The sequence below is a fragment of the Phascolarctos cinereus genome, unplaced genomic scaffold (genome assembly GCF_003287225.1).
Source record: "Phascolarctos cinereus isolate Bilbo 61053 unplaced genomic scaffold, phaCin_HiC Scaffold_9;HRSCAF=440, whole genome shotgun sequence".
NCBI classification, from domain to species: Eukaryota; Metazoa; Chordata; class Mammalia; order Diprotodontia; family Phascolarctidae; genus Phascolarctos; species Phascolarctos cinereus.
In genome coordinates this window covers 254,174,145-254,237,513 of record NW_027556402.1, presented here as the reverse complement: position 1 = coordinate 254,237,513, position 63,369 = coordinate 254,174,145, and the positions used below count along the sequence as shown (strand labels likewise).

Genomic DNA, 63,369 nt, shown 5'->3' with positions numbered 1-63,369 from the left:
GCCAAGCCAGATACCTCAGGAAAAAGGCTGACTTAGTAAGTCTTTGGAATGAAATGCAGCCGTTGCACTCCCCAGTGCAGACCTTGCATGCCTCCCTCCCTTGGGCTACTCCGGGAGCGATAAGCAGAGATCACTTTTCACGGGGCACGTCCACTTTGCCCACTCGGGCAAAGGTGCCGCTGACCTGCATGGGGTGAGAAGGTGCCAGGACATCTGCATATCAGGCATCGAGCTTTTTCTCGGGGATTGACCTTTGAGCCCCACAGGAAAGAAACCAGCCAGACCCAGCCATGCCCTCCAGGGCCCTCTTCTGCGCCCTCTCGGCCGTCATCAGCCTTTCCGATGGCCCAGTGTTGTTCCTGACTTCACTCCTTCCTCTAGCCCTGAATCAGCTGGACTAAAGGAAGAAGAATCCAGCCTTCGGGAAAGCGATCTGGAGTCGCCTAAAGGGAACGAAAGGGTGCCACCTTTAGAAGCAGAGGTCCATCCAGTGCCAGGCAGAAATCCCCGGATGTCAAGGACAGAAAGAAAGGCACCATATGCACCAAAATCCTTTCAGCAAACACCCTGAAAGCAGAGATGATGTGTCTGTATTTCACTGTATTGCACATTTCTCAGATTAGGGATGGTTCAACAGGTCACAGCACATGAATGTAATGGAATATTGCTGCTCTGGAAGAAATGATGAATATGATGGTGGGGGAGGGAAAAAAAAGCATTTATATGGCACCTACTGTGTGCCAGGCACTATGCTAAGCACTTTACAAATATTATGTTATTTGGTCTTTGCAATAACTCTGGAGGGAGGTGCTGTTATCATCCCCATTTTACAGATGAGGAAACTGAGGCCAAGAGGTTACATGATCTGTCCAGGTTCACACAGCTAGTAAATGTCTGAGGATAGATTTGAACTCAGGTCTTCCTGACTCCAGGTTCAGCATTCATCCACTGCCCCACCTAGTGCCCCTTCCATCGAGGTACCTCCCTCCTAAGATCTTGGCAGAAATGGAGGGCCTATGGGTAGGGAACACTGAATACAACATCAGACTTTGATATGTTGGTCAGGTTTGTTCCATTGTGTTTTTTTTTTCCTTTGTAAATTCTGTTTCCCTCCGGGAAAGGGAGAGGGAGGCACACACAGGTGATATAAAAAATAAGTTTAAATTAATTTTTAAGAGGGAGGGGAGCTTTCATTCCTTGCTGAGGCCAGCAGAGATGCAAGGAAGTGAGAATAGACTGGGAATGAATTGGAAAAATAAAACCACATCCTACATTCTAAGTCTGTTCTTAACTCTGGTATCTGGTGTCCTGTATTCTGAAGTCCCTTCCAGCTCTGACATTCTCTGTTCCATGGAATAGTATAATAATATCTAGCTTAGCTCACATTCCTGCAGAACTTGACGATTTTAATTTACTACCTAAAGAAGTGGTGTTATGCAGAGGATAGAGTGCCGAGGCTGGAGTCAGAAAGATCTGAGTTCCGATCTAGCCTTGTACGCTTACTGGCTGTGGAACCCCGAGCAAGTCACTTAACCTTTGTATACCTCAGTTTCCCAATCTTTAAAATTGGGGAAATCGCCTACCTCACTGACAAGGTCTGTGTGAGAATCAAACGAGACAGTGTGTGAAAACTTGATAAACTTTAAAATGATATAGAAGCGTGAGGTATTATTATTATTTGCATATAGATTTTTATAAACCATAGAGATAGGGTCTGGTTGTTGTCCTTTCTGTTCAAAAAGGACCCAAATGACAGCATGCTGTCAGGGTCAAGGCACAGTCTTTTAGGCAAACATATAGTTGAAATCGCCTTTTTGGCATTTGAACAACATGGCCAGCCCATCAGAATTGCACTCTCTGCAGCACAGTTCCAATGCTGGGCAGTTCAGCTCAAGACAGGACCTCGGTGCCTGGTACCTTCTCTTGCCAGGTGATCTTCAGAATCTTCCTAAGACAATTCAAATGGAAGTGATTCGGTTTTCCTGGCAGGGTGCTGGTACATTGTCCAGGTTTTGCGGGCATACAATGATGAGGTCAGCACAACAGCTCTGTAGACCTTTAACAACTGCATCATCTATGTGTACGTCTCTGGAAAATACACTGCCGAGGTAAGTGAACTCCTCCACAGCCTTCAAAATCTCTCCATTTGCTATAACTGATGGTTCCACATACGGGTGGTACAGTACTGGCTGGTGGAGAATCTCTGTTTTCTTGGTGTTGTCAGGGAAAAATTAGCACAAGCAGCAGAGAATCAATCCATACTTTTTTCCATCTCAACCTCAGAGGCTGCATTGAGTGAGCACTCATCTGTGAACAAAAAGTCATCGTGTACCAACTCTCCCTCCACTTCAGTCTTGGCTTGTAGCCTTTTCAAGTTAAATAATTTACCGTCAGGGCAGTAGCTGACCTTGATGCAGCTTTGTCCTTGTTGAAGGCATCTAACAACATCACTGAAAACATCATGTTGGGGGCAGCCAGGTGGCGCAGTGGACAGAGCGCCGGCCCTGAAGTCGGGAGGACCTGAGTCCAAATCTGACCTCAGACCAAACACTTGACACTTATTAGCTGTGTGACCCTGGGCAAGTCTCTTAACCCCAATTGCCAAAAAAAACCCCAACCGTCATGTTAAAAAGCACAGGAGTAAAAAAACAGATTTTTAAAATTTTTTAATGTTTTAAATTTTTTTTAAAGAGCACAGGAGCAAGGACACAGCCCCGCTTCACTCCAGCGGTGGCTGTGAAAGTGCGAGAGCATCGTCCATTATCCAGAGCCCAGGCAAGCCCACCATTGTGAAACTGACATACGATATTAATGAATTTCTCCAGGCAATCAAATTTTGCCATGATCTTCTACAGGCCTTCAAGACTGACCTATATATATAGCATCAAAGACCTCAATCAACTCAATGAATGTTGTGTACAGACCTCCGTTCCTGCTCCTGGCATTTCTTCTGGAACAGTTGGGTAGCAAATGCCAGATGACCATTCCTCCGCCCTTTCTGAAGCCACACTGGCTCTCAGGTAGATGACCACCTTCCAAGTGAAAACCCATTAAGTCTGTTAAGGAGAACTCTGGCAAGAATCTTGCCAGCAATGGCTAAGAGAGAGAACCCCACACACACACTGGGATTGTTAAGGGTCAATGAATTGCCTTTTCCTTTATGGAGATGGACAATGGATAAACTTCTGGGGATAACCCCTTCTTACCATACAACTCAGAAGATGTCAGTTAGTTTTTGCATGAGCAGCGGACGTTCTTCTATTCCTCAGTTGTAATAGAATCAGCGCAAGGCACTTTGCCACATAAGAGAAGCCTAGTGACGTTCAAAACCTCTTCTTCAAGGCTAGAGGCAGGGAGGGGGTGATAGAAAAGAGGGTGGGTTGGGGTAGGTAAAAGACAGAAGCAAAACACATTTGAGGACAGACAGGATGAAAGGAGAGACAGAATAGGATAAATAGGGAGAAAGTAGGATGGAAGGAAATACACAGTTAGTAATCATAACTGAAAAAAATTTACAGCAGCTTTCTCTGATAACCCTGTCTCAAATATACGGAGAACTGAATCAAATTTATAAAAATAAGAGCCGTTCCCCATGGTTAAAGGACATGAACAGGCATTTTTCAGATAAAGCAATCAAAGTTACCTATAATTGTATGGAAAATGCTCTAAATCACTATTGATTAAAGCAAAGCAAATTAAAACAGCTCTTAGCTCCCACCTCACACCTATCAAAGTGGCTAATATGACAAAAAAGGAAAATGACAAATGTTGGAGTGGATGTGGGAAAATCGAGACACTAATGCACTGTTCGTGAAGTTGTATATTGATTCAACTGTTCTGTAAAGCAATTTGGAACTATACCCAAAGGGCTATAAAACCATGAATACCCTTTGACCAAGCAATATTGTTACTAGGCCTGTATCCCAAAGAGATAAAAAAAAAAAGGACCTAAATGTACAAATATATTTATAGCAGCTCTTTTAATGGTAGCAAAGAATTGGAAATTGAGAGGATGTGCATCAATTGAGGAATGGCTGAACAAGTTTTTCCATATGATTGTGATGGAATACTATTGTGTTACAAGAAATGACGAGCAGGGTGCTCTCAGAAAAACCTGGAAAGACTCACTTGAAGTAGAGCAAAGTGAAATGAGCAGAACCGACAGAACATTGTATGCAGTAACAGCAATATTTTATGATGATTAACTTATGACTTAGTGAATGACTTAGCTCTTCTCAGCAATGCAATGATCCAAGACAATTCCAAAGGACTTATGATGAAAAATGTGATCCACCTCCAGAGAAAGAACTGATGAAGTCTGAATGCAGATCTAAGCATACTTTTTCTTTACTTTCTTTACTTTTCCTGGTTTTTTAATCTGTGTTTTCTTCCACAACACGACTAATGTGGAAATATGTTTTGCATGACTACATATGTATAACATATCAGATTGCTTGCCTTCTCAATGGGGGAAGGGGGAAAGGAAGAGAAAGAATTTAGAACTCAAATTTTTTAAAAGAATGTTAAAATTTGTTTTTACATGTAATGGGGGTAATAAAGTATTAAATCATTTAAAAAAAAACCTCTTCTTAAATTGGAAGTTTAGCTAGAAAGGGATTAACTTCAACCTGAGGTAAATGGTCAATGGCTTCAGCATGGATTGATGATGGTCTGTTGAGAAGACTATGGAAGTGTTCAGCCCATCTCTCCAGGATCATGTCCTTATCACTAATCAATGCAGCTCCATCAGAGCTGAGTAGGTGAGATGCACCATAGGTCTTTGGCCCATAAATAGCCTTCAGGGCATCATAAAAGCACTGATAAGTGCACTTATCAGTGCTTTTACTATCAGTTACATCAGTATATATTACTATATATACTACTATAAATATAAAACTGAATTTCATTTGCCTTCTTACTGAGCCAAGAATCCTGCATATATACCTAAGCTTTGCTTACACTTTACTTTTGATGGTGTTAAATGCTGCCTTCTCAGAGATGGATGAACTCTCCTGACGGTAAAAACCTGTGGAGTTCTCATTTTTATTTAGCAGCTTCTGAATTTCCCCATCATTTTCATCAAACCACTCTTGATATTTGCAAGTGTTCTGACCCAGATGAGTAAAGGTGGTTCTGTACACCAAATCTCTGAAAGCTGCCCTCTCTTTTTCTCCTCTACTGTTGCCAACCATGTGTTGACTCAGCTTCCTCTCCAAATTACCAACAAACACTTTGCTCTCTGAGAAATGCTCTCATCTGTTGACATTACGTTTTTGGTAGTTGTCTTGCTTTGGGCCTCCACTTTTGTCGGATGTGAATGTTTAACTTGAAGAAGATAAGTCTATGATTGGTCCAGTACTCTGCACCACGTATCACCTTGATTACTCTCCTATCCTGTCTCTCTCTTCTCCTTACAATACCATAATCTATTCAACGCCAATGTTTGCTGTGAGGGTGCCCTCACAAAGTTTTATTGCATGTGGGTAAACGGAAAACAGTCTTGGTGATGAGAAGGTCATGAGGCACACAAGTCTTCAGTAGTAAGTGACCACTGCTGTTGCTGTTTCTGATTCATTCCTCCCAAGGACTCCATGTTGTGTCTGGTAGCATGAACTTACTCTGGCATTGAAGTGACCCAGAATTACAAACTTGTCCTCTTTTAGAATGTAGATGATGAGGGTCTCCAAGCCTTGAGGGGCAGCTAGAGTCAGGAGGACTTAAGTTCAAATCCGGCCTCAGACACTTGACATTTATTAGCTGTGTGACCCTGGGCAGGTCGCTTAACCCTGACTGCCTGGCCAAAAAAAAAAGATTTCTTTGGCCAGGGTTCATCATGGTAGGAGCATACACTGATGATGGTGGCGTTGCACTTTCCTGTAAGTGACAACCGCATTGTTCAGTCCTTCAGGGAAGCATACGAGTTTTTGACTAGATGAGTTTTGACTGAAAAGCCTACACCAGCTTCATGGCGCTCCCTATCACTGCAGCCATTTTAGAAACACATGTATCTGGCTCTGGCTTCGTTCAGCTGGCCTTCCTTTGCCAGCCTTGTTTCACTCAGGGCTGCTCTTTGGATGGGATACCTACTGAGCTCACTCACAACAAGACCTATTCACCTTTCAGATCTGCCGGGTTTCGTATGGTCCATAAGGGTGCACACATTCCATGTACTGATGGTGAGTGGAATCATCTTTGCAACAGTTTTTGCACATTTTTTTGTGTTTGGACTGCAGGGTAAGATCCCCACCTGTCATAGCAAGCAAGCCTGGGCTAGGTTTGCTGAAGCAGACAATTTTTAGGGCACATTTTTAGCCCCTTCCTCATTCAAGGAGGTGAGCAGTGTGGTCCTTACAAAAGACTCAGACATTCAGGGGGCTGCTAAATCCCACTGCTGCTTCAGTCTGGTGAGAAGATGACCCTGTGGCCTGGGTGCAGGGCTGTGACTACAGCTATGAGAGGCCCAGAGCATCCCTCACATCACCATGGATTAAAGTCGGGAGCACCGAGCAGCACAGACCCGATGGAGACGGAGGAGGGCTGGGCGTGGGCAGGAGCTTGGGTCTCGCTTTATAGGGTTTGGTGGGAACAGACTGATTCTTATCCGTGCCGCTTTGGGGTTAGTTCATTAACATATCCGAATCATCACAAAGTTTTCAGTACAACGTGAAAGTCAACATACCGCATCTCCTAATTGTCACCACTATTTAGTTATCCGATGTTCTTCTGTCAAGGTCCGAAACTTGTCTAAGATATACATACGATGGGGCCAAAAGGCCCTGACAGAGAGGCCTAGATGGATGGCCAGGATGCGATTTTTAGTTAATATATGATGCAAGGTGTCAATTATTGTCCTCAGATCTTTGGCATGGTGTGCGTGTGACTTCCCCTTTGCAATCTTCTTCCAGCTCTTGGCCCATTCTACTGGCTACTTTTAAACTCACTATCCTGCAAGACTGAAAGAGGGCAGAGTGGTCGGGGAACTAGACAAAACACAGTTTAATACACAGGTCTTAAGGGATCAGGTAAGTAAGTAGCAGGGATCTCAGTCAGAATTCGAGAGGCAGGCTGGGCTCAGGGCACAAGCCACAGCTGAGGGCCAGAATGAGAAGTGGGTCAGAGGCCTGGCATTCAGTCAAGGGCCCAGAGAGCCCTTTGACGGGAGGCTAGAGCCAGGCCACAGCTCAGAGCATCGCCAAGAGGTCAGGGACTGGGACACCCACAGAGATACTCTCAAGAGCCAAAGTGGGCAGGGCTAAGGATGCTGGTCAAGTGGCCTGGTCTGGTGTCAGCAGGAATTCAAGGTTTAGAGGTGATGGAATCTTCAGTGGAGAGAAAACGGGACTGGGAGTGAGGTGCCTGGTCTTAAGGAATCCTGTCACTAACTCCTTGTGGGGCCTTGGGCAAATCTCGTTATCCTTCTCCAAAAGTCTCTAACGTCCCTCCCAGCTCTGACAGTCTCTGTTCTAAGGTCCCTTCCTGACCTTATATATTGTATCTTCTAACGTCCCTCCCAGCTCTGACAGTCTCTGTTCTACGGTCCTACCCATCTCTACAATTCTTTGTTCTAGGTTCTCTCCCAAACCTGGATCTTTCTGTTCTGTGTCCTAAGATGCCTCCCAGCTCAGACTTTCTGTATTTTAAGGTCCCTGACCCCCCCCAGCTGACATTCCATGTTCTAAGTGCCCTCCCAACACTCACATTCTACATTCTAAGGAACTTCCCCACCCACCCCCCAGCTCTGATGTTCCATGTTCTAAGGGCCTCCCAACTCTGATTTTCTAAGATGCTCTCTTCCTAGGGTTCGATGCTCTGAGCTGGCCAGGACAATGTCTAAAACGCAGGCCAAGCACAAGCCTAGGAGACTGGGCCCCAAACCAATTTTGAGGGATTTAGGTCACTCCTGCCTTTCTCTCCCTCCCCTGCGCCAGCCCCCAACCACAGGAAGGCACAAGTCAGACCTCTGAGAGGCCTCGAGCTCCCAGCACCCAACTTCTGTTCCCTTTTGACCCACAAGGAAAAATTAGCGTGATGCAGGTTTTCTCGGCAATCATTCTCTCTGCCTCCAGTCACATTTTAACTCTAACTGTCCAAACCAAAGCCAAGTGGGAGGCCGATCTGTGAGCCCAAGTTCCAGGAAAGAGGGGCTGTGTCAGGCCCAGTCAGGCCCCCAGTCACCCCAGAGCCAGGAAGGAGGGAGGGCTGGGTCAGCCTGGCTGCTGTCTCCCCCACTGAGTGAGCACAGAGCCTTCCTCTAAGAACAGAGCACGTGGGGAGCCAGAGCAGGAAAGGCTGCCACCAGCCCTCTCCACCACCAAAAGGACAGACAGACAGTGGGCAGAAGCCCCTGGACTCTCTCTTCAGGCTCTGGGCTCTCACTCTGCTCAGCCCCCTGTCTCCATGACCTTCAATGACATCCTCCTGCAGGTGGGAGGGGTGGGCCGCTTCCAGTGGGCCCAGTTCATCCTGATAGCCATCCCAATGCTGCTGGTAGCGTCCCACAACACCATACAGAACTTCACAGCTGCCATCCCTGGCCATCACTGCCGCCCACCTCCCTCTGCCAACATGAGTGGGGACGGCTCGGAAGCTGAGGAGCTGTGGGCATGGCTGCCCCACAATGAGCAGGGCAAGCCCGAATCATGCCTGCGCTTCACCACCCCCCAAAGGGGGCTACGCTGGCCCAATGATACAGGGCCCAACAGGACCGGAGCCACCGAGGCCTGCATCGACGGCTGGACCTATGACCACAGCACCTTCTCTGCCACCATTGTGACTGAGGTAACGGGTCTGGGGGAGTGGGACACAGGGAGTCAAGCCCAATCTGGCCAAAACCCCACGCAAGGGGAAGTCTGCAATTTAAACCTTTCTAACTCAGTTTCCCTACTTGAGGGAAGAGGATCCAGGATCCCTGGGAAGACCAAACACAAGGTTAAAAGGAGGCAGAAAACAGGACTGAGGGTCCTTCTGAGAGCAGCAGACTCCTGCCTTCCTTAGGCAAGAGTGTTCAGAAAGCAGGGAATTTGATAAGAGAGAGGATAAGGAAGAAGGAAGGAGAAAGGGATGACTGGAGAAAAGGAATGGGGTAGGGCAAAGGGATTCAGAAGAAGGATGGGGATCAGGAAAGAGGTAAGAAAGGGGGAGTCTGGGTTGGGGAAAAACTGGAAGAGAGATGAGGATGAGGAGAAGGACAGGGACAGGTACGGGAAAGGGAGATGGGGAGAGAAAGGAAGGGAGTGGAAGGGAATGAGCAGGTGAGGGAGATGGGAATAAAAAGGACAGGGGAAGAGAAAGGGGGAGAGTGGAATGCAGCTGGAGAGAGGAAAGGGGCACTGGGAGCAGGATGGAAAAGGCAGGTGGGGATAGAAAGAGAGGCGGATGGGGGATGGAGGAGGAGAAGGGGCCAGAACGGGCTGGGGCAGAGGAAAGACGCTGTCTCTGCCTCTCCATCAGAGAGGCCCCTCCAGCTCTTCCTCTTCGTCTTCCTCTTGGCTTTCCTCTCCCAATGGCCATTCCTCAGGGGAGGGGAATCAAGCAAACGGCTTGCTTTCTGAGAGCCTGGGCTCTCCCCCGCACCCCGACACCCTGTCTACTCTGCAGTGGGACCTCGTCTGCAGTCACAGAGCCCTGCGCCAGCTGAGCCAGTCCTTATACATGTGTGGGGTGTTCGTCGGTGCTTATGTGTTTGGGAACCTGGCAGACAGGTCAGTCCTGGGACGTGCGAGGTGGGGGGAGGGAGATGCCATCTAGGGAACCAGGGCAGAGGCAGGAAGTTTCCGTTCTGGAAAAAACCCAGGGAGAGAGAAGGGGGATGATCAAGGAAATCCAGAGGGAGAGGGAGGGAAGGAAAACATCCACAGGGCTGCGACAAAGAGATCTGAGTGCTCACGCTTCAGGGCCCAGCTACCCTGAATGCTTCCAGCCTCCAGGGCTTACTCCCTTCTCCTTCCAACCACAAAAACTCCAACTCACAGCCCTCTCATCCGTTTATTTGATTGTCCTCTAGCAGACCATAAATCCCTGAAGACTGGACTCGACTTGGCATTATTGCTGTTGATAACGATTATTATTTTACTAACATGAGTAGACTGGAGTTGGGAAGACCCAAGTTCAAATCTGACCTTGGACACTTACTGGCTTTTCCATCCTGAGCAAGTTACTTAATCTCCATCTGTCTCTATGTCTCCATCTGTAAATGGGGATAATAATAGCACTCCCCCCTCCCAGGGTTGTTGTGGGGACAGAATGAACTTAATATTTGTAAAGTACTTTGCAAGTCTTACAGGTCTTTATCGGTGCTGGCTGTGCTATACTGAAGTCCCCCTCCAATGCCTGATCAGTGCTGATTCTCAAAGGCTACACCCCCTTTCCCTTGCCAAGGGAGGTGGAAACCTAGAGATAGGTGCAGTGATGGCCATCAACCCATCATCCAAGGGCTCAGCGCCATGTTGGCCACAGGGTGATGAGTTCTTCAGCCAGGGCAGCTCTAACAAACTCCCTCCTCCGAGGAAGATGGCCGCCCATCTGTGATTTACAGTTTTAGGAGCTAGCTTAAAGTCAGAGACATTAAGCACTTGGTAGGGTCACCCAGCCCTACACCAATGAATCCTAAACCTAATCTGAATTAACGGAATTACAGCCACAACCCACTGAGTAGAGATTTCATAATCCATTTATTCAACGTATTCAACAAACATTTATTACGCCTTTACTACGAGCCAAGCACCATGCTAGGCACTGGGGATACGAATGTAGGGAACGGAATAGAAGAATTGGAGGACACTTTCTCGTTGATTCTTCCCCAACCCGGTTAAGCTCTCCCCGTAATCTAAAGACAAAAAGGAGACAGTGGTTGCCCCAAGACAGAGTACTTTCTTCACAAGGATATATTGTGTATTATTGTATTATTTCATTTCACAGATGAGGAAGTTGAGGTTCTGAGAAGTGACCTAATAATAGCTCACTTATCTCCAGAACTTTAAGGCTTTCATAAGCACTTTACCGGGGGTAGGCATTTTATAGAAAAGGAGAGGATGAGGGAAACCCAATGACTTAGCCAAGGTTCCATGGTTGGTTGTCAACCCTGGGGCAGAGCTCAGGACCAAGCATGTCAGAGGCCTCAACTGATTGATTGCTGAATTAGTGAGTGAGTGAATGAATGAATGCCAGGGTGGCCAGGATTGGGGGGAAGGCCAGAGAAGTGGGGAGATCTAGGTACCAGAGACACCCTCCCATCCTTGTCTCCCCAGGCTGGGCCGCCGGAAGATCTTGATCTGGGCATACCTGCAGACAGCTGTGACGGGCACTTGCACTGCCTTCTCTCCCAATTTCAGCGCCTATTGCGTCTTCCGATTTCTGACTGGCGTTGCTGTGTCGGGCATGACGCTCAACTGCCTTACACTGAGTAAGAGGGAGAGGGTGGTGCTAGAAGGAGGAGGGGAGTGGATGAAGGATGCTGGGGAGGGCATAGATTCAGGCAGTGGAATTCTGAGGCTCCCCATCCACCCCAATATCTCAAGGGTCTGTGCTGCCCACCTCTCACCCTCACTCCTGCCCACCCCGATCCCGAGATCTCTCTAAATCCAGTCTGACTCTGCCCCCATTGGAGTCCTCACATCCTCCATGTCTCTCTGTCAGTCGTAACTAGGGTGAAGCAACTGGGACTCTTACCCAAGGCATAAACATGGGATGGAGACACATTTCTGACCTGCCTTCCCTCACTGCTGTATGCCTCTGGTCTCTCTCTCTCCACCACAGCCTATTCACAAAGTTGAGGCAGTGAGGACCAGCAACCTTGCTGCAGCGATATAGGATGGACTTTCTAGGGCAGGAGTTCTTAACTTAGGGTCTATAGACCAATTTCAGGGGGTCTGTGAACTTGGAACAGAAAAAAAATGACATCTCTTTTTTCATTTACCCCTACCTGAAATTTCACATTTCCTTCTATGAGAAGGGGTCCATTGGCTCCAGTAGGCTGCCAGAGGGGCCCATGATGCCGGAAAGGCTCAGAACCCCTGCTCCAAGGGCTGGGCTCCCCCCTCTCCAGAGACAACTGCCCTCCCCCCCACCTCTCTTCAAAGGATTTTTCCTCATATTCAAGAGTAACTGGTTAGGGCTGCCCCAGGGTCTCTTCTTCCTTAGGGCTGGGGACTACTCAGAGCTGGAAAAATCACAGTATTTGGATCCAGAAGGACCCTCAGAAGTAACATCTAGTTCAGTCCCCTAATTTAATTGATAAGGAAGGAAAGAGACTTACTATGGAGGTAGGAATTAGCAGAATGGGATTTGAACCAAGGTTCTTTAAAGGCCAAGCACTCTTTTCATGGGACCTCATTTTGCAGAGGCTTGGAGAGGTCAGCTCACTTACCCAGGATCACACAGATCACAAGAGGTGGTGGAGGGCTCCTTCTGTCACACAGTCCTCACCCCAGGATTGGTCGCTCCGGCGGTGCCCAGGCCAGCCTCCCCGAAGGGACTCCTTCCAGGGTCTTCCTAGCCCAGAGGGGTGACCTCTCAGCCTGGCCTGGGTCCCAGCGCCTTTCCCCTAGGATAAGAAGATTTCAAGTTAGAAAGAAGCCTAGAGATCTCCTAGTCTGACTGTCATTTTGCAGGTGGGAAAACTGAAGTCCAAAATTCCTTGCCCTAAGGGAGCAAAGCTAGGAATTGAACCCAGGTCCCCACACTCGAGGTCCAGAGTTCCATTTGTATCCATTGCCCCACCTCCTTTCCTCCAGCACCCCACTTTCTATCCGTTTAAGGCCTCCTTGGGACTGAGGAGAAGGGGCTGACCAGGTGGACTTTGCCACCTGAGGGAGTCACTGGCTGAAGTGGGGTTTGGAGTGGGCTGGGGGTGGGGCCTCAAGACTCTAGCCTAACCCAGGGCTCTGTAATCCCCAGCTCTCCTGACTGACCAGGGTTCTGGCTCTGGCGCCTGCCTGCCCTGCTCCTCCTCCCCCTCAGCTCCAGCACCCCAGCCAGGGAACTCTTTGAAGGTTGGAGCTGCTCAAAGGGCCGGCCTACTTCCTCTTCTCTTTCCCCTCCCAAAGTGATCTCTTTCTGCCTTGCTTCATGCTTACGACGAAGAACTCAAATCCCCCCACTTCGAAGGGATCAGAATCCTAGCATGCCAGACCTTAGAACATAGAATGTTTCAGCAGGAAAGGACTTTAGAAACAGAACCTGGAATGTGAGACCCAGAAGGGACCTTAGACCCTAGAATGTCAGCATTGGAAGGGACCTTAGAATACAGAATAGAGAATGTCATGTCAAGGACAGACCTTAGAAGGTGGAATAGTGCTGGAACATAGAATGTCCACGGGGCTTTGGAACAACAGACACAGACTGTCAGAGGTGCTGAGCGCAACCGAGAATATCAGAGTTCGAAGGGATCTCGGTATGTAAAGTGTCAGAGCTGGAATGAATAGATTAGTGAATGAAAAAATATTTATCGTTGTTCGGTTGTGTATGACTCTTCATGACCCTATTTGGGGTTTTCCTGACAAAGATAATGGAGTGGTTTGCCATTTCCTTCTCCAGCTCATTTTACAGATGAGGAAACTAAGGCAAACATGGTGGGTGAGTTGACTTGGCCAAGCTCACACAGCTAGTAAGAGGCTGGATTTGAACTCAGGTCTTCCTGTCTCCAGCCTGGCACTCTATGCATCACACCACCTTGATGCCCCTAAAACCTTTATTAAGCGCTAATTATGGACCCGCCACTGGGCTGCACACTTGGGGTACAAATTTAAGAAAGGAAGATAATCCCTGCCTCCAACAAGCTTACAGTCTAATAGAGGAAGACAACACATAAAGAATGGTGTCCACGGAGGAAGGTTTTGGAGAGGGAAGGCAGAGGAAATCAAAAGTGGAGTCACTATTGAGCCAGGGGCTGACTCGTCCTTCATAGAAATGGCTCCAGGGGTGGTGACCTGTTGATGAGCTGGAGTCAGAAAGCAGGAGGAGGAGGCAAGAGCAGGGTCCCCGTGGCTGGCCCTGGGCCAGAGCTGGTGTGGGGAAGGAGCGAGGGGGCCTGGGTGCTGCTTTCCAGGCTAGCGAATTTGAACCCGAGGGCCAAGGGTTCTGAGCTTCAGTTTCAGCAAGAGAAGAGCAAACACCAGAGACGTGACCTGGGGCTGGCTCACACCCGGCTCAACGGGCCTGATTTTGGCCGTTTGAGAGGGTATCCTCAGCCTCGTACACCTGGCCCCAGGTGCCCTGAGCCTCCAGGACAACCAAGCCTTTGGCCAAGCCATGTTCCTGGGCCTTTGGCAGGGGCCTGGAGGTGTGTGAGCAGAAATGGAGCAGAATCCTCAGGGACAGCATGGCTAACCCTATGGCTCTGTCTCCATCTTCCCCCCAGACGTGGAGTGGATGCCCATCCACACCCGGGCCACAGTGGGCACTCTGATTGGTTACACCTACAGCTTAGGGCAGTTTGTCCTGGCGGGCTGTGCTTATGCTGTCCCCCACTGGCGTTGGCTGCAGTTCCTTACCTCCGCGCCCTTCTTTATCTTCTTCCTCTACTCCTGGTATGTACCCTTCTGCCTGGCACCCAGTCATTTTGAGCTCTTCTTTCTCTATTCCCTTCTATCCACGCTAACTCAGTCCGTTAGCACTTCCTGCCTGGACTTTGGCATCCTTTGCTAAATAGATGTTTCTAAAGGACGAGTCTGACCCCACCACTCCTGCTCGGTGATCCCCAGCAGCTCCCTATGGCCCCTAGGATACCATGCATACCATACCTCCCCAATTTGGTTCCAACATAATTTTCTAGGCTGGCTGCAATGATCCCCCATGCCATCCCTACACAGGCTATACTGCAGACAAATTGTCATTCTTGCTGTTTCTTACACTCAATATTTCATTTCCCACCTCCATGCCCGTGCCTGGAAGGCTCTCCCTCCTCGTCTCTGCCTCTGGGAACCCCTAGTTCCCTTGAAGTCTCAGCTCAAGGTCATCTCCTTCAAGGGGCCTTTCCTGACCACCCAGCCATGGTTAACGCTCTGACACAAGCATAACAAATTACTTTGTATTATTTTGAGTTGTATTTATTCATCACTGAGCCAGTAGAATATAAACTCCCTGAGGGAAGGAACTCTTACATTTGTATTTGTATCACTAGTACCTGCCCCAAGCTTGTGTTCTGTGAAATTCCAAAGCCCTCTTCCCTCAGTACCCCTCTTTCCCAGTCAGAGATGGTTTGAGAACCCCCAGGGGCTGGGGTGGTGCACATCAGGTGTTTTATTCACTGCCTGTACCCCCTCTGCCCCGGTTCCACTAAGGAAAGCCTGGCATTTGAGGCCCCAAACAGCCCCCCAGGACCAGTCTGCCTAGCAGCTGGCAGGACTCTGGCCTTACTGGCCTCCCTCAAACTGTCCACGTTTGAATCCGGGTCTTTTCTGACTCCAGGTTCTACATTGAATCCGCACGATGGTACTCCTCCATCGGCAGGCTGGACCTGACGCTCCAGGCACTACGGAAGGTGTCCTGGATCAACGGAAAGCAGGACGAAGGGGAAAAACTGAGCGTGGAGGTGAGCGGCCTGCCCCCCCACCCGCCATCCACCATCCGCCATCTGCCATCCTTCCGAGGAGCCTAGCAGACCACAGGCTCTGCCCACACAGGCCAGGGGCCAGACTAGAACACCTGGAATCCATTCCTGGCCCAGCCTTGGTCCTGGGGCCTCCAGTCCTCAGTCTGCCTGTCTCAGTGATGGCAATTGTGAAGGGGATGTCCTTCCTGAAGCCCCCTCTCCTACCCCGGTCCTCTCTGCCAGGTGCTCCAGGTAAAACTGCACAACGAGATGACCGTAGGCAAGAGCAAATACACCACCTTGGACTTGGTGCGTGTACCAACACTCCGACGCCTCTTCTGCTGCCTCTCCCTGACTTGGTAGGCACTGAGGGGGACCACAGACTGGGGGAGGGGCATGGCCAGGCGGACACCAATGGAGGGCAGACAGACAGGCCTACTGTACAAGTCCCACTCTGAGGCAGGAGGGGATCAGGGACAGGCTTACTGTGGGGAGCTCTGTACAGAGGATGGATTGGTGATGCCATTTTATCCACAGAGCCAGAACTAGGGTAGGGCAATCAGAGCTTTGTCCCAGAGCATCAGAATGTAGACTCTTAATGGTATTAGCCGTCTTTAAACAGCATAGACACTTCTTCATCTGTAAAATGAGGCAGCTGGACTGATGGCTTCTGAGGTCCCTTCTGGGTATAAATCAGTGGTCCTAGTTTGAAAGAACAATTAGTAACTAATTCTAAGAATAGGAATGACCCAGGCAGCGTGCTGCAGCCACACCCTGTGTCAGTTCCTCCCTGGACCGATTGCCTCCCTGCTTCCCGGCAACGGCCATCTGTTCCCCAAGACTTGACTTGACTGGGCTGCTGAAGTTGCTAGTGAAGGCTTGGAGGCCACCTCCCTCCCCAGCTCAGTCCCGGCCCCAAAGCTGAGAAGCACCAAATGGAGGAGGCAAGTCTGTGCCCTGGGCCTCACTTTCTTCTCCTGGAAAATGAGGGAATCCGAGACAAAGCGAGTTCCTAAGGGCCTCTTACCCTAAGGAAGCTCACAGAATTAGACATGGGAGGAATTTTAGCTGAGATCAAGTCCAACTGTCTCATTTTACAAATGAGGATATGGAAGGTCAGAGAGGATAAGTGTAATTCATCCAAAACTCTCTACCTGAAGCAGAATTTGAATTCAGCTCTTCGTGACTTGCACCACCACCTAGCTGCCCATTCTTCGCTAACATGCTCTGATTCTGTTCTCCACCATGCCCAAAAAACCTCCACTCTAGCACTTAGCCCTACAGGGTAGAGAATGGGGGCCACGGAAGAAAACAAGCATTTATTAAGCATCCACTCTGTGCCAGGCATGAGGCTATGTGCTTCACAAATATTCTCTGGCTTAATCCTCTCAACAACCCTGGCAGGGAGGTGTTGTCGTTATTCTCATTTTACAGATGAAGAAACTGAGGCTGACAAAGGTTAAGTGTCTTGTCCAGTAAGTGTCCGAGGCTGGATCTGAACTCAGGTCTTCCTGACTCCAGACCCAGCTCTATCTCTACTTTGTCACCTACCTGCCTCTGTGGTTGAATTTATTCCTCTCTCCGACCATTCTGGGAATGGGCTGGGGTCATTACCTCCCCACAGCCCCATTTCCTGCATGGAACCCTTTCCATCCTATCCACTTTCTTTTCCCCCCTTAACCTCTGACCCTTTCCCCATTTACCTTGTTCTCTGAGCCTCAGTTTCCTCACCTGTAAGATGAGGCGATGGAGTAGAGGACCACTCAGGTCCCTCTCAGCTCTCAATCCATGATCTGCATGCCATAACCAATTCCCCGTGTCTCCCAGGTTTGCCACCAGCTTTGCCTACTATGGGCTGGTCATGGACCTGCAGTATTTTGGAACCAACATCTACCTGACCCAAGTGATCTTTGGGGCAGTGGACTTACCAGCCAAACTCATAGTCTTTCTAATCATTAACTACCTTGGCCGACGCCCCGCACAAATGGCCTCCCTGCTGCTGGCCGGCACATCCATCTTGGTCAATACTTTACTGCCAAAAGGTGAGGTGGTGGGAAAGAAAAGGGGCCCTGGGCCCTTTCTCCCCCATGGCCCAGGGCTCCTGGTCTAAAGCTGGTGGGGCCAGAGAGGGTCTCTAACCCTCCCCTTAGCCCTCACTGTGTCCCTCCACTGTGCTCCTTCTTCCTCCCAGACTGGGGGATCATAAGGACTTCCCTGGCAGTCCTGGGGAAGGGCTGTCTGGCTGCCTCCTTCAACTCCGCTTTCCTCTACACTGGGGAGCTCTATCCCACGGTGATTCGGTGAGTAGCAAAAGTCCATCGAGGAGAGAGTCCTGGAGCTGGGGAGAAGGGGAGAAGGCGGAGACAGAACCCATCCTCCAGCCAGTCAATCAGTTCCCAGAGCAATGTCCAAACACTCTGGTACCTCGTGTCCCTCCCAGCCCGGGAAGGACCAGTGAATGGTAACTCTCCTATTGCCCTTTGAGGGTGGTGACCAGACCCAGAGAAGGTCATCGAGTCAACAAATGTTCATTAACTTCATGCTCCCATGGCTTCCATGATCTTCCTTATTCAGATGACTCCGGGATCTATATACCCAGGCCCTGAGTCTCAGTCTGGCTCGCCATCAGCCTGCTAGACATTTTACAACTGAGTGTCCCGCAAGCATCTCCAATTCAACGTGTTGGGGGCAGCTAGGTGGCGGAGTGGACAAAGCACCAGCCCTGGATTCAGGAGGACCGAGTTCAAATCCAACCTCAGACACATAACACTTACTAGCCGTGTGACCCTCAGCAAGTCACTTAACCCCAATTGCCTAAAAAAAAAAAAATTCAACATGTCCAAAACCAAACTTGTCATTTTTGTCCCCAAACCCTCCCTTCTTTCAAGCTTCCCTGTTACCATTAGGATCAAGTGGAGGATGGTGAAGCAGCACCATCCCTCCAGTCCCCCAAGTTTGTAACCTCACCTCACCCCCAGCTCCTCACTCTCTCTACCCACTCACCCCAACCAGCTGTCAAATCACATGGCTTCTAACCCCATCGCACCTCCCCTATCTGTCCCCTTCTCTCCACTCAGTCAGCTGCCACCCTGGCTCAGCCCCTCACCACATCTCACCCAGCTATTGGAACAGCCTCCTAACTGGCCTCCCTGCCTCAAACCTCTCCCTACTCTAGGCCATCCTCCACGCAGCTGCCAAAGGGACTTCCCTGGACTGAAGGATTGGCCGTGTGACCCCATACTACTTTAACTCCCACGGCTCCCTCTTGTTTCTACTGTCAAACAGAATATCCCCTGCTGGGTAAAGGTCTTCTTGCCTTAGAACCTTCCTATCTTTCCAGCCTTGGCCCACATCACTGCCCTCCACGCCACGGGATGGTGCAGCCGTCCTGGCCTGCTTCCTCACTCTATCGCATGTCCCCGTGCCTAGAATCTCCCTTCTCTCTTCTGGCACTTGGAACCTCTGGGTTCCTTCAAAACTGAGTTCCAACAACCCTGCCCCCTGAAGTCTTTCCTAATCACCCAAGCTGCCTCCTGTGTCCTCCCTTCCAAAACTACCTCCCCGGGCACCTAAGTGGCCCAGTGGATAGAGCACCGGCCCTGAAGTCAGGAGGATCTGAGTTCAAATCCGGCCTCAGACACATGATACTCACTAGCTGTGTGACCCTGGGCAAGTCACTTAACCCCAATTGCCTTGCAAAAAAAAAAACCTACCTCCCCATCTAATGGGGAAAACAATATGCAAAGAACTGTGGACAAAGAAGGTACAGACAGAGTAAACAGGAATTTATGCCTTGCAGGGAGAATAGGGCTGGGGAGGAAGAAGGGAGGATTGGAGCTGAATCTTGAAGAAGCCAGAAGACAGAGGTGAGGAGGGAGAGCCTTCTGAGCATGAGGGACAGCCGGGTAAAATACACCGAGCGTCCCATTCAAGGAGAAGCTAAAAGGCCAAAGGGCCTCTGGATCATAAGGTAGATGTGAGAAGGCCAGAAAGGTAAATGGGAGCCAGGTTGGGAAGGGCTTTGAGTACCAAACAGAGCATTTTGTATTTGTTCCTGGAGACCATAGGGAGCGCTTGGAGTTTATTGAGTTGGGGGAGGGGCAACATGATCAGACCAGTGATTTAAGAGAATCGCTTTGTCAGATAACTGGAAGAAAAACTGGAGCAGGAAGAGACGTGGGGCAAGCAGACCCCAGGGGGAGAGAGGTGGCAGAGGAAAGAAGGGGGTGTGTGAGATAAGTGAGAATGAGGAGACAGGTTGAACCCAAGGCTGCCTCCCAGGCCACTAGCACTTTCCACTGTACCCCAACTGCTCAGTACCCCAGGAAATCTTCTGTGCTTAGATTTGACAACCTCTCTCTCTCTCTCTCTCTCTCTCTCTCTCTCTCTCTCTCTCTCTCTCTCTCTCTCTCTCTCTCTCTCTCTCCCTCTCTCTCTCCCCTCTCTCTCTCTCTCCTCTCTCTCTCTTCTCTCTCTCTCTCTCTCTTCTCTCTTTCTCTTCTCTCTCTCTTTCTCTCTCTCTCTCTGTCTCTCTCTCTCTCCTCTCTCTGTCTCTCTCTCCCTCTCCCCTCTCTCTCTCTGTCTCTGTCTCTCCTCTCTCTCTTCTCTCCCCTCTCCCTTCTCTCTCTCTCTCTTTCCCTCTCCCTCTCTCTCCCTCTCCCCTCTCTCTCCCTCTCCCCTCTCTCTCTGTCTCTGTCTCTCCTCTCTCTCTCTCTCTCTTCTCTCTCTGTCTCTCTCTCTCCCTCTCTCTCTCTCCCCTCTCCCTCTCCCCTCTCCCTCTCTTCTCTCTCTCTTCTCTCTCTCTCTTCCTCTCTCTGTCTCTCTCCCTCTCTCCCCCTCTCCCTCTCTCCTCTCTCTCTCTCCTCTCTCTCTCTTCCTCTCTCTGTCTCTCTCCTCTCTCTCTCTCTTCCTCCCTCTCTCTCTCTCCCTCTCTCTGTCTCTCTCTCTCTCTGTCTCTCTCTCTCTGTCTCTCTCTCTCTGTCTGTCTGTCTGTCTGTCTGTCTGTCTGTCTGTCTCTCTCTCTCTCTCTCTCTCTCTCTCTCTCTCTCTCTCTCTCTCTCTCCCCCTTGGCATTTCAGGCAGACAGGCCTGGGCATGGGCAGCCTGATGGCCCGGGTGGGCAGCATCATTAGCCCTCTGGTGAATATGACTGGAGAGCTCTACCCTGCATTGCCCTCTATCATCTATGGAGCTGTCCCCATTGCTGGTAGTGCTGTCACCTTCTTTCTGCCAGAGACACTCAACATGCCTTTGCCAGATAGTGTGGAAGACCTGAAAGTCAGGTGAGCAAAGGCTGTCAGCCCCCCACCACCCCCAAGACCAGGTGAGTGAAGGCTATCAGCCTCCCCTCCCCCACGTTCATGTCCAGGCCATAGCTTCTTCCAAATGCAGACGTCTCCCCTCTTCTTGCTGCTCATCATTGGCTGCCTTGTTCCTATTTTCTGAGTCTCAGAAATCCCTGTATTTCTCCTGGAATCCTCTAGGAATCTCCCATCTCTCAGGCAGAGTTCTGGTTATTTTTTTGCAAAGGAATGGAATAGCCAGGAATTTGACACCAGGTTGCCAGGGAACAGCAAAGCAGCAAAGCTCCCCACATTTGCCCAGCCTCAGGACCATCTCCCTAAATCAGAAGAGACCTGGCAGGCCGGTCACCCAGCTCCCTCTAGGATTCTCTGCCTTCATCCCAGAAAGGTTATCCCGGACCTAATGAGCCCTTTCCCCTGTTGTTGCAGGCGTCGAGGGAAAAAGAAACAGAAGGAAGAGGGAGAGCAGACAATCCCCCTGCAGACGCTGAAAAAGGACGGTGTCTGAAGATGGCCAGGAAGTCGGTCTTCAGAGGGTCCCATCCACTTTCTCTCTCCTCTTCCCACTTCCTAGCAACAAGAGCTATTTCAGATGGAGCCTGAAGCTTCTCTGGGCAGGGCTGGGCCGGACCAAGAGCAGAGAGGAAAACTGAAGGGACCTGAGACTGGAACAGGGAAAATCCTGCCCTTCCCCCAGCTCCCAGACCTTTCCTTATGCTCCACTCCCTCCCCATGCCCATATGCCATCCTGGGCCCCATTATTAAAAGGTTTGCCTGTGTTCACACTTCTGGATCAGTGCTCTGGTGCCTTTTCCCAACCTGTCCCTTCTCCTCTCCAGAGATGATAAGTAAATCAGTGGAGTACCAGGGGGCTGCCATCCACCTCCAAGCTACAGGTCCACTCAGTCTCATCCAAACCTCTGTTCTGGAGGTGGGCTCATCTGCTCCAGCCCCCTGCCTCCAGGTAGTGCTGTATTATAAGCCATTCCAGAAGCCTGATTAATGAAAAGCTCCAAGGGCTAAGTCTAGAATCCCTCCTCCCTTCCCCCCCCCCACGCAGGCTCCCACAGGACTTCAGCTCAAACTTCGCTTCCCCTACCAACAGGCCCTGAAACTGACAGGTTTTCTTGGACCACAAACATCCCCAAGATGAAAACAGAACCCCACATTTGGAAGCAAAAGCAGCTACAAATGTGGGTAGAGGCCCCTCTCCCACTTGCACCCCAAAGCCCAAGCGTGGCTTTGCCACTGTGCAGAGCTGAAGTCTCCCTGAGAGCTGACCTCAACCCTTCCAGCTGCTGTCTGGCCCTTATCTGGCCTCTTCTCTCCCCTTTGACCCTCTTGAGGCCAGCAAAGGAACTTTAAGACCAGGGGAAGGAGTACACAAGTAGGAAGAAACACCCCCCCACACCTCAGGACTTTGTCCTCCTCTTCTCTCCCTTCTCCTAGTCCCCTCCCACGCCTGGTCTGAGCTCAGTAGAAGTAAAACCTTCCTAAGCATTAAGAACTGTGTCAAAGTGGAACAGGCCCCTCTGGAGGCAATAAGTTCCTCATCACTGGATGTCTACAAAGGCGGGGGGAGCCCAGATGATCCACCACTGGTCAGGGACATGGTAAAGGAGGTTCCCACTCAAGAAAAGGTTGGACTCTGGCCTCTGAGATCCCTCCAGCTTGGAGATTCTGGGACTCCGCCTCTCGCCCCTTGCCCAGGGCTCAGGATTGAGGTGGTTTTTAATATACCCCCCAGGTAGGGGGGACCCACATGCTAAGGGCCAGAATAAGGCAAAGAGCAGGCCCTTCTAAGTCCTGATAGCGGCCCAGGTGCCAAGGGGTGACTGGCAAGGGGTCCTGCCAGGTAGCCCAGGACAGCCTAAGACTCATCAGTCTTCTTGCCCAATGGATGACCTGCCCGCTGCTTCTGCCCTGACTTTAGACATGCCCCGCTTCTCTTCCCAGTGGTTAAGCCCCTAGAGCCAAAATAACAGTTTAACCCAGGAGAGGTCATTACAGATGGGGTGGGGATGGGGGATGGGTAGAGCAGGGAGGGGGTTGTTCTTGGCCCCTGCTATCCTGGCCAGTCCCTGCCAAAGCCTGATCCCAATAGGAAGCCTCCTCCAGTCTCACCAGGGCAGCACTTGGGAACAAGAATTGGAGGGGCAAGAGGATTGGAGGGGGAATGTCCTGGGCCTCTTTTCCCATCTGCAGCTGAGGCCCGTTGGCCTGGAGGAGGGGGGCCCCCCACAGCTCTGGCGTTTCCGGCCTCCAGGGGCTGAACAGATCAGACGGTAAGGCCAGGGCTCTCTGGGACCAGACCAGCCTTGTTCCACTGATTAAGTCCTCCCCTACCAGCCCAGGGCGACCCTCGAAGAGCTAAGGATAGGGGGCTCCCAGAGCCACCATGACCTTTGCCAGCCTGCTGGAGCAGCTCGGGGGACTGGGGCACTTCCAGCGGCTACACATCATCGCACTGGTGGCTCCCATACTCCTGACGGCCTCCCACAACCTCCTGCAGAACTTCTCAGCAGCAGTGCCCCCGCACCACTGCCGGCTCCAGCCAATGCCCCTCGGTGCCAACCTCACCTCTGAGACTCTCCTCCAGCTGTGGGTTCCCATGGATGGAGGCCACCAGCCTGAGAGGTGCCAGCAATTCTCCCAGCCCCACTGGCAAAGCCTAGAGCCCAATGATACCACTCACAACAGGAGCACCCCGGACACTGAGCCATGCCGAGATGGATGGACCTATGACCACAGCGAGTTCGAGGCCACCATTGTGACAGAGGTAATGAGGAACTCAGGGCAGGGGGGACACACGTCAGGGCCCCAGGGAAGAGACATGACCGTGTCATGGAAAATCTCAGCTCCTCTCTTTACTACCTGGGTCACCTTGGCTAAGCCCCTTCCCCTCTCTGGGTCTCATTTTTGTCATCTGCAAAATGAGAAGACAAAACTAGATGAAGAAGTTATGCAAGGTTAACCTTATTTCCCTTCTTAGCAGAGTTATTAAGCTGATAAGTTGAAGAATGCTGTTAAGAGTAACCCTGCTTGATTTTAGCATGGTATTTAAGCATCTGGTAAAGATGGCAAGGCGATATTTCATTATTAGTACCATCACAGGGATTCAGAAAGGGCTGAAGAATGGCCTCTAGCAGTCTGAGAGCCACTCGGCTGGGGGATGTCCAGTGGAGCACTTCAGGGGTCTGCTCTGTCCAACATTTTTATCAGTGATTCCACTAATGACCAAGGTCAAATGTGCTGATGACCCAGAGTCAGGAGGGGTGGCTAACACAGAATGACGATCAGGGTTCAAAGAGGTCCTGACATGACACCTTGGGACAACTCTAAATTAGAGCCGAGTTTGATTAGAGAAAAAATGTAAAGTTGTGTGCCTAAGGTTCAAAAAATCACTTTCACTAGTACAAGCTGTAGGAGGTCTGGCTGAAAAACAAGTAGTCTTGAAAGAGATGTGGGTTGACCAGATTTGAAGTTAAAAGTGAAGGTGATGGGGCAGCCAAGAAAATCCGGAAACAGAAAGTTGATGGTGCCCCTCCAGCCTTCCGCCCCCTCCTGGTCAGTTTGGGGCATTGCCCTTAGGGAAGGACTGGTGAAGGCATCAAAGACCCACCAAGTGAGCACAGATGAAAGGGATTGATATGTTCACGAATGCAAAGGCCTTTCACAGGGAAGGACAAGCCTCCCTTTGCTCAGCCCCAGGGGCAGAAGCAGGGGCAATGGGGGCAACCACGGGGGCAAACCGAGGCTGGATGTCTGTCAAGAACTTCCTGACCATGTCAGCTGTTCCCAAGTGGAAGGGGAAGTTGTGAGCTCCCCACTGCGGGAGCTCTTCGAGCCAAGGCTGCTTGGCCAAGTCCCTTAGGAGAATGGAGGTGTGGGCGGAGGAGGGGTCCGAGCCCTTGGCAGGAAATCGGCCCTGAGGAGGGCTGGGACAAATACAATGTGGGACCAACAGAGGCTTAGGGTAGAGTATTGTCCCAGAGGAATCCCTGCTGCCCAATATCTAGGGCAAAGCTGCAGTCACCCCTCCCCGGTCCCAGCTCCCACTCTCATCTGTCAGGGTCTTCTGGGTCCTCTCCTTTGGTCCATCCACCCACTTAAATCACCTGCCCTTGACCCCTCCCACCCTCAGGCCAGTCGCTAATCCTCCCAGGCTCTTCTACTCCAGTGAAGGCTTCCCTTCCAGCTTTTATTTGTAACCACCAAGCAATCCTCAGAGAGAGATCAAGCAATCCACCTCTCAGTGAGCCCTTGGGTACCAGGCACCATGTTAAACCCTGCAGAGACAAAAGTGGAACATCCCTTGCCTGCGAGGACCCAACATTCTGGCAGAGCTGAACCGAATTCAAAAGCTTGAGGGGTGATCTGGCACCTCGGAGATTGTGGGTCCTCATTACGTGTACTGCAGGCTTTGCCTGAATGACTCCTGGTCCTCCTGATGGAGGGAATTTTGTAGAGGGAGGGGAGAAGGGGTGTGAGGCTTTGGGGCTCTAGATATTGAACTCCCAGCTTCTCCCTGCTAACACCTCAGGCCCTTCTCCCCCTTTCTCTGAAACAGTGGGACCTGGTTTGCGACTCCTGGAAACTGACCCAGATGGCACAATCCATTTACATGGCAGGGGTACTTGTGGGAGCCATGGTGTTTGGGAGCTTGGCAGACAGGTACTCTGGCCTGAGTGGGGGGGAGGGCAGAGCTGACTCCAGGCCCCCATCCTGCACCTCTGGCCAAGACTCCCAGGATCCAAAACCCCAAATTGAAGCCCTGGGTGAATTCAAATTCTCCACCCCGCCTCCCCAACATTTTGGCTCTGCCTTCTTAACCCTGATCCTTCATCCTCACCTGTCCCTTAGGGCCATGCTCTCTCCCCCACCCCCCACCACTGGCCCTGACTCTGCCCCATAGTCCCCCATCACAGTTGCCCTCCAGGACCCGGGCATACACCTGAGCCTCAGTAGGGTACCCCCAGTGTCCCTCAGTGCTTCCCTCTCACTCTCTTGAGCCCCATCCCAGACTACAGGCCCCTTCCTTAAGGACAGCCTGATCTTGCCCAGCATGCCTCTGCTCCCTCCCAGGTTTGGTCGGAAGGCCCTACTGAGCTGGTCCTACCTGCAGCTGGGGGTGGCAGGGACTGCCACTGCTTTCTCCCCCAATTACTCTACCTACTGTGCCCTTCGCTTTCTGGTTGGGATGGCCGTCTCTGGGATCATCCTCAACTGCATGTCTCTGGGTGAGTGTCCCAAACCGTCAGTCACCAAGCATTTATGGAGCATGTACTCCATGCCAGGCACCGTGCGAAATACTGGGGGTGCAAAGAAAGGCCAAAGTAGGGTCACTGGCTTCAAGAGCTCGCAGTTTAATAGGACAGCCATCAGACAAACAACTACGAACCGACGAGATTTATGCCAATTAGGTAGAAGGCCATCTCAGAACAAAGAGAGCTGGAAGAAAGACCTTTGGCAGAAGGGGCACATTGGGCCAAGCCTTGAAGGAAGGCAAGGAGGCCAGGAGGCAGAGGGGAGGCAGAGAATGCTCCAGACATGGGGGACAGCCTGGTGAGCTGGGTGCAAGGGTCACTAGATTATAGGGTATGTGGAGGGAACTAAGGTGGAAGAAGGCCAGAGAGGTAGGAAGGGACCAGGCACTGGAAGGTTTTCCAAACTAAACAGAAGACTGTATTGAATCCTGGAGATAATAGCAGGCATTGATGTTTACTGATGGGAAGTGGGGGTGGGGTGACATGGTCAGAACTGGGCTTTAGGAGGGTCACTTTGGCTACTGGGCAAAATATGCCCTGGAGTGGGGGAGCGCTTGAGGCAGGCAGACCATGCAGAGGGCCAGGGCAGCAGGTCTGGACTCAAGACTGAGAGTCAGACACCTCCACTGGGGTGATTTGGGGCAAATCCCTGTTCCTCTGGGGCTCAATGTCTTCCTCTGTTCCTGCAAATTTGAAGGAAAGGCATTATAGGATCATAGCTATAGGTCTGGGAGGAGCCTCGAAGACCATCTAACCCAACTCCTTTATTTTACAGATGAAGAAACTGAGACACAAGATGAGGCGATTTGATCAAGGTTGTGTAGTATAAGTAGCAGAGACAGCATTTGAACCCAGGTCCTCTGAGTACAGAGCCAGGTCTCTTTCCTGCCTCCAGCAGGACTTAACCAACTGGCCAGGCCTGACAACCAATGGACTGTGAGTCTGTTGACCAAGGACCTAGGGGAGTTCAGAGAGGTTCTTCAGCAGGATGGTGCCACCGCTCTCAAAGACCATCTCTTAAGTCAGAAAGAGGTTGCTATTTGTGTCAGTGGAGGGAGAATCCACACCCACCAAACCACAGACCCATGAATCACTGAAGTACGTAGGTCAGGCAGCAGTCCACTTAGATGGAAGGAGCCCTGGAACTGGAGTCAGAAAACCTGGGTTCAAGCCCCACCTCAGCTACATCCTAGTTACGTGACTTTGGGCTTAACCACTTCATCTCTATTTGCCTCAGTTTCCTCAACTGTAAAAGGGGATAATAATAGCCACTCTATCACTGGGTTGCTGTGAGAATCAAACAAGATAATATCTGTAAAAAGTTCTTAGCACAATGCCTGGCACACAGCAGGTACTTTATAAATGCTTATTATCTTCCCTTTCCTCCCTCTCTAGGCCTCAGTTTCCTCATCTGTAAAATGAAGGGACTGAAGGAGTTCAAAAGTCCCTTCCAGTTCTAAATTCTATGGGCCTATGGGTTCAATTAATATTGATTGAGGGAACTAGGAGCTAATTTTTATTTGATTAGGAGCTCAGGCCCACTCCCCCTTAATCCCAGGGTTCACCCCCACATCAAAATCTCTCCAGTTAAACCCAGCCTCATTTTTTGCTCCCTTCTTCCCAATCTGTGCTTGGCAATATCCTATAGCTGCTCCTCCACCATTCCCTCCCCTCTCCCTGCAGCCTCACTCCCCTCATTCCTCACGTACCTCCTTGCCCACCCCCTTTGAATCCAGGACTCCTGGGCTCCTAAATCTGAGTCCTGCTCCCCCTCCTCCCCCTTCCCTGGAATTCTCAGGAACAGCAAAAACTCTGTTTTGGCACCATGGGGCTCCCTCCCTCACCCAGGGCTAAGCTGTGCCCTGAAGGCTTAAGCAGGGGTGGAGGGTTCTCTGATTACTGTAAACACTCCCCTCGCCCCTCCTGAAGCCCTTTCCCTCATCCCAGCCCTCTCGAGGCAACTTCATTGCCTTCCCCACCCCCTCCCCCCAGGCCCTGGCTCTGGCCCAGAGAACACACGTGGCCCAGCTCTGCTCTGGGACCTGTTAACCCTCTGTACCCAGAGCCCAGGAAACAGCTTTGCAGAGCTGGGTTGAGTGGTAGGGGCCAGGGCAGGAGCCTCAGGCCAGTCACGAGCTGTAGTTAGCCCATGAGCAATGCCCAGTCTCAGAGTTTGTTTAGGGCCAATGACAGCAAATACGGAGGCAATTCCTTGCCCTGAGAACTGGGTAGAGGCCATAGGGGCCACCTCCAGAGAGAGGCCTTAGGGAAGGCAGATATAAAGGAGGAGTCCTGAGGAAGGGAAAGGACATGACATCTCAGGTGGATAGAAACCTAATAACTTGTTCAGGGCATCAGAACAAGTTGGGGGGTTGAGTAGGACATGTGAATGAAGGAATCAGGAGTAAGAATCAAAAAGGAAAGAGGGATTCTGGGCAGAGGAATCCCAGAGACTGGAGTGGGGCCCAGGATGGTGGGGGGTATATGAGAATGCACAGAACATAAAATATCAGAACTGGAAAGGACCTAGAACACAAAATGTCAAAGCTGGAAAGTTCCTTAGAACATAGAATAGCAGAGCTAGGAGGGATCTTAGAACATAGAATTTTTTTTTTGGTTAGGCAATGGGGTTAAGTGACTTGCCCAGGGTCACACAGCTAGTAAGTGTTATGTGTCTGAGGCAGGATTTGAACTCAGGTCCTCCTGAATCCAGGGCCGGTGCTCTATCCACTGTGCCACCTAGCTACCCCTTAGAACACAGAATATTAACACTGAAAGGAACCTTAAAATTTGGAGTGCTAGAACATTAAAAATAGGCTATCAGAGCTGGGAACTTAGAAAACTGTTTGTCAGAGCTAGCAGGGACCTAGAACAAAGAATGCTGAAGTTCAAAAAGACCTTAGAATCTAGAATGATAGAATAGAAAACACCCTCACAGAGCTGGAAGGGACCTAAGAGCACAGAATGTCAGCACTGGGGTTCTTAGAATGTTGCTGTTGGAAGGGACCTTAGAATATAGAATATAGACTCTTAGAATGCAGAACAGAGAATGTTAGAGATAAAAAGAACCTTAGACTAGAATATATTGAAGCTGAAAGGGGCCTTAGAAAAAACATAAAATGTCACAGGTAAGAGAACCTAGTAATCACTTAGGAGAACTTTTATTTTGAATGCATAAGGAAACTGAGGCGCAGAGGGGAAAAGGTGACGTTCTCTTCTCTCTAGTTCTAGAGTGGTCCCCGACGCGGACGCGCACAATCACAGGGACCCTGGTTAGCTACTCTGCCACCCTCGGGCAGATCCTCCTCCCAGGCCTTGCATATGCCCTCCCCAACTGGCGTTGGCTCCAGCTCACAATCTCTCTGCCTTTCTTTGCCTTCTTCTGCTACTCCTGGTAAGTGCACTTAATGAGAGCCAAGTCATCCCCTGTTTCTGTTTCCTACTGGGATGGAAGCCTTGTGTAAAGGGTTCTATCTGGAGTCCCAGCTAAAACTTGGAATCAGGGTTTGGGCAAGTTGCTGAAACTCGCTGGGTCTCAGTTTCTCATCTGCAAAATTAGGGAGTTGGTTTCTATGGTCTGGAAGGGGCTTTCCAGCTCCCTGTGGTTCTTTGTGGTAGGTGAGGGTGAGGGGGGTGGAGGTGTGGGAGTAGATGGCTCCCAGAGGTCAGGGAGGGACTGTTTCTCCCCCAGAAACAGTGATTACAGTGCTGAACAAACTGTCAGTGTTCAACACACTGGGCCTCAGTTTCCCCCTCTGAAAAAAGAGGTGGTTGGTTGGATCATGATTTTTAAAACCCAGCTGCAAAAATTTTTAACTATCAGCCCTCGTTCATGAGTTCCCATACTTGCGAAACGAAAGAGGAAAAAAATCAAACTTGGCCCTGACGGTTCTGTTAGGGAGAGACCCGTTAGGAGATACCGATTGGTAAGGGGCCATATTATGAGATTGTCATAAACTCAACGTTGGCAGTCTAGAGCTACTGCCCCACTGTGGTGGGGTCAGGAAGGAGGATTTCCCCCTAGAAATCGGCTTCAAAAAGGAGCTGTGAGTAACAATTGTATCCAAGCAATGTAGTCTACCTAGATTTTAACAAAGTATTTTCCATTGTTATTTGTGCAGAAAAGACAGAAAGATGCAAGCTAAACAATGGTGCCTTAAATGAATTCAGAGCTGCACAGATGGCTGGATACAAAGAGTAATCAGAACCTAATGGGCTGCTGTCAGTTTGCAAAGTCTCTAGCGGAGTGCCCAGGGGATCTGTGCTTTGTCCTGTGCTGTTTAATGCTCTTATCAACGACTTAGATTATCGTTGTTGTTGTTCAGTCTGACTCATGTGACCCAGAGACCACACTGAGATACTGGAGTGCTCTGCCCTTTCCTTCTCTGATACATTGAAGCAAACAGAGGTTAAGTGACTTGTGCAGGGTCACTTAAATGTCTGAAGCCAGATTTTAACTCAGGTCTTCCTGACTCCAGGACCAACACTATATCCACTGAGCTGCCTAGATGCCTAGATTATGCCTTTGGATAAAGACACAGAATAGCAATCATAAAAACCAATACATACATCACTTTAAGGTTTGCAAAATGCTTTACAAATATTACCTCATTTGATCCTCACAAAAACCCTGGGAGGCAAGTGCTATTATTATTTACATTTTATAGAGGAGGAAACTGAGGCAGACAGAGATTAAGTGACTCAAGTTTGTACTCTATCCACTGTGCCAAACTGTCTCTAAATAGAACGTGTTTGTTTGTTTTTTCAGATTTACATATATAAGGAAAGACTGGGAGGGAATGGAAAAAGTCAGGGCCCTAAAAAATTTTTCAGGAAGAAAATCAGATGAAATTTCATAGAGATAAACTTAAAGTCTTACGGTTAGGTTCAAGAAATTAACTTCTTCAGTACAAGAGGAAAGGGGGGAAGGGAACTGGCATTGTGAAATAGCTTCTCACCAGAAAAAGACCTAGGCCATTAAGTGGAAAGTGACCTCAATATGGTATACAAACAACCTAATAGGACCTTGTCCCGTATTCATGAAGCCATACTGCCCAGACTAGGGGATGGCACGTCCTCTGTCCCAGGTCCTGGTCCAACTCTATTGGGAACAGTGTGTTCAGTTCTGAGCCCCACATTTTGGGAAGGACATTGATAAGTTAGAAAGAGACAGGGAGGATGGAGGGCCACGAAATCACGCTATATGTGAATTGGTTGAAGGATCTAGGGATGGTTAGCCTGGAGAAAAGACTTGGGATGACAAGCCAGCTTTCTTCAAGTATCTGAAAGGTTGAAATGGCAAACCACTCCCGTATCTTTGCCAAGAAAACCCCAAATGGGTCCGTGAAGAGTCAGACACCACTGAAAATGATGGAACAACATGTGGAAGAAGGATTGGGTTTGTTCTGCCTTGGCCGAGGACAGAACCGGGGGCAATGGGTGTGAAAGATTCAGAATGGCAGGATAAACTTCCTACTGCCGAGAGCTGTCCCAGAATAGAGTGGGCTGCCCAAGGAGGTGGAGGGTACCCTCGCTGAAGTTTTCCAAGCCAAGACCAGTGGGCTTCTCGGTGGGGATGATGTACAGAGGAAGATGCTAGTTTAGAAATGGCTCTGAGATACCGTGACTACCCCCATCCCCAGGTGGTTTGCAGAGTCAGCACGATGGCTGGCCCTGGCTGGAAGACCAGAGCAGGCTGTCCAGGTGCTGAAGAGGGTGGCTCGCATCAATGGGAAGAAAACAGAAGGAGAGACACTCAGCATAGAGGTGAAAGAGTTGCCAAGGAGACCTGGCTCCCCAGAATACCAGGAAGGGAAGAGATGGGGGAGGAGAATGGAAAAGAGAAAGGGGGGAGAGGGAAAAGAGAATGGAAAGGAGAAGAGGAATTGACACATAAGTGACCCTGAGAGACAGGGCCCTGGCACTAGTCATGGTGTTTGACCATGAATGGAGCAGTGGCCCTGGCTTCTGGAATCCTGTTCCATCTTCCTCCTGCCTTAGAGGACTCTTGTCTGTTCTAACTCCAGGAGCCTGGGAAAGTCTACTCTCTATTAGGTGCCCCCTTTCCTCCATACCCCATTTCCCCCTGGGCCCTGGGGCTATGAAAGAAGGGAGCCTTCACCTCTGGCTCTCTCCTATTGCTGCTTAGGCTCTGAGGTCCCATCTTCGGAAAGAATTGGATCAGGCTCAGACCCCAGGAACCCCTTGGGACCTGATCCACACACCCACCATTCGGCGCATCTCCAAGTGCCTGGCTGCTGTCTGGTAGGTGCCTTTTCAGGCAGGAGCCCTGTCAGAGGGACTTGTGCACCCTTTATATGCCATTTTAAGATATGCAAAGATATGAAAACATTTAAATGACATAAGATATGCACAGCCTAGACGATGTAGGGGATGTCTGGCCACTCTCCCCAACAAACACATTTCTCTGTTTTATCTTCTGGGATGAACATAGGAAGGACCTAAGAACTGACAAGCATGTCCCTTTATCCTGGAGGAGAGTTTAGGAAAGGGAATAATCCAAGAACTAGCCTTTCTAGAGCGCTTGGAAGTTTGCAAAGCACTTTATTATCTCATCTGGTCCTCCCAGCAATCCTATGAGGTAGGTGCTATTGTTATCCCATTTTGTAGATGAGGAAATTGAGGTTGAGAGAGATTAACAAATGGCCACAGTAATATAGCTATTGGGTATCTAAGGCAAGATTTGAACTCAGGTCTTCCTGATTCCAAGTCCAGAGCTCTTTCCATCTTAGCTGTGTCAACTTAGCTGCTCATGGACCATTGGAGAAAAAAGGGGGTGATCTGGTTGATGACCATTCGGGGGTTCTGACTGTTCTCCATTCAGTTTGAGGCAAAATTGTCCTGTTCATGGGTTTTAGTGCATTATCAGAAAAATAAGGAAGTGAGATGGCTTGTGGACCCTCTCCAGGGGATGGTTTCTCCATAGGGAGACCCAGCACTGACAGAGTTAGGAAGACCAGACTTAAGCTAGTGAGCTGTGTGACCTTGGACAGGTTCCTTAACCTCTCTGGGCTTCATAAGTAGAATGAAAACACTAAAGGCCCTACCTCACCGAGCGGTAGGAAGGACCAGAGCCAGTAATGAAGGAAAAGAGCTTTGTAAACCTTCAAGAGCTGGATAACTAAAAAAAGAGAAAAAAAGGGGAAAAAAAGCTGGATAATTAACTGGGAGCTATCGTTGGGATAGGACAGCTTCACTCCAGACTAAATGGAGAAGAGGCAGCCAGATCCCCCCAGGTGGGAGGCACCCCCTCATCTCCCCCTGACCCTCCTGATTCCATCCCCTCTCCTGGGAGATGCAGGGCCCTAGGCCTCACACTTTTCCATCCCAGAGAAGCCTCAGGCTGGGCAGTGGGGGAGGAGACACCCTGCATCTCCTTTCCTCCCCTGTCTTCCCAAAGGTTTGCTACCAGTTTCGCTTACTATGGAGTGGCCATGGACCTGCAGGGCTTCGGACTCCGGGTACACATGCTGCAGCTGCTGTTTGGCATCGTGGATATTCCAGCCAAACTGCTTTCCACCCTGGGCATGAGCCGAGCTGGGCGCAGGGTAGCCCAAGTGGCTACCCTGGTCCTAGCTGGACTGGGCATCCTGGCCAACCTCTTTGTGCCTGCAGGTGAGAGTGCCTACCCAGGGCAGCTCCCCCTCCTGCCCTGCCTGCCTGAAGCAAGCCACTAACTCAAAACCTCTCCCAGCCTTGGCTTCCACTATTGTCAGCCCCGTTTTTCAGATGAGGAAACTGAGGAAGGTGAAATGATTTGTTCATCATTACACAGCCAGTAAGAAGGATTTGAACCCTAGCTAAACAGGTATATACTGTACTTAATACCTGTAACCCTAGGCAAGTCACAACCTCTGGGGCCTCAGTTTCCCCATCTGTAAAATGAGGGGGTTGGACTGTACGACCTCCCTTTCAGGTCTAAATTCATCAATCTATGACCTTCCAAAACAATTTCCTTCATTCCCCAGTGGTGGCACCTTCTGATTTTGTCTCCTCACCCAGGAGGGCACCTAAACCACTCTAACCCAGCTCATGGCCACCCAGAGGGACCTGACTCTGGCCTCCTCCTGCTAGCCAGGACTTTGGCTCAAATGGTCGGACTCAAAGGGCTGACAGTTCAAAAGCATCTTAGTCCTCATCTAATCCAGCCTCTTCTTTGTACAGATAAGGAAACTGAGTTCCCAAGAGTTATTCTTAAATAGTACTAGGATCGTAGATGTACAGCTGGAAGGGACCTCGGTACCCCTCATTTTACATAAGAGAAACTAAGACACAGAAAGGTTTTGTAATTTATCCCAGGTCACTCGAAGGAAAACAATGAACCTGTAGAGTTGGGGAGACCTAGGTTCAAATCTCACCTTCCTAACTGGGCAACACCGAGAAAATCACTTAACCTTCCTAACCTCATCTGTAAAATGGGAGATAATAGCACCGACTTCTCAGGATTGATGCAAGGATTAAATATGATGGCATATGTAAAATTCTTTGCCAACCCTAAAGTTCTATAGAAATGTTGACTGTTATTATTAGAAGACAAGGCCAGCCTGGGGAGGTGACTTGCCCAAGGTCAACCAGGTAATAAAGAGCAGAGCTGGGACTACAGCCCAGGCCATTTCCCAGGGTTCTTTTCAGGGCACTGCACCCCACCCAAGTAGGGGACACTGTGGCCCCCCTGGTAAACCTCACTGGGTTCTAACTCATTAAAAATAATTCCATTCTCCCTGACTTAACATTTATTATGTCCCTACTCAGCAAAGCCACCAGGCTGACCCCAAGCACCCCAAGGATCATAAAAGAAGAAATTGAATGGAGAGCCAGAAAGAGGGGAGCTGAGGGGGGAGGAGGAAAGTCGACAGCCAAGGCAGAGGCCTGTTTGTGCTTCCTCTAGTCCTCCTCTTGGCCCCAGGATTTTAGCACCAACCTCAACTCTGACCTGGCCAGGAGGGAGGACAGAGGCATATGGGTCCCTGCCCTGGGACCTCTGCACAGTGGCCTGACCCTGAAAGAAGACCCACTCACGTGGAGGGGCAAAAGGCTGAGATGGCACAGAAGGCTCCTGGACAGCCTAAGAGCTGGTATTCAGGGACCCCAAGTGACACTGGGCAAGGCTCAGTACTGTCATTGGGAAATCAAGAATAACCATGCCTCCATTTTCTGCTTCCTGGGGCTTTGAACAATGTGGAACCAGTGGGACCGAGCAGAGCCAGGGGACCTATAGGACTGGGCTGAGAAGCTTCCCACAGACTCTGTCTATGTAAACACACACACACACACACACAAACACACACACCACCATGCCTCCAGCATCCTATCTGTGTCTTTTCTCAGAACTAGCTGCCCTGCGGACAACACTGGCTGTGTTAGGGAAAGGCTGCCTGGCTGCCTCCTTCAACTGCATCTACCTCTACACGGGGGAGCTGTACCCCACGGCCATCAGGTAGGGGCTGGCTGGAGTCTTGGGGTGAGGCCCCAGTCTTGGGGGGATGGGGGGAGAGGGGACCTGACTTGGGCTGGCTTCTTAACACTGAGAAGCCATTTCTCAGCTGAGGGAGAAGAGTCTGAAGGGCTGACATTTAGAAAGAGGAGAGGGGAAAGGACAGGAACTTTTCTCAGGAACACCAAAGATGCCAGGCTCTGGGGTTTCCCTGACAAGGCCACACTTCCTGGAATGAGGTCGGGGGAATGGGTAGACCTGGGAAAGTGTTCCATGCTATGCAAAGCCAGGGAGGTCTGCTGGACTCAAATGCAGAGATTCAGGGCACTGGCCTTCAGGGACAGTGACAAAAGTGGGGGTGACCTTCAGTGCCCCTGCTCCCCTGTTCCACCCTAGTGGGGAGTGCTCACTTTCTGGCTCTCAGGCCCCTTTCACCCTCATTTTCCCTCCTTATGCTCCTGTCTTTTGTCTCAAGACAACACTGAGAGTCAGGCCATCTGGGGTCAGTGACAGATAAGGCTGGGCCCCTAATTCCTCTCAGGGGATGTTTTAAAACTAGGATTAAATGTAAAAACTTGGGCCTCAGCCAGCAGATGGGAGCTGGTGGTTCGATCAGAGTAGAAGGCAGGCAGTTAATCTGCTGATGCCTCAGGCCCACCGAGGCTGGGATGGTAGAAAAAAGGTGCTGGGCATGTGAGAGCTGGGCAGGGTGGAGGAGGTTCTTGCCTGAAATTAACTTTCCTTGTTCCTATGGAACTGGACACCCCCCCAGGCAGACTGGCCTGGGGGTGGGAAGCACCATGGCCCGAGTGGGGGGCATTGTGGCCCCACTTGTAAAGCTGATGGGGAAACAGATGCCTCTGATGCCCCCCATCATTTATGGCTCCATCCCAGTGCTCTCTGGCTTTGTGGCCCTTGGGCTTCCCGAAACCCGAAACCGACCATTGAAGGACACCGTGGAAGAGGTAGAGAACAGGTGGGTGGCAGTTCAACCCTTCCTTGGCCTGTCCAAGTATGCCCCCCTTTCTTCTAAAAGGCCTTTCCACTCACTCCACACATATCTGGCCCTTCAGGCTTGCCCAGCAGCAGGACACAGATCCTTAGGAGAAAGCAGCCCTACAGGTGGTGGCCAGGGACACGAGCAGAAACACCAAGTGACCAGAGGATGTCTCCTAGGCCAAGGCCACAGGTGCCTGGCCAATGGCCTACTGGGAGATAGGACACCTGAGTTCTGTTCTGTTCCTGGGACTTCCAGCCCTTCCTGGCTCATCCACATGCACACCTACCTGCTATATTTGGGGCCTGGTCCTCCTTAGAGAAGAGGATGAGATGCCAGTTGCTTCCAGAAGGTCTTCCCAGCCTGAAGATGCTAAGAAAAATACCAAAGCCAGAGTCTCCCACCTTCTCACAGGCTCAGCCTTCCCCACCCCCACCCCCAACCCCTCCACCTCCACCCACCTTCTGTCCCCCTGGGTCTGAAAAGCTGGCCTAGGGCAGCCCTGAAAACAGAAGGCTTGAGCCTTACCTTACACCATACCCCCACAGGCAAGCCCCAGGCCTGCTGCTCCCAGCTCTTGCCTCGATTTCCCCTTTGATAGAGCAGCTACAGGGGACAGGGTTGTACCCACATTAGGTGGCTAATAAAGAGTTTTCTTTAATGCTGTGCCTTGGCTGAGGGCCTTGGCTGGGGAGCTTACCTCAGCTTGCTTTTAAAAACCTGGACAGCTTCACTCTCCCTCCTCTTCTATCCCAGGTCCAAGAGAGGAGAGGAAGGAAGCAGCACCCCCTTCCCCTGCAGGCCTGGGGAACATGCAAGGTTCAAAGCAGAAATCATAAAGATGGGGGAAGACTCCTCATTTGGGGCCTCCATCTCTATAGCGCTTCCTACTAATTCCCCCGCCCCCCCAGTTCTTCCAGGCTTTCCTCCCGGATAAGGGGCTCCGACATGGGCGTGCCTGGTGCCATTGGCCAGGCTCACGAAGACCCAGCAGGCAGCTTCCCCTCCCCCTCTGCCTCCTTCCTCCCAGCCCCAGCCATGGGGCCCTAACTCGATTGTGCCCCATTAATCTCCACGCTGCCAGACTCAGCAGGAACAGTAAACAGGCGGCCTCCGAGGCCCTCCAATCAGAAGAAATTACCGCCACAGCTGCACACGGGTCAGCTCCAGGGTGCTGGGAGGCAGGGCCCACGCGGAGCAAGAGGAGGGATGGTCTCCTAGCCCCTCAGGAGTAAGGAGCTGGAACTGAGGGAAAAATGATGAGCGACCCGGGGCTGGGGCACAGCTCTGGCCTTCTTGCAGAGGTCAGCCCACGCTGGCCAGACCCCAACCTCTGTCTACTCCAAGTGTTGCTGACCTGGAGAGGGGGACGTTGGCTGTAGGGGAAGGGGCAAGGCCGCCAAGCACTCAAAGTCCCCCACAGCTAGCTCAGCCCCCGCGTCCGCCGATGTCCAGACCATCCCCAGAACACACCCCACCTGGAGCAGCCGAGGGGGTGGGTAATGATGGGAGATAGCAAAGGGGGCTCGGCCTCGCGGGGCACCCCACGCCCACTAGGGGGCGCGGCGGGAGGTGCCTCCGCTACGCCTCTGCACAGTGCAGCTCGGCCGAAGCAGGCGGGCAGGAGCGGCCGGCAGCCCGGCGCTCTGGAGGCGGAGAGGAGAAGGTGGAGGGAGCTCTGGGGGCCCCGACGCCGCCCAGGTTCTAGGGGCCAGGGCCCGGGCTCCGCCAGCCCCAAGAGGGGCTTGACCTTGGAACTGAGCCCCGGGGCGCGGCGTGGGGGGCCACCCCAGGTAAGTGTGACGGCGGGGGGAGGGGGGTCTTTGCCCCTGAACCCCGCCTAAGGGTGGGCGCAGAAGAAGGTGCCGGGGCCAGGGCAGTGCTCTGGACTGGACGAGGGTGGGAGAGAGGGGCGCGGCGGGAAGAGGTTTGGCCAGGACAAGCTGGACCACGACCACCACCCCGCATCCTGCGCCCTGATGCTTGAGTTCCTGTGGGGTTAGGAGGCTGTGTCCTCTGGCTTTCCTCGCCCCCAGCCCAGAACCGCCTTAGGGATCTTGGGCTGGGCTAGGGCAAGGGCGGCGATGGTGGTGGTGGGAGGTTCGCGTGGGCGGGGGTAGGGAGAAGGGAGAAAAGCGGCCCTGGGCGCACGCCACTCCCAGCCCCCGGGGTTCTGGTTTCTATCTAATGTCTCATCTCCGGCGGCGTGACCCGAGGGCTTTAAATCTGCTGCCATCTGGACCAAGGGAACCTGAGCTTGGCTCCTCGGGATCGGGCGTCGGAGGCTTCCGGACAGGGTTGGAAAGGGCTGAGAACCTGAGGAGTGAAGGGAGCTGGGAGCTAGGACACACCTGCCGGTCCCCGCCCGCCCCAACCCCAAACAGGGACAAAGGCAAAATAGAGACTCAACTGGGGTTGGGGGCGGGGGCGGGGGGAGGCGGTGAAGCCCTAGCCTAGGAGTCAGGATATCTGGGCTCGAGCCTCGGAGTCTTCCACTAACCCGTTGTATGACCTTAGACTAGTTCCTTCCTCTCTCTGCACCTCGGTTTCCTCAACTGTGAAATAAGGTCCCCTCCAGCTCTGAACATTTGTGACTCTGGAGGAAATTCTTCCGTCTTTGACCTGACCCTTTCTCACAGGTCCCGCCCTACAGCTGTAGAAACTGAGGCTAGAGCCAGAGGAGAATCAGAGAGTACACCTGAGGTTAGGATTAGGATGCTGCCTTCCAGCCCAGCCTGCAGAGAGACGTCAAGGGGTCGTGACTGTGGCCGAGGCAGGAGCCCAGCCTGCCAGGAATGGGGGCCCAGGCTGCGGCCCCGAGCCGAGAAACTCACTCTCAGCTGCTTTTACTATTGTTCTATCTCCTGATCAGAGGAGGGATGGGGATGGGGGGCCCCCCTTCTAGAAGGAAGGGAGCTGAGAGGTCAAGATTCCTTGGGAAGCACTCACACACACACAACACCTTTCCTCTCAGGTTGGCTGTATTTTTCCGGTCCGCAGAACGGAACCCAGTTCCTGAGTCTGACCCAGAGTCAACCCCACTAGGGAACAATGCTCGCGTCTGAATCCTGCTCAGGGTCTCGGGCCCCCAGACCTGGAGAACCGGCCTCTGGAGGCCTGTCTCTCCAAGCAGAATTAACGCCACTACCCTTCAAATCATTGTAGCGCCCTCCCCTTGATCACTGGGGCGGGGCGGGGAGTCTCTCCAAATTCAGGCAAAAGCCACTCTTACCCCTGAGAGGCCAAGCTCACTCCTCTTACCAGTGGCCTTGGACGGTAAAGACAAAAAGCCGACTCCGCAAAGACAGCCAATGGGACAGGGGCCTTAACTGCCCAAATTCTGTCCCCGGGGTCAAAGACAGTGGACCGAGACCTCAGGCCGCTCCCCTCCCAATCTATGAAATGGGCGTTAAGCCTGGAGTTTGAGGACTCGAGGTCTGGAGGGCGCAAACCGGCGGCTGCCCTCCAGAAATCGGAGGCCGCTTGAGAAGGGGAGAGAGAAGCTGGAGCACACATCCAGCCCCCGCCTCCGACAGCTCCGGCTGCGCCCCTGGAACGGGAGGGGGCGAGGAGCAAGATGGGGGTGGGGAGAAGCGGGTTCGTAATGGCCGCCGGCTGGGGAGCAGAGGCAGGGACGCGAGGACTTGGGGAGAACAAGGCCCGTGGGCAGGAGAAAAGAGTGGGGGGGGGCGCATCAGTCTTTGTGGCCACCTGTAGTAAACTCCCTAGGATGACAGAGCGCTGGCGCCAGGGACCAGCTGCCTTCCCGTGGGATCAGAAGATTTAAAGCCGGAAAGGACCTTTAGAGGTGATCGGTCCAGTCCTCCTTTTACCGAGGAGGAAACTGAACGGAGGGGAAAGGACTTACCCAAGGTCTCACAACAAAGAAATGGCGGAGCTGGAATGGATTGCGGCGCCTTGCGGCGTGCTCCTGGGGAGGGGGGGCCGAGGGGGCCGCGCCTTCGTCCTATTCAGGTGAAGGGGCCTCTGGGAGCTGGCTTGGGAAACTTATTTTCTGATAATCCCTCTGGACTTGAGCAACAGCTCGGAAACCGGAGGTCATTTGGAAAAAAAAAAAGCAAAATACTTCAGGCTTCCATTTTAGTGGCCACTCTGGCCCTAAGCCCAGACCCGAGGATACAGGTTAAAACGACCTTAAAATCTCAGTTTCCTCATCTGTAAAAAGAGGGGAATAGAACCAGATGACCTCTGTGCTGCAATGTTGTCCCTCCTCCTCCCCTTGTTTTTACAAATGGAGAAACTGAGGCGCAGAAAAGGAAAGAACCTTCCCAAGATTCCACAGGCCACGGAGCCAAGAGCTGTGCTCTAAACCCGTCGCCTTGTCCTCTGCACCAGGCTGGGTGGGTGGAGAAAGAGGAGGGAACCAGGTGGATGGCTATGTATGGAACTGGGTCCGCTAGCTGAAGGGCTGCCGGCTCCCGTCTGTGGGTCCGAGCCGCAAGCCTTCAGGCGGTTCGCCTGCCCCCAGCCAGGGTGGGCTGGGAAACTCGTCTCAGACATCCTCCAGGCAGTTTGTCGCGGCCCACTCGCCCAAGGGCACGGGCAGCCTTCCAGACGATCCTGAACCGCGCCCCGGGAGCTGCTGAGGCACCGGGAGTTCCCAGGGCCCAGCTCAGGGGCGCTGGGAGGAGAGTCGAGGACTGAGCTCACTCGAGAAGCTGCGCCCTAGGACTGGCCCTGGGCGTGGGAGCCTAAGGCGTCTGCGGGATGAGGAAAGGTTGTACCATCCTGTTCTGGTTCCAGGATGGCTCCCAGAGGGCAGCCGGAGACTGGAGGGCCAGTGAGCACCTGTTTTGTGTTTCAACAGAACCCAGGAGAAACCCCGAGCTCCCAGTGGCACTGGCCTCTCACTCGATTTTCCAGAGCTCTTTTTTTTTTTGTGCACACACACCTTACATATAAGGAAACTGAGGCACAGAGAGGAAGCAAACAGAAAGGGAACAAGAATTTATTAAGTGCCTGCAATGTTCCAGGCACTGTGCTAAATGCTTTACAATGCTTTTTGATCCTCACAGCTCCGGAAGGTAGGTGCCATTATGACCCACATTTCACAGTTGAGGAAACTGAGGTTAAGGGACTTGGCCCAGGGTCACACAGCTAGTAAGTGTCTGAAGCCACATTTGAATTTAGGTCTTCCTGATGCCAGGCCAAGTGGGTACACTGCACCAGCTACCTAGAGTGCCACTTGCATGGGGGTGCTGCAGCCCTTTCCCCAACTTGGGAATGGATAGGGAGAAAGCATTCCCAGAAATCTGAGATCTTTCCTGGGAAAGCCCATTTCCTTTCCCTGGAAATCTATCTGCCTCAGGGACCATCCAGCTTACCCAAGCCCTAGGATCCCCACCCTCCCTTCCAGACCATTGCCCTGGTAGATGGTCCCCTTCTGACATCTGTGAGGAAATTGTGGGAGCCTCTGAGGACCATCCTAGCCCTGCCTCCAGGGTGACCCCTCAGCCTAGAGATATGTGGAGCTAGGAGGAGGTGTACAGGCTTAAGGGAGTTAGGGGAGGGGAGAAAGGAGGCAGGCAAAAGAATGGGGAGGGAGGGAGCTGCACAAGAAGCCTCCAGACATTTTCAGCCTCCCCTGCCAAGTCCTTTCTTGGGCAGCCTCTCCCAGGCTTTGCCCAGCCAAGGGCGTTATCACTACCCCCAACAATATTTTATTAAGCGGCTTACTTCAAGCCAGACTCCTGTCCTCAGGAGCTCACATTCTAACACCTTGAGGGAGGGGAAGAGAGCAAACGTTTATTAGGTGATTACTGTGTGGTAGGTAGGCATTGTGCTAAGCCCTTTGCAAAAATCTCATTTGATAAAAAGGGAATGGGAAGGAAGGGTGGTGCGGCAGGGGCTCCTCCCACATCAATGGCTTTTTTCCCATTTCCGCATCCCTGAGAGATTGAGGTCAGCAGTGCAAGTGGTATTACCTCCATTTTACAGAGAAGGAGACTGAGGCTTCAGGAGAGGAAGTGATTTGCTTACAGCTAGTAACTGACAAGCCACCCCAAGGGTTCTTTCTGAGGTGCCCCCCAAGCCCTGGAAATCAAGACTCTGGGAATTCTGGAGCTGGAATGTCCCCCCCTTGCCCAGGTCCCTGTGAGGGGCAGCCAGCCTGACGAGACCATCCCAGCACTGCACTCCACTGTGTTGCCTCCCTTGGCTACCCAGGTCAGGCCCTAGGTCGGAACCCCCCTGTGCCAGACATCCCGGGTATGACTTTGGGCAAATCCCATCCCCTGAGTGGATCTCGGTTTCCTTCTGGGACTATTCATGTGACCTAAATCCTGTGAGGTCCCCTACACTTAGTCCCCACCCAGGAGCCCCAGGCTTGTTTGAAGGGGTCTCAATGAGCAGCTAACAATTTCCCAAGCTTTCTGTGCCCCCAGGCACCATGACTCTGTTAGGGGCACTGAACTGGGGTTCCCATGGTCCAAATTTGGATCCCACCATTTCCTAGCAAGCCATCTAACCTCTCTCAGCCTCAGTTTCCTTACCTGTAAAATGAAGGAATTGGCCCCTTTCAGCTCAAAATTTAGAAGCCTACGATCCCATGTCCTAGGGGTCCCACAATGGGCAAACTCCCTCCAGGCTGGGTCCTTCTCTCCACTACAAAAGAAGGTGGTGATCTGGGCAGGAGCAAGACCCCACAAGGTGTCAAAGGCAAAGCCGAGACCACCCTCAGGAGCTTGGCTTCCAGCCGCCCAAAGTAGCCAGGGCCGCTTCCTCTCTGCAGGAGGAGGAGACAGACACCAGAGCACCCAAGCCTGCATTTCTATTTCAGTCCTTCTACCGCCTCTGCTCAGGGGGTGGGGGTGGAGAGGAGCAAATCCCTTCAGAGGTGACCAAAAATAGCCATTGGAGGAGGTAATGAGCAGGAATGGCCACTGCCCCTGGACTGTGCCTGCCCCCCAGGCCCACACAGCTCTAATGGGCTGCACTCAGACTCCTGGGCTTCAGCCTGCCCTGGGCCAGAGCCTCCAGCACTCAAAAGGCCAGCCCCTTCCCCCAGCAGGCCCCTAGAGCTGCTGGCTCTACCAGAACATCCCTAAGTACCAAGGAGTAAGCAGCAGCACCCAACTGGTCACTTGAGGCAGATGAATCAGCATGCCCTGCCACAGCTCCACCATGCTGCCTTGGGCAAGTGATAATTACTAATAATAATGGCTAATAGCACATAATACTTAAAGGTTCCCAAAGCCCTGTGCAGATCCTCATAGCTCTTAGATGGTTTCTCTTTTTATCCCCATTTTACTGAGGGGCAAACTGACAAGTTAAAAGACCTACCTTTGGTCACCCAGCTAGTGGGCATCTGAGGTGAGATCTGGACCATCTTTCTGCTTGACTCCCAGTAGGGGACCTAAGCCAAAGTTCCAGACCCTGGGAGAGTTAGACTAGATGGTCATTTGGTGAGAACACTGAGTCTAAAGTCAGAATACCTGGATTCAAATCCTGCCCCTTGGGGCAGCTAGGTGGCACAGTGGATAGAGCACAGCCCTGAAGTCAGGAGGACCTGAGTTCAAATCTGGCCTCAGACCAAACACTTGACGCTTACTAGCTGTGTGACCTTCGGCAAGTCACTTAACCCCAACTGCCTAAGCAAAAAAAAAAAAAATCCTGCCCCTCACACTGTGTGACTGCAGACAAATCATTAGCTATTGAAGCGGCTGGGCTCAAGGTGGCCTCTGAGTTCCCAACAAGCAATGCTATCTCTAAGGGGCCTTCTGGCTTAAAATGCTTTGACTTCTAAATGGCTGATTTCAATGATGTGAGCAGGAGAGAGCGAATGACTGGAGAGCAGTGCATTTGTTCCCAAAGTCGATGCTGGAAGAGGGAGGCAGAGCCTTGGAGTCAAGAAGGACCTGCATCCAAGGTCCTTCCTCTGACCATGCAGGCTGTGTGACTCTGGTGGTTGATTAACCTCTCTGTGCCCCCAGGTAGCTGTCCAAGGCTGGGCTTTGCCAACAAGTTATCAATGGTCATCAGTGGTGGGGGTTTCCATGGGAAGTCTACTCTGATGAGATCATGCATCTGGACTGCTCCTGTAGGCGCTGACCCAGGAGCCTGCCTCCCCAGAGGTTCCTCCCGGGGGGGGGGGGAGACAGGGGACAGGGAGGAAGTGCTGCTTTCTTAGCAGCCTTCAGAATCCTGAGAGCCAGAAGACCTAAGTGTCCAGTGTCCAGGTCTGTGACTTAGTTAGCTGTGTAATCTCAAGCCAGTCCCTTCCTTTCTCTGAGCCTCAGTTTCCCAATATGCCAATGGGAGATCAGATTGGCTAGCCTGACTCTAAAGCTTTCTGAGTACCTTTGAAAGGCCCCATCGAAGGTGATGGGAGAGGGGGGAAGAGTGAGACTAGGGGAGGGATGAGGGAGGCTCCAGGAGCCGGAGACCGGGGTCAGCCTCAGCCTAGTAGGAGCCTGTAAGGGCAGAGAAGGAAGAGAGTGAACTGGACAGGGCCGAGGGCTTGGCCACTCTATTCTCCCGCCCCCCCCCCATATGCACCTGCACAGCCTCTTCTGGGATCCTTTTGTGGTGCAGAAATTCATTCGTGCTGCGCTCCAGGCTGCTTAAAATAAGAAAAAAAGAAACTGTTCCCAACCTCCCTCCCTCCAGGCTAAATCTGGCGAGGGTGCGGGGGAGGTTCGACTAGGGAGGGCAGCAGGACCAGTGTTTGAGTTAGGCAGTGAGGATGGGACCTTGGAGTCACCCACACACCTGCTGACCCTCAAGCTCCCACCCCAAGCCTTGATCACGTCCCCTGGTTCACTGTCCCCTTCTGTAAAAGAGGCAAACTCTTGGGTCCGCTGCCGATGGCGCCGCCAGCCACCCCATGGCCCGCAAAAATGGCAGCGTTGGAAGGAAGGCTTGGCGAGCATCTAATCCATCCCCCTGGTTTGATAGGCTCCAGGGAAGTGAATGCCAGCTTCACCCAAGGTCACACACCCAGGGACCCGAAGAGCCTGTGTCTTGTTCAGGGCCAACTGGAGATGAAGGGATCCCTGGGCTGCTGTAAGAATCAGTGCCCTGCTTCCTCCAAGGCTCAGCTCCTAGGCTACCCACCGTGGGCAGGACTTGCCTATTCCTGTCTGTTGGTAGTTCCCTCCCCCACCCCTTCCAAGCATCTTGTATTTACTTCTCCTTTTCCATGTTGTACCCCTCCCATGGAATGTAAACTCCTGGAAGGCAGGGACCCTTCCTCCCTCTGTCTGTGCATTCCCAGCACATGGCACAATGCCTGGCACATGGCAGGTGCTTCCTAAATGCTTATTGGATCAGACGGTGCTGGCCTGGCCAAACTGGCATGGGCCCCAGAGAGGCAGCAGAAAGCAACAGTTCCAGCCCCCCTGGTGCCGGAGGACTGGGGTTCAAGTCACTTAGGAGCTGTCTCTAAAGCTTTCTCCCTTCCCACCCCCAATCCTGTGGTCCCTGAATAGCCTGGTGGTAGGAGAGAGAAAGCCTTTGCTCCCACCCCCAAAGTAGAGGTTAAGGAGAAACATCTGTCATCCTTTAGAGAGGATAAGAGAGGACAGAGGGAAAAGGCACCCTCGACCAGCTGTGGAAGTGGGTGGAGAAGTATTCTCAGGAAGGGCTGGGTCCACTCCATCCCCCCTTGTTGCCCACACCCAGACGACCGTCATAAAGGACCCACAGCAGCCACTCTGATTCATGCATTCCAGATGGTGGTATACACCAGGGATCTCAAGAAAAGGTGGCCGGTAGGGAGGGTGGGGAGGTCACCAGCCTGTCAGTGGAGCAGGAAACTTGGCAGACCTGAGACGTCCCCTCCCTTCCCCTGAATCCAAGACTGTATCACTCAGCTCCCAGGCCTCCTGCATGTTCCATTGCTGTCGGAGCCAAAGTGCACCGCCACTGGGTACTGGCTGCAGCTGGCACTGGGTACCCTGGGAGCCACCCCCTAGGGCGGTCCTGAGTGGCAGCCAGTTTCAGAGGAATACAGGTCTAAGGATCTAGACAGAAGGAGAACATTTGGATTCTGCCACATGTGGCCTTAAGGCCAAGGTTCCCCACCCGGATAGACAATCCCATCTCTTCAACGTCCAGGGGCAGCTCTGCTTAGAATTTGATGCCCACCCTCAGAGGCTCTGCAGCTGACCTCCCTGTGAACCAATGAACAACTCATGTCCTCTCCCAGGGGTATATGTTCCTGGACCATAAGATGAAAGGATTGGCTACACCATCTCCCAAACTCTGACATCCCGCATTCTGAGGTCCCTCCCAGCTCTGACATCCCACGTTCTCAAGGTCCCTCCCAGCTCTGACATTTCATGTTCCAAGGTTTAGTTCATCTCTAACATTTTATGATCTAAAGTTCACTTATACTCTGACAATTCAGTTCTAAGGTCACTCCCAGTTCTGACATTCTATGTTTCTTCCAATTCTGCCTTTGTGGCCCCAGGTGAGTTCCTCCCATTTTATTTCCTGAATCAATCAATCAACAAGAAATTCTTAAGCAATTGCTGTGTGCTGGGCCCTGTTCCTGAAGCACTCAGAATACAAAGAAAGACAGAATCAGTCTATGCCCTCACCGAGCTCACATTCTTCTGTGGGCCTCAATGCATCCATGAGTAGGATCTCCCCCAGCTATGCAGAGTGGAGGAAAGGTCATGCTAGAAGGGGAAGGCTCCCGCACAAGGTGACATTTGAGCTGAGTCTGGGAGGAAGCCAGGGATTCTAGGCCAAAAAGGGGAGGGGGAGCACCCCAGACATCAGTATAAAGGCACGGACTAGAGCGAGTGGTTGGGAGATATATCTGCAGACACCAGAACCCTGAGAAGGCAAGGTTTTTTGCATGGCACATCCGGGCAGCTTTCAATCCTAGGATCCTCTGGGAAATCCCCCAGCCTTGCCTTGAGAAGGCTCCCTCCCCACCATCCACACTCCTCAGTCAGTTCCCCAGAACCCAGTGGGAGGTAGACAGAACTGACCTCTCGTGGGAGGGGGGGATAGGGGTTCAGTCTTTGTTTCTCTGACCTCCAGGAGGCCCACAGGACTTAAGGGCAGGGATAGGGCCCAGGTCTCTATAGCAAAGGACTCCCAGGGAGGTTCTGTTTCTGGGGAAACTCTGAACACACAAACCCAGCAATAGGATGGGGGGGAGGGAAGAGGGGAGAGTGCCCAGATGGGATACCTGGAGGAGGACAGAGAGGACAAAAAGAGCCAGACCGGGCCCCTGCTTCCTCGGGGACCACCCGGACACCAGCTAGGAGTCCCCATCGTCCCCCGCAGCAATGTGGCTCATTGCTCTGTCTAAGCCTCAGTGTGCACAGCTCCTGGGCCCCATCCTGGAGCAGGACCTTGGGGACCTCTGAGGGAGCCAGGGAAATAGCAGGGGGTGGGGGCCAGAGGCACCAAGGCAGAAGTGGGGGTGGGGGTGGGGAAAGGCTGAGCTCCATTGCAGTGAGGTTGGGAGGATGGGAGAGGTTTGCCATATCCAGGTATGTTGTGAACCTTGCGTGGGAGTGGGGGGAGACACAGTGTGACAGGCAGGGCGGAGAGCTGTCTGTCTGCCTGTCTGTCTGTCTCTCCAAGTGAAAGTTGGGGGCGGAGCAAGGAGGGGGAAAGGGCTTGAATTAGCGAGCGCTTCGCACACCCAGACACTGGGAAGCCAGGCCCACAACACAGGGGCGCTCACACAAGCTCACCCAGCCACCCCGGGAGCACACAGAAGCTCACGTCTTGGCAGGCCCACACAGCCCTAGGGTCTGCTCCAGGCTAGAGAGTCTCACGTGAGGACGAATGTGTCATTTCCAAACAGACGGGGAAAAAGAACAGAGAGCCCTGGAGTATGGTTGTGTGGGAGGGTGGCAGTGTGGGCGGGCGGAGGGGGAGGGGGACGACAGGGGGGATCTCGTGTACCTGCATGAGGCAGGGAAGGCAGAGCCATGTGCAGTAGGCACCCATGTACAGGTGGCAGACAAGCCCCTCCGTGCCGTGTCCCATGCGAGCCAAGGCTTGGAGCATGTTTGGGGAGTGCACGGGGGCAGAGGGGGGGTGGCACCTCTCACACACACATACACATACAGTGTGCGGCTCTGCATGATCCTAGTTGTGTATTTGTGTGGCTGTGATCTCACAGAGCTGTTTCAAAGAGATTCTACGTGTGTGTGTGATTGTGTGTATATATATAGGGGTGAGATTCTCTGTGTCTTCGAATCTGTGTGCAGTCTGTGGGTGTGGGGTGTTTGTCTCTCTCCTGTATCCGCCTTCTCTCCTCTTCTTATGCATCCTGGAGCCCTTTGCTTTTACCTCCGCCACCTCCCCACAGCCCTGCCCCCCTTCCTGTCCCAGCCCCCCTTGCCTAAGGTTGGGGGGGTGCTCAGATTTGCCCTGCAGGGCCACCTCAAGCTCAGAGCTCTCTCTATCCTCCCTCCCAGCTCCACCCTCCTTCCCTCCCTCTGTTCCTCCCTCCCTCCTTCCTTCCCTCTTTCCTCCCTCCCCAGGGGCTGTCGTGCCAGGGGGTGGGACATGCCAATCAACAACCGTTCTTCTCCTGCTGCCAGCACAGGACGAAGCTCCCCGGGGGAGCCAAGTGTCCTGGTCCCTCGAGAGGACGCGGTCCCCCTGGGGAGGGAGTGGGACTGGAGACCCCGGCAGACCCCTGCTCCCACGCACACCTCCATGGTGAGTAGCTGTCTCGGTGTGATTGGAGAGGAGAGGGTGAAGAATAGGGACTCCGGGCACTGGGGAGCTGGGGGTGGGGGGAGGTCTGGGGGAAAGAGAGGACACCTGGACTCTGGAAGGGAAGACAGGTCTAGGTTTGGGGGCCCATACGATGTAACTGCTGGGAAACAGAGGGGGAAGGGGTAAATGAATATGTTCTCGACTCCTAATCCTTCTCCCTGCCCACCCCCCCATCTCAAAGAGTATGAATCAGATGTTTTTAGGGAACGCTGAGAAAGGCTGGGTTTGGGGAATTGCTGGAGAGGGGGAGGGGCAGAGCAAGGGATGGGGGTGTGGGCTCAGGCAGGCTGAAGGTCTCTGGGTTTAAAAGATCCTGGCTCTGCCATAACCCTGGGCATGACCCTTAACCTTTCTGAGCCTCGTTTTCCTTCTCTGTAAAATGAATGGAATTGGACTAGACTACCTCCTGGGTGACTCCTATGGTCCGATAAGAGTAGCCCAGATGCAAGAACAGGTGCTCCAGAGGGCAGGGAATTGTTTCGAGGGACCAGGGAGGAGGGCGAGACATCAGGGTCTGCAAAGCCAGGTGGCAGCTGCCAGATGACCTGTCCAGGAGGGTGGTGCCTCATCTGGGGTTATCAGCTGGTGCCAGTGCCTAGCATGCCAAGGGGTGGCTCCTCTTGGCCCCGGGAACCTAACTCCTTCCATCTCCTAGGGCTCCTTGTGTCAAGCTAATGCCGCCTGCCTGTGGCCCCCGCCAGGATGGACTGACCCCGGCAGCCTGGCAGGAGGAACCAGACCTCAAGGTGGGTGCAGGACCTGGCCCGGCCAGGCTCCACGACTGGAATCTGGGATGGTGCAGGGCAAGTGGATGAGAGGGTAGAGACCTTACCTGTGGCTCCACAGCCTGGCATGGCCCAGCTTGGGCAGTTTCACAAATACACACCTGGCACCCTGCCATGGAGGGCTCCCCTCTGGGAGCTCAAAGACCATTTCATTTTACAGAAGGGATCATAGTGGCCAAGGAGGGGAAAGGCATGAGCCCAAGGTCACACATGTTAGCAAAGTCAGAATTTGGAAGACCCAGCCAGCCCTTCTGACTCCAAACCTTGCTCTCTCAATTCCTTTCTGCATCTGGGGTCCATGACTTTGGGCATCCCTGTAAGAAGGTGGCTCACACTTCCAAGTCCCATGTGGGCTCAGGACACATCTAAGCTGTCATCATCTCATTGAAAGGAGGTCCACAGATGTGCAGGCCAGACCCTGGGAAAATGGACAGCACACACACACACACACACACACACACACACCCTCTGTTCACTGCAGCATCAGTACCACCCAGTGGCATGAAGACATCCCCCCTTTTTAACGGCTTCCTCCAAAACTTTAGGAGGCTCAGGGATTAAGTTCGTGCCAGGCTTGCCCACCTAGAAGCCTCCCGCTCCCAAGTAAATGGCTATGCTAGCCCCACATGACATAGACCCTCCTGCACACCTGCTCTAAAGGTTAGTCACTTGGCTACCTCTGTCTCCCCCATCCACCTGGAGCTGGCCCTCTGGGGCCATTTCCTCTTCCTCATCTTCTCCCCTTACCACATCTACCTGGGCATGGGTGGGGAGGGAGGGGTCAGTTTCCTGCTAATATTCATCAGAGTGGGGAAATAGATGGACTGGGGCCCCAGCCAAGGCACACCTGGCTCTGAGGGAAGGGTGCAGGTGCCCTGAATTGGAAAGAGTCAGGCCAGGTAGAAGGAGGGAAAGGCAGGATTCCTGGTTCAGGGAAAACCTGTGGATCCAAGGCAGTCTTGGGGACAGGGAAGGGGAAGGCCAAGAGCTAAGAGGCTGAATGTCTCCCAAACGGGTGGGGAGTGAGCGCTGCAGAAAGAAGTTGGTGAAGCCAGCACGGCTTCTGTTCTGCAGTGGGTACCATGGTGATGGGCGACACAGAGATGTGGGGGGCGGAGAGGGGTGAAGGGAGGGAGAGAGAGGAAAAGAAGAGGGTGGGAGAGAAGAGAGAGAGAAGAGAAAGAGGAAGACAGGGAGGGGAAGAAGGAGCAGACCAGGAAGATTCCTATGGTCGTTATCAGCTAAGCAGGAGATGGCCCTAGCATGCACACACACACACACACACACACACACCCAGGATCTTCTTGGATCCTCCAAATATCTCTAACAGAGAAATACAGCAGAGATTGTTACTGAATCTTGGAGCAGAGAAAGGATCACCCCTCAAGCAAAACTCAAATTGACAAACTTTTGTCAGGTCCTCTACATGCACAAGACCTGCCCCGATGGTGCACAGGCCAAAAAGTTAAACAAGCCTTGTCCTCAGGAAGCTGGGAGGGGAGGGGGGGCCGCAGATGTGCCGGGCAAATAGAAGTCAAGGGAAGGAAGAGAACAGACAGGACATCTGACAGAACATTCTGGGAGTCTCTGATTCCCATTCTTTGCTTCCTAATTGGAATAATGATATTTGGATCTTTATGGTGCTTTCTTCACCCTGGGAATGCAAGAATCTTTGTCCCTACTTGACAAATTGGGAAACTGGGGCTAACGGAGGGCGTTTCTCTAGCTACCATCTCCCAGAGATTTCTCCCAGAATTTCTCTGCAGAGCATTCGCTGCAGGTGCTGAAACCGGGTTTGGTTCGAGAGGCTGGCTTTACCCACCGGAGGTTTCCAGGCATTTTACAGATTCTGAGAGATATGAATTGACTGTTGAAATCTCCCTCATTTGTGCAAAATCCCTTGGTCCCATGGATGCTTCACCTGGCTCTCTTTTCTCCCTAAGCAGAAACCTTTTCCTTAATCTATTACATGTGGGTGCTTCAGGCTTCTTTTTTTAACCTGGTGAGATAGATTTGAATATGAGTCCTGAGACTAAAATCCATTGTCTGTCCATCAGACCCTACTCCCAAAGAGCCTGCCCTCCCTCCAAGCCCCCATCAGAGACAGCCAGGCAGCCCAGTGGCTAGCTCTGGCCTCAGAGACTTACTAGCTGTGATCCTGGGTGTCTGCCTCAAGTGTGAAATGGGGATCATGACAGCACACACGTCCAGGATTGTGGTGAGGACCAAATGAGACCAGATCTGTGCCTGGCTCATAGCAAATGCTTGTTTCCTTTCCTTTCTGTCCTGGTCGTTGTGAGTGCCATAATGACCAACTAAAACCCCCCTGAAGGCCAGATCTAATGTCCTTCTCACCTCTAACTTTCTCTAATGGAAGGTCCCTTCCAGCTCTGACATTCTCTGTTCTGAGTTCTAAGGTCCCTTGTAGCTCTGACATTCTCTGTTCTGAGTTCTAAGGTCCCTTGCATCTCTGATATTTCTGTTCTATGTTCTAAGATCCCTTGCAGCTCTGATATTTTCTGTTCTATGCTCTAAGGTCCCTTGCAGCTCTGACATTTTCTAGTCTATGTTCCAAGGTCCCTTGCAGCTCTGACATTTTCTAGTCTATGTTCTAAGGTCCCTTGCAGCTCTGATATTTTCTGTTCTATGCTCTAAGGTCCCTTGCAGCTCTGACATTTTCTAGGCTATGTTCTAAAGTCCCTTCCAGGTCCAATGATCAAAGGACTCTAAAACAGAATTGTTCTGTGCTCATCATTCATTGAACTGCTTCCTGCGGGGGTTGGCTTAGGGTTCCAGCCTGGTATTAATGGAAGCTTCTGTGGGGCAGAATAATTCAGACCAGGGTCCATAATATTGGGGGGCAGGCAGGGGAGCTGGGAGAAAGGAGCAGTTATTAACATTGCCTCGCCTGTATCAAGCCCAGCCCTTCCATAGGGGAGGCTCCTTCCTACCTGGAGTTTGCCCAGGTGGTCTCACAGTCTCTGTCTCATCCCTCGGGCTCCTTATGCCAATCTGTGCAGCCTGGGCAAGGCCCTTCCTTTCCTGGACTGCCAACCGCCTTCATTTCCTGGTGTAGCAGAGTGGGCAGCTGGTCCTAGCTCAAGCCCCCTCACTCAGTCTTCCAGCCAATTCAGAAAACTTACTCCCAAAGAATGATAGATTTGGAGCATGGGAGGGGACCTTAGAAATTACTGGTCCAACCCCTTCATTTTATAGCTGAGGAAACTGAGGCCAGGAACAGTTAAATGACTTGTTTCAAGTTACACAGTATTGAGGAACAGAGCCAGAATTTGAACCCAGGTCTTGACTCCAAATCCAGTCCACACGTGTCTCTCCACATACTGCCTCTTACCACCTTAGCTGCTCAATCTGTCTACAGGAGCCACTGGCCACGGTTTACACTGAACCGTCAGGAAAGGGGCAGTTGAAAGGCAGAGAAGCTATGACCCCTTGCCTTGCCTTCATTTCCCAGTAGGAGAAAGACAAGACTCACACTGGGAAATTCAGAGCACAGCCCAGGAGACCCTAGAAGTAGCACGTGGACGATGGAGATCTGAGCCGCATGGGACTGACGGACCAAGGAAGGCTTCCCTCAGGATCCCCTAGTGTGGGAGAGAGCTAACAGGGAGGGCGCAGGGAGGAGGCTGCTTCCCAGGAAATTCTCTTGGATTCAGTCCCACTTCCCCCATTCATTTAACAAAGATTGACCCAGCTCCTATTGTGTGTGAGCTAGGAGGTCTAGATAAGATAGAGTTCATTCCCTGCCATCATGGAGCTCAAGGGAATGAGCTCTCTAACCAAAAGACCAGGGTTCAAATCCCAGCTCCTCCACCTACCAGCTATATGATCTTGGGGAAGTCACTTAATCTCTGCGCCTCAGTCTCCCTGTCTGTAAAATGGGGTTGCTGGACTAAATGGCCTCTGAGGTCACTCGTAAGGAGATGAGACAGCCCCACAGATCACCTTAAAGCACATTGTGTGCCATGAGCCAGGCCCAAACAAAGTTTAGTGAGATGTGAGAGGGAAGCCCGTGTAGGCCTGAGGGGGCCAGAAAAAGCTTCCTGGAGAAGGCGGTGTTGGAGTTAGGCTTTCAAGGCTGCCTGGGCTTTCAACAAATCAGAGGCCAGAGGGCATTCCAAGCGGAAGGAAAGATTCGAGCAAAGGCGGCCAGCAGAGCTCAGATGGTCAAAGGGCCGTAGCTCAAGAGCCAGAAAGGATTGTCGAGGCCATTCAATCCAAGCCCCTCATTTTACAGAAGAGGAAACTGAGGCACAGAGGAGTGCCCCGCCCCCCAGCCCCCACCTTCTCCTCTTTTCTCTGTGGCTTTGTTCAGAACCTTCCCAACTGCCAACTGTCCAGCTCCAAAAGGAAAACTGAGCTAGAATCACAGAATTTCAAGGTGGAAGAGACCTCCCAGTATAACTCATCTTATATAGGACCGTAGATTTAGAGCCCAGAGGAATCTTATAGATCATCCAAGCCCCTCATTTTACAGAAGAGGAAACTGAGGCACAAAGGCAGAAAAGGACAGGTCCAAAGTCACATAGTAGTAAGTACAGAGTAGAATCTAAACAAAGGCCTTCTGACCCCAGAGTCAGCTATGGTACAAGACTGACCTCTTGTCCTTAAGCCCCCCCTGCTTGGAGGGAGGGGAGGGGAAATGTGAACTACATCACTGAGGGTGCAAAGGATGAAGAAGCCCCCTGGGTCACAATTGACACTCGATTGTGGACAAAGGAGGAAACGGGGGCTCCCACCCCCAGCCCTGACCCATCATGCTTCGATTTTCCTTCCTGTAAGTTAGAAAAATGCTGGCAGAGGAAGCCAGCCCCTAAACCAAGATCTGTAAAATAACAACGATAATAATAATGGCTATATAAATGCTATTTTTATTATTAGTTTTGTAAAGTGCCTTACATATATAATCTCACTTGATCCTCTCAACAATCCTGGGAGGTAAGTGCTATTACTACCCCTATAGATAAGGAAACTGAGGCAGAGCAAGGCAAAGTGACAGTGGCCAAAATCACATGGCTAATAGACCAGATTGGAACTCAGGTGTTCCTAACTTCAAGTCCTATAATTGATAAGGATGCTTTATTCTCTCTCAAAAATCAGAACTCAGGGACAGTCTCACCCCTAGCCTTAGAAAAAGGCCTTCCCAAGGGCAGCTCGGTGGCACAGTGGATAGAGCACCAGCCCTGGAGTAAGGAGGACCTGAGTTCAAATCTGGCCTCAGACCAAACACTTGACACTAGCTGTGTGACCTTGGGCAAGTTACTTAACCCCAATTGCCTAAAAATAAAAAGGAAAAAGAAAAAAAAAAAAGAAAAAGAAAAAGGCCTTCCCTCATCTAGAGCACCCATGCAGCTCCTCCATGGCCAGCTGTCCCCAGGGAAAGACTCACACCTCACACACAGTCTGATAAGAGATAAGATAAAATAAGAGTCAAGGGGCCATATTGACTCCCAGTCCTGTCCCACCTTTTTTTTTTTTTTTGCCTTTTTGGTGAGGCAGTTGGGGTTAAGTGACTTTGCCCAGGGTCATACAGCTAGTAAGTGTCAAGTATCTGAGGTCAGATTTGAACTCAGATCCTCCTAACTCCAAAGCTGGAGGTCCATCCACTGTACCACCTAGCTGCCTCCCTGGCCCACTCTTGAGCATGAGGTGTGTAGACCTATTTCCTATTTCTAATTCCTCATGTGATAGATGGTTCCAGTTACAATCCAACAAGAGGAACCCCTTTGAAAGCCTGGACAGAGCAGGGGGAAGGGCCTGAACAACCCAGTTCCCAAGGGTTAAGGGGAAGGGCAGGTGGCCTTCTGCTCCATCCAGCCTTTGGTGGTGGTTAGAAGTGCCCATCCCCTAGGGCTCATCTTGGGAAGAGTAGACTGGAATTAAACATACTAACTAGCTGTGTGACCTTGGGTAAGTCTCTTCCCAGAATTCTCTGATTCCTTAGCATAATCCTTCCTTATCCCCAAATGCTCATGGACATACCTCAAGAGGGGAGGCCTCTGCAGTCACTTTACTGGAGCTCTGTCACCATCTGTAAAATTACCAAGTTATCTTAAGGTCCCTTCCAGCTTTGACAATTCCCTGTTCTAAGGCCCCTCATCTGGTCCATCATACAACCTTGTGGACTAAATGCTATCACTATTATGACCCCCATTTTACAGATGAGGAAACTGAGGCACCAGCATCAGAGGTGGGATTTAAACCCAGGGCTTCTGGCCTCCTTAGGAGTCTCATTGGTCTTCCAGTGGCCTCAGTACTCGAGTAGTGCTCAAACACCTCCCACCTCCTTCTAATCACCTTGCTCTCCAGCTCCTCCCTTGTTCTCTGCCTCTCTGGCCTCTCTCTCTCTCTTCCTTTCAGGTTTACACTCTTCACAGCCTGGCCCCCTGCCCCAGGCTGGAAGGACATAACAAATAATCTGACTAGGTTGTTGATCTAAGGATACACAGCTCCTCACACTCCCCAAAATAGGGCCCCGGAGCTCAAAAAAGAAGGCATGCGATCTGGAGATTGTGCATGCTGCCCCACTTAACTTCCCTCCTTCTGTCCTGTTCCTCTCAAAATCTCCCTCATCTGCTCCTGCCCATCAGACCCTCTTCCTGCTCCCCGTCTCCACCAGTGTCTTTTTGCCCTCTGTCCTCCCAATGCCAGTCCATGGCTCCACCAGTCTGAGGGGAAAGGACAAGCCCCTCAACCTCCCTCTGCATGTGCCCAGCCAGTGGCCCTTCTCCCAGCCCCTCTTCCCCTGCCTCCTGCCCCAAAAGAGGGGGCACAGCAGAATTCAGAGAAGCAAGGAGGCTGCAGATGATCCCAAGTGGGGCTGCCCTGTAGGGCAGTCCTGGCCCACGGTTATCATTGGTTTGTCCTGCCTCCATCGGGAAAGGTGGGGGGGGGGAAACCATGAGCAAAGGTTTGAAGGAGCGGAAATAGATGCGAAATCACCAAATCCTTGACGAGGAAGGGATCACAGAAACCACTCAGTCAAACCCAACATGAACAAGATTCCTCTCTACACAATGCCTGGAGTGTGGTGGTACATGGTCACTCAGGGTTGGCCTTAGAAAATGGAATGTCAGAGCAGGAAGGTAACATAAAATAAAATGCCAGAGTTGGAAGGGACCCAAGGACACAGAATGTCCAAGCTGGAAGTGTCCTTCAGTCATAGAGTCACAAGATGTCAGAAACTGGGATAATGGAACAGAAGACGTTCAAATGAAAAGTTAACTTAGAATACAGACTGTCAGAACCAGCAGCGAATGAAGGGATCTAGTCCAATACCCCCTGTTTGAGAGAAGAAATTGAAAGATGGAGAAGGGAAATGGCTTGCCCAGGGTTACTTAGCAAACTGTCTTGACTTAAACAAGAGATCTCCTCACTCCTAGGCTAGGAGTGTTTCCATGACAACACACCATCATGGTCAGTCAACTAGGATGTATTAAGCCCCTAGTGTGCCAGGCACTATACTAAGGGCTGGGGATACAAAGAAAGGCAAAAAAAAAAAATCCCAGTCTCAATTTTTAAGGAGCTCGCAAGGCACGAAGTTTAAGAAGGGCTGGGAAAAGCTTCTTCCAGAAAGTGGGACTCTAGCTGAGACCTGAGGGAAGCCAGGAGGCCAAGATGAGGAGGGAGAGCATTCTGAGAATCGAGGTGAGTCACTGAAAACACTCCAAGTCAAGAGATGGAGTGTTGGGTGTGAGCAACAGGATGGAGGCCAGTGTTCCTGGACTGAAGATTCCCTGGAAGGGAGGGATGTGGGAGAAGACTGGAAAGGTAGGAGGGGCCAGGTAATGAAAGGTTTTAAAAGCCAAAAAGGATTTTATGCTGGATCTTAGAGGTCCCTGGAGTTTATTGAGTAGGGGGAGGCGCCAGGGTCAGATCTACACGTTGGGACATCAGTTTGACAGCTGAGGGATTGTAGTGCAGAGGTACAGAATTAGGGTTAGAGTTGATCGGTCAATAAGCATGCATTTAGCACCTACCCTTGTGCCCAACACTGTGCTAAGTGCTGGGGACACCAAAAGAGGCAAAAGCTAGTGTCTGCCCTCAAGGAGCTTACATTCTGATGGATTAGATTAATTGGTCAGGAGAGAGGTTAGGGCTGGCCCTGTGACCTGAGAGTCATATGCTAAGAGATGATCATTGAATCTATGGGAGCTGATGAGATCACCGATTAAGATTAAGACAGTATAGAAGGGGCAGCTAGGTGGTGCAGTGGATAGAGCTCCAGCCTTGTAGTCAGGAGGACCTGAGTTCAAATGCAACCTCAGGCACTTGCCACTTACTAGCTGTGTGACCCTGGCCAAGTCACTTAACCCTGATTGCCTCACTAAAAAGCAAAAAAAAAAAAAAGACAGTATAGAGAGAAATGAGAAAAAGGGCCCAAGTCAGGCCTTGGGGGACACCTATGGTTAACAAGTGTGAGCTTGATGAAGACCCAGCAAAGGAGACAGAGGAACCAGGAAAGAGTATTGTCATGGAAATCTAGAGAGACTAGATTGTTAGGAAAATACACCTTGTCTAAGGCTGCCAAGAAATCCTAAGAATGAAAATTGGGATGAGGACACCAGATTGGGCGCTTAGGAAATGGGAAGCCAGACTGTAGAGACTGAGAAGAGAGGAAGTAGAGGCATCCATCAGGTGCAGACTCAGTCTTCTCAAGAAGTCTGCTGGAGGAGATGGGGAGCCATGGGAGTTTGAGGAGGGATGAGAAGGTTTAAGAGAGTCACTGTGGTGAGTGGGATAGGGAATCGGCTTCGGAGACGCTAAAGGATTGCCTGGCAGCAGTGAGAGCCCAGTTCAGATGACCTTAAATAAATTTCTTAGTTCCTTGGTTGGTGTGCCCATTTTACACATGAGCATGTTGAGGCAGAAAGAGGATAAATGGTTCTCCCAGGGTCATACAGAGCTGGGATTGGACCTAGATCATCTGCCTTCAGGACCAGAGGACTTCCCATTATCTCATCCCTCGGCATGCCAGGCAAACCCCTTGCCCAGCCCAACACGCCACTGGGGCCCTTTAGAGGGGCTGAACGAGCTCCGTATCTTTTCTTTCAGGTGCTGGTCTTGGCCTGAGGGAACCCAGGAGCGGTCTCCCCGCCCCGGGGAATCGTGAGCCCAGGGAAGGGGCGGCCCCCTGAGCCAGGGGAGGAAGGCCCTCCTCTCCCTCGCCCACTCTGCATCTCCCATGTAGCCCAGCAAGCTGCTGACATGAACGTCTCTGTCGCCCCCGCCGTGAGCCCCAACATCACCGTCCTGGAGCCGGTGAAGGGCCCGTGGCAGGTGGCCTTCATCATCCTCACCACGGGCCTGCTCTCGCTGGCCACCGTGACCGGCAACCTGCTGGTGCTGATATCCTTCAAGGTCAACAGTGAGCTCAAGACAGTCAACAATTACTTCCTGCTCAGCCTGGCCTGCGCCGACCTCATCATCGGCGTGGTCTCCATGAACCTCTACACCACCTACCTGGTCATGGGGCGCTGGGCCCTCGGCACGCTGGCCTGCGACCTCTGGCTGGCCCTGGACTATGTGGCCAGCAACGCCTCCGTCATGAACCTGCTGCTCATCAGCTTTGATCGCTATTTCTCCGTCACGAGGCCGCTCAGCTACCGAGCCAAGAGGACCCCTCGGCGAGCCGCGCTGATGATCGGCCTGGCCTGGCTGGTCTCCTTCGTGCTCTGGGCCCCGGCCATCCTCTTCTGGCAGTACCTGGTGGGCAAGCGCACCGTGAAGGCGGGCCAGTGCTACATCCAGTTCCTGTCGGAACCCATCATCACCTTCGGGACGGCCATGGCTGCTTTCTACCTCCCCGTCACCGTCATGTGCGTGCTTTACTGGCGCATCTACCGGGAGACTGAGACCAGGGCCAGGGAGCTGGCCGCGCTGCAGGGCTCCGAGACGCCCGGGAAGGGCGTAGGCGGAGGCAGCAGCAGCAGCTCGGAGCGGTCGCAGCCGGGTCCCGAAGGTTCCCCTGACGTGTCCGCGAGGCGCTGCTGCTGTTGCTGGGGGCCCCGGCTCCTGCCTTCCTACAGCTGGAAGGAAGAAGAGGAAGAAGAGGAGGACGAAGGCTACCTGGAATCTCTGACGTCCTCCGAGGGAGAGGAAGCAGGCTTCGAGGTGGTCATCAAGATGCCCATGGTGGGTCCAGAAGCCCAGGCTCCAGCCAAGCCACCCCCGCGGGCGTCCCCCCAGACAGTGAAGCGCCCCACCAAGAAGACCCGCGAGCGGCCGGGCAAGGAGCCGAAGAGGAAAGGAAAGGAGCAGCTGAGCAAGCGGAAGACCTTCTCGCTGGTCAAAGAGAAGAAGGCCGCCAGGACCCTGAGCGCCATCCTCCTGGCCTTCATCCTCACCTGGACCCCGTACAACATCATGGTGCTGGTGTCCACCTTCTGCACTGACTGCGTGCCCGAGACCCTGTGGGAGCTGGGTTACTGGCTCTGCTACGTCAACAGCACCATCAACCCCATGTGCTACGCGCTCTGTAACAAGGCCTTCCGCGACACATTCCGCCTGCTGCTGCTGTGCCGCTGGGACAAGAGGCGCTGGCGGAAGATCCCCAAGCGCCCGGGCTCTGTGCACCGCACCCCGTCCCGGCAGTGTTGATGCCGAGCCGCGCCCGGACCAACCTAGCCCCGCCAGGCCGATACCTGTGCGTAAGCACAGCTTCCCGACCCTAAGAGAGCCGCCCCATCACCCATCCATCCCCGTCAATTCCGCTCAACAGTACTGATTAAGCGCCTGTTGTCTACAGCGTGCCTTGTGTGGCGCCCTCAAGGAACTTACAGCCTAATAGGGAAGTTACCGCAGGGGCACAATAGATCACGATGTACGTGATGTCGGTATTGAAAGTGATGGGGCGAAGGAGAAATCCAGACAAAATTATCTCGGGATATTTGAGAAGGGAGGCAATGTTTGCAGCTAGGAGAATCCAGAAGGCTTCGTGGAAGAGGTGGCACCAGCATTGGGCCAGAAAAGCAGAGACTTTAGGGAGCGGAGGAAGATGGGAGAGCCGCTTCCCAGGGAACTTTTGTCCTCTTCCAGGGAAACAACGGCCCTGCTCATTTCCCAAGCCTTGCTGATTCCAAGGAGGAGAGGGAAGGACCAGGGAAACAGGTTTTTCTGCTTTCCAGTTGGAAGGAAGGGACCGTGCACCAGGAAGAAGCTGCAGGAGGAGGATCTGAGCCTTGTTTGTCGAAGGCCTGAGCAGACCAGCAGGATAGTGGTGGAAAGAAATCAAGTTTATAGTTAGCACTTAATAGGAATGGCGCCCTGAGCCCCGCACCTGGGCCAAGGTGGCTTTCGAGGGGCGCGCCCTCTGGTGGCCACAGGAGAACTGACCCGTACAGAAGGCTCCTGGCACATCTTGGAAGTGGGCTTTGAGAATGGGTTGGGCAGAGAACTCGAGCAAAGCAAGTCTGGCCCCACCCAGTGAGGTCGGACCACTGAGCAGCCCTCCCCAGATCCCGCCCTCTGCTGATGCCACCCCGACCCCGACCCCAGAACAAAGCCCAGGAAAGGAAAGGGGGAGGGAGAGGTACAAACAGACAGAAAGAGAATTGCTTTGGAGTCCTGGCACGAGATAAAGACAAATCCTTTGCTGACTGCGAGGCCTTCCCTCCCCTCCCCGAAGTCCTCGAGGGAAGGCTCCGCACTCTGCACAGATCTTGATGTCTAAGGACAAAATCTCTCGCATGCCGCCCTTTGCCGTCTGTGCTGTGAGGCCCTGCTTTCGGCTCTGCCTCCCCCACCCCACCCACCTCCACTAACCCCACATACACACGCTCAGGTCTGAGCTCTCAGGCCAGGCACCCAACACGTGTGTGTGCCCACAGACCCAGTGTTCCATGCATGGCCGTCCAGCCCCCAGCCCCTACCCCCTACCCTTGCCCGGACCCATCTTGGCCCTGAATGTTTGTGTTCTTCCGGTCTTTGGTGAGAGACCCGTGTAAATAAAGAAACAAACAGCAGCAGGTAGCGGGCTGGGTCCTTTCTCAGCTCCTGGCAGCTGACTTTGGTCCCCAGCTGTGGCGAGATAGGGCCTGGGAAAGATTCTCTCCACAATCTAGTCCCCTGGAAGCAGCCACGGCTTCTGGGTCTGCCAGGGGCTCCAGGGCCTTCTCCCTCTGGTGGCATGTAGAGAGGAGCCCTTGGAATGACAGGGCCTGAGCTCCTTTCTCCGAGAGCTGTGGGTTCTCAGCCTTGGCCGTTCCTGGGACTCGGCAGGAGAAGGCGTCTTCAGCGTATACAAGGGCCCAGCATTCTGCCGCATGAGACCAGGTTCTCAAGTTTGATAACATGCCTTCAGAGACCCCAGCAACAGCTCTGAAGCTTAGGGGCAGACTGCAGCTGAGCCCAGCCTGGAGTGCCTTGGCTTGGGAAATTCAATTCGATGCAGCACATATTAACCACCAACTGTGTGCAAAAGACTGTGGGAAAGTGCTGGGTTACACACAAACTGTAGATGAGCCTTGGATCCCTGCCCTCAGGGAGCTCCCAGTCTAGTAAATAAGGGGATAAGACACACACACACACACACACACACACACACACACACACACACACAAGATCCATGCCAGTCAGTCAACAAGCATTTATTAGCAAGTGTGGTAGACAAAATGCTAACAGAGGGTTAAGAAGGAAAATTGGTCATCTGGCCTGGAAAGTGTCAGGACCAGCTTCCTGACTGGGGTGGCATTTGAGAGGGATTTTAAAGATGCAGAGGAAAGTGGAAAAGGGGAAGGCCCAAGGGATGGCCAGAGTAAAGGCAGAGTCTCCAGCTATGCCAGAGGACATTGGAATAGGAGGCCAGTTTGGCTGGGTCGTGATCATAATCAAATTTAGGTCCTGCTTTAAGGTTTGCAAAGCACTTTACAAATATTATCTCATTTGACCCTCAGAACTCTGGGAGGACAGTATTATTAATATCCTCATTTTACAGGTGAGGAAACTGAGGCAGCGATTAAGTGACTCGCCTAGGAGTATACAGCTAGTATCTGAGGCTGGATTTGAACTCAGGTCTTCTTGACTCCAAGTCAGGTGCAGGGCTGTATCCACTGGGCCACCTGACATAGATAAAACTATGCCCTGGTCTGCCTGTCTGTTATTCCAAGTGCCCAAAGCCCACCCTCTCTCCTCCCCTTTGGTCCTCACAGCAGCTAGGGGTTGGACAAGAGAATTGTAGGACCTCAGCTCACCTAAACCTGAGAACAACCCTGTGTGGTTAGGGTTGCAGGCCCTGATTTTGTGATCCTAATTTTACAGATAAGGAAACTGAGGCTCAGAGAGATTAAGCGAATTAGGATC

The 63,369-nt window shown here is 52.1% G+C and overlaps 2 protein-coding genes across 4 annotated transcripts; both read left to right on the top strand.

Moving 5' to 3' along the window:
• The first annotated feature begins 8,099 nt into the window (after nucleotides 1-8,099).
• LOC110195376 (uncharacterized) lies at nucleotides 8,100-37,118 on the top strand. The gene is made up of 22 exons (XM_078148888.1): nucleotides 8,100-8,778; nucleotides 9,598-9,701; nucleotides 11,247-11,401; nucleotides 14,357-14,525; nucleotides 15,406-15,529; nucleotides 15,773-15,888; nucleotides 17,357-17,571; nucleotides 17,721-17,829; nucleotides 20,608-20,811; nucleotides 21,262-21,338; nucleotides 22,282-22,445; nucleotides 23,038-23,117; nucleotides 23,224-23,611; nucleotides 25,403-25,506; nucleotides 25,918-26,072; nucleotides 29,325-29,493; nucleotides 31,742-31,865; nucleotides 32,248-32,363; nucleotides 33,520-33,734; nucleotides 35,448-35,556; nucleotides 36,326-36,518; nucleotides 36,627-37,118. Exons 1-22 carry the CDS (start codon nucleotides 8,398-8,400, stop codon nucleotides 36,867-36,869), a joined length of 3,714 nt encoding a protein of 1,237 aa, XP_078005014.1. The 5' UTR covers nucleotides 8,100-8,397; the 3' UTR covers nucleotides 36,870-37,118.
• Nucleotides 37,119-38,168: 1,050 nt separating this feature from the next.
• On the top strand, nucleotides 38,169-62,033 carry CHRM1 (cholinergic receptor muscarinic 1). Of its 3 annotated transcripts, none has more exons than XM_020968123.2 (4): nucleotides 38,169-38,343; nucleotides 49,092-49,207; nucleotides 49,923-50,013; nucleotides 59,125-62,033. In XM_020968123.2, the coding sequence occupies exon 4, from the start codon at nucleotides 59,278-59,280 to the stop codon at nucleotides 60,667-60,669; it is 1,392 nt and encodes a 463-aa protein (XP_020823782.2). In that variant the 5' UTR covers nucleotides 38,169-38,343; nucleotides 49,092-49,207; nucleotides 49,923-50,013; nucleotides 59,125-59,277; the 3' UTR covers nucleotides 60,670-62,033. The 3 variants fall into 3 exon arrangements, with proteins under 3 accessions (XP_020823782.2, XP_078005166.1, XP_020823781.1); XM_078149040.1 differs by having other exon boundaries at nucleotides 49,087-49,207; XM_020968122.2 differs by having other exon boundaries at nucleotides 48,961-49,207.
• The last annotated feature ends 1,336 nt before the right edge of the window (nucleotides 62,034-63,369 follow it).

Excerpts from the sequence above, each read along its gene's own strand:
- CHRM1 (XM_020968123.2), top strand. The coding sequence starts at position 59,278 with ATGAACGTCTCTGTCGCCCCCGCCGTGAGCCCCAACATCACCGTCCTG.
- LOC110195376 (XM_078148888.1), top strand. The coding sequence starts at position 8,398 with ATGACCTTCAATGACATCCTCCTGCAGGTGGGAGGGGTGGGCCGCTTC. Across the intron at positions 23,118-23,223 it reads GGGGCTGAACAGATCAGACG|AGCCACCATGACCTTTGCCA; the intron begins GTAAGGCCAGGG and ends GGGGGCTCCCAG. Across the intron at positions 26,073-29,324 it reads CCTCAACTGCATGTCTCTGG|TTCTAGAGTGGTCCCCGACG; the intron begins GTGAGTGTCCCA and ends TCTTCTCTCTAG.